The 60,948-nt window shown below is 42.2% G+C and overlaps 3 protein-coding genes and 2 long non-coding RNA genes across 5 annotated transcripts; 1 reads left to right on the forward strand and 4 right to left on the reverse strand.

Moving 5' to 3' along the window:
* Positions 1 to 10,405: 10,405 nt before the first annotated feature.
* Positions 10,406 to 14,619, reverse strand: LOC145457140 (uncharacterized). Its single transcript, XR_013920793.1, has 2 exons — positions 13,800 to 14,619; positions 10,406 to 10,623 (listed from the first exon to the last, which is right to left on the reverse strand). It is a non-coding gene; the product is annotated as an uncharacterized LOC145457140 (long non-coding RNA).
* A 1,390-nt stretch (positions 14,620 to 16,009) lies between these two features.
* On the forward strand, positions 16,010 to 19,198 carry LOC145457139 (uncharacterized). The gene is made up of 4 exons (XR_013920792.1): positions 16,010 to 17,890; positions 17,962 to 18,031; positions 18,095 to 18,187; positions 18,356 to 19,198. It is a non-coding gene; the product is annotated as an uncharacterized LOC145457139 (long non-coding RNA).
* Positions 19,199 to 36,552: 17,354 nt separating this feature from the next.
* LOC145456837 (DIS3-like exonuclease 2) lies at positions 36,553 to 45,204 on the reverse strand. The gene is made up of 3 exons (XM_080334963.1): positions 41,187 to 45,204; positions 39,047 to 39,140; positions 36,553 to 37,143 (listed from the first exon to the last, which is right to left on the reverse strand). Exons 1-3 carry the CDS (start codon positions 43,226 to 43,228, stop codon positions 36,682 to 36,684), a joined length of 2,598 nt encoding a protein of 865 aa, XP_080191089.1. The 5' UTR covers positions 43,229 to 45,204; the 3' UTR covers positions 36,553 to 36,681.
* On the reverse strand, positions 43,266 to 49,086 carry LOC145456835 (sister chromatid cohesion protein PDS5 homolog B-A-like). Its single transcript, XM_080334960.1, has one exon. It carries the CDS (start codon positions 49,084 to 49,086, stop codon positions 45,238 to 45,240), a length of 3,849 nt encoding a protein of 1,282 aa, XP_080191086.1. The 3' UTR covers positions 43,266 to 45,237.
* A 7-nt stretch (positions 49,087 to 49,093) lies between these two features.
* Positions 49,094 to 55,726, reverse strand: LOC145456846 (fasciculation and elongation protein zeta-2-like). The gene has a single exon (XM_080334972.1). It carries the CDS (start codon positions 54,536 to 54,538, stop codon positions 53,381 to 53,383), a length of 1,158 nt encoding a protein of 385 aa, XP_080191098.1. The 5' UTR covers positions 54,539 to 55,726; the 3' UTR covers positions 49,094 to 53,380.
* Positions 55,727 to 60,948: the final 5,222 nt, after the last annotated feature.

A 60,948-nucleotide genomic window follows, 5' to 3' on the forward strand; every position in this document is an offset into this window, starting at 1 on the left:
TTTTGACTATATAGCGGACAAGAGGTAACAAAATAACAACATGTAACGAATTAATTGTACCATTGCGCACTCCCGAATATGTTCAATTAATAATTACGTGACCTTCATTTTCCAATACAACAGCTCACTTAGCGCTACTGGTAGGCTAAATCTGATTACGTGGGCAGAGAGGATAAAAAGTACAGAGGATATAGTATAGCGAAATATATATGCAATTACCACCTATTCATTCATGCATTATAGAAAATTTTGGCGCCTAGGGTGACCAGGCCACACAAACTTTGCTGACCATCGAAATCACGCGACGGGGTTCTTGTAGGCTAAGCCCTCAGAAGTTTGGTTCATCACGCTATGGGTGCGGAAGACAATCGTTTTTTAGGGGGGCTAACGAAGTGATGTTACGTCCCTCCCTCTTACCCATTGTCTTTATTACAGTCCTTATAATATGAGGTGGGGGGCGCTGGAGCGCGAAAATTTTTGAAAGGGGGCGCTGGAGGAAAAAAGGTTAAGAACCACTGGTTCAGGCCAACGAACCGACATCTTCATCATGATGCCTATTACAGATGCGATTGCGCCTAGGCTAACGGTTATGTCATGCGCAACAGGTCTGTTGGAGATGCGACTGATTATGCAAGCGATTATATCTTGCGCACATGGCCTCTTGTATATTCAATTGTTCGGGCCTGTCGTTGACGCGATGAATTGGCGAGAATTGCCGCGCGCGATTGTCTATTACTGACCTCATTTCGATCGTGTACAAACGGCAAACCAACCCAGCAGGAGATCGCCTGATTGTGCACACGGCTCTCGTTAATCAGCAACGCGCTTCCCTTAATTGGCAGCGCGTCACACTCTATAATACGAATTACTACCCGCGATGGCTGAAAGTGATGTGCGGTTGGAAACAAACATGAAGAAAGGTGTGATTTCAAGTTTTTTTATCGAGGGAGATTTTTTTCAAGCGTGTTGTTCCCATATATAATACGCACCCTCCGATTTTAGGGCAAAAATTCGTGTAAATTTTGCGGATTATACATGGAAAATTACGGTAGTTAGCAAAACATGTCAGCCATGTTCCTCTCCAAACAAGCTTTCATATGACATGTTACTTTCCAATTTTCGTGTAGACAGAATTGCGCTAGATATAATTAAAGTTCATGTTACGCATGAACGATTTTGAAAAGTGTCAGTTTATGAGGTGGGTTTTAACCCCTAACCCCATTTGATTAAGTGACAATTTTCCCTTCAATAGCAAGAGTTTCTTCTATTCCATCATTAGACACCATAATCCACTCTCAAGTACTTGACTATGCTGTTTTATAAACGTTACTGTAACAGGTAATGTAAAACTAATTAAATTTCATGGTTGAGTGAGCACAAAATGGTTATTTTTTAAAATGCGATAACTTTGTGACGGGTGGACCAATTTTGACAAAATTAAGTTTGCTGCAGTCAGAATTGGTTAGCCTACCTGATTTACACCTCCATTTTTATTGCAATCTGAGACCTAGTGGTGACGAGTGCGGTTGATTTGACATGGACTTACTCTTTATGTAAAGTTTTCATTCTCGTTCTGACATAGCTTGGCCGTGATCAACTTTGAAACAGTTAGACAGACATAAACATGATCAGGATATGGCCAAAAAATATGATTTTTTATCAATTTTAAAAACGGATCTCGAAATTTGTAAAAATGGACATAAGCTACTTCATAGAGTCTCAACCTTTTTGTCGTCGCGGACCCCTTTTGACCCGTCAGGGACTCCCTTCAAGTTTTAGTTCAAATTTTCCTCATTTATCATGCAACTGCATCTGTTTTGTGCAAATAATAATTGTAAGCTAGTGATAAACATCAACAAGATGACCTTTTTGTAAATAACATCATACTATATAGGAAATTATGAAAAATTTATTATTTCAAAGCGAATACTGCAGCTGCATTTCTTGAAATATGTGGTAGTACCTAGAAAATCGGGGCCCTCTATTTAATGTATGAGTGCCAAAAATCCATTTCCAAAAAGATAAGCATAGGCGAATATAATAATAACGCGACGCTTCCTGCGACATCTTTGACTATGATCGCAAGATATACGGCACCAAAAATTGGGAAACAGATTTTTCTAATGAACATATCACGTACGGCAGCCTAGTCATTTAAATCCTGCAGCTCACTTTGAAGTTATTCTTGAATAGTGGTAAGTGTGTAGACCGGAGGTCTCAAACACGCAGCCCGTGAGAACATTTTATGCGGCCCGCGACAGCATTTTGGCATTTCAAGTATTCGACAATATATTCCAGTGCCACACATCTTTTTTAGATATATTAACTTGAAATTCATCCTAGAACTACTATAAAACACTGAAATCTCAACAAACTACACTATCACGTCACTCTTAAAAGCTACCATGCGGTAGAAGCTAGGCTATTACGTCACATTTCCAGTTCATTATGATAAAACATGCGATCTTTCGTAAAATTACTCGATTTTGGATTGACTGGGTGATTGAATAAAAATGACTCGAGTTGAGTCGAGTCAAAAGTTAAAATCAGACCCCTTCGGGGTACGGAGCACCACACCATGGGGTACGAGATGCATTGTGGAATTAGGCCTATGTGCTGTGGAATATTATCTTGGCCAATTTATTCAACCGGAAAATGCATGGTCTTCGCGCTACGCGCTATTTTAGGTGTACGGGCTTTCTAATTTTAATATAGGTAGAATCAGAAATTGTGTTGAAAATGAACAGGGGCTACGAGAAATCTTATAGGAAGCACGAGGGGTACGATCACTGAGGTTAAGAAACAATCACTATGACTATGGCTCAATGATGATTATATTCAAGTTGGTATTGATATGTTCCAATAATAATCGAAGGCAAAATCTGACGCTGATTTAATTTGACTTTGGCAATGACATAGTAATAATAGCCTACTTATCACGACTATATCATAACCGGATTAGGCCACACCGCTCACATATGCTCTGATATCAGATCAATCTTCAATCGATTTTAAAATATTCTGCATAAAACTGGCACGTCAAAGGTGCACTAGCTGCAATATTATAATCCGACAGTTTAACGATGACATGATGCATCCTCTCGCACGATGTCTATAACTCATTATTTGAAAAAATAATGCGCGGCATAAAAACAAATTTATTCAAATACTTGAAAATATTTTTTCCGTGTCAAGCGTGAATAGTACAATAATCAATTACATTTTCATAATGTTTCTGGTATGCCTATCTTCAAGCTCCCGTCAAATAAGGCCTACTAGGAAATTCCGCGTTGCATATCCCTATTATTGGTGGTGCGGCCCGCGGCGTCATCAAAACTAAGAAATTGGCCCACGAGCACATTCGAGTTTGAGACCTCTGATGTAGACTATTATCATAGGATAGAATGGATTGTTCCAATCCTTTATTGGGACAGATTACAAAAAGAAACTTCAAGAATTCACATTTTAAAAGACTGTTCATTAATTTGCTGAGACTGACAACTTCAAATCCAAAATGTTTTTTGAAAATATTTCCAATTCACCCTGATTTACCTTAATACTCCAACTTTTTATTCCACAAACCCCCACTAAACACATCTAAACAAAGATGTTTGTATCAGTAAGCTATTAACAATTAAAATGAGTTTCCACAGTAGTAGTTCCTCTGAGACGGCCATTCTGTTGATGAGAGTCCTGAAATTTTAGCAGTTATGAATCAAAACTGACTCATGATTTTCGTAATTTAGAAAATTACAAATTAGATTATCAATCATTTTGCAAATTTAGAGGTTTCGCGGACCCCCTGAAATTGCTTCGCGGACCATCAGTTGAGAACTGCTGTGCTACTTTAATACCACCACGACGACATGGCCAGTGCTAATCTTTTACTTCACTCCCGATCTCTTACCCTGTCAGACTATGATATTTGTTTTAATGCCTATATGAATATGTGTTAGTCATGATTGCAGGCTGAGATTCCACCCCGTTCAAGTTTGGGAAGCTGTGATCACTGATCAGCGTTGCCAACTGCCGGAAGGCTCCAGGTGCTAAATTTCTATTTTTAATGATTTTTGAATGAATTTTTAATATTTAAAATGTCCATTAGGGCTGTTCAAAAATAACCTTTTTTCCTGAATCTTGCGGGTTACTTGATTAAATCGTTAGGTTGCCTTAAAAATGACGCACACCAAATTTGAATTCATTCCAACCAATATTCGCGGATTTCGTAGAGTTTGAAAATTTTGAGTTTGCCTAAAAATGCAAAAAAAATTTTTTTTCCAATTTTCCTTCCAACCTTATGAAATTGTTGCTCTGTCTTCAAAAACGATGCAAAACAAATTTGACTCGATTCCAAGCTGCAGAAGCCGAGTTATTCAAGTTTTTTGATGATAATTCTGGGATGATCCCCCAATCAAGGATAATACCAGAATTATCTAAGAAAAACTGAAATAACTCCACTTCTACGGCTTCGAATTGAGTCAAATTTGTTTTGCATCGTTTTTGAAGACAGCGCAACAATTTCATGGGGTTGGCAGAAAAATTTGAAAAAATTTTTTTTTTTGCATTTCTAGGCGAATTCAAAATTTTCAAACTCTACGAAATCCGCGAATATTGGTTGGAATGAATTCAAATTTGGTGTGCGTCATTTTTTAAGGCAACCTAACGATTTAATCAAGTAACCCGCAAGATTCAGAAAAAAAGGTTATTTTTGAACAGCCCTATGTCCATACATATAGGATAGTGTACTAGCCTAGATTAATAATGAACCCGAATATCTTTGGTTGACATTTGTCAGGAGTAATAGTCAGCAACTAGTAGAGAATTGGAAAGAATTTTTCATATCATCGATCTTATCACATGACGTCACTGGCATGTACGTAATCGTAGTATTTTGTGATACGATTGTTGATATGCAATGTTCTTTCCGATTCTATACTAGTTGCTGTTGCTGACAATTACCCCTGACGAGTGTCAGCCGAAAATATTATGGTTCATTTCAATGTGAATACAGCCTAGGCCTACTATTCAATTGCATATTGAAGTTCTGTACCTCCAAGAAGAAGCACTTAATACATATAAAAAGGAATGAGTTTTGACAATACAATGAAGCTCAAATTGGGCTGCAGAAGGAAAATTGCACGATGTATAGTACGTCTTCTTGTAATTCATTTTTCACAGCATATAGTTGTCATGTTGAATCAGTAGAAGTCCTCAACCAGTATGGAATCGGTGTCTAGTGCACACCAAACATTCTAATCATAGCACACAGGTGTGATGCAGGGAACTGTTTTAGCACACAGAATATAGTACGCTAAACGAACCGGGATTGCAACCTGGGTGCTCAACACAACAAAAGCGGCAGGAATATGCCCGACTGGAATCTCGGTACGTTTTTCCTAATATAACAGGTGACGAGGTGAGCAGCGATGATTCTCCAAGTAGCGATGACTCTCCAAGTCAAAATAAGTAAGGCGCTCACAGGGAATTATGTGCGCACAGGACACTGATTCCATACTTGGCAATATGAAATACATTAGGTAAACTTTCGGCGCTTCTTCGATAGTAGGAAGACATCGAACAATGTTCACCATGATCACAAATGAATGTTTCTCATGAACACGTCAAAATTAATTGATTTTTGGCTCTGGAGAGACGGATATTTGGGTTACGAGAGGGTTAGGGTATCCCATGATGAGGGTTGAAGGATGGGGATAATAGGGTTGGGATATTAGTGTTAGGGTGGGGGATATTAGGGTTGGGGGGATATTAGGATTGGGGTGGGGGATATTAGGGTTGGTGGAGGAGGGCTATTAGGGTTGGGGACTAGGGGATATTGGCACTTCTTCGGTATTCTCCACTCAACGACTAGTGTTCCCCATGATCATTATCTTTTAATGTTCCCCATGAATATATAAAAATTTATGGTGTTTCACGTGGAAACCAACCGTGCTCACCATAAACGTCAAAATAAATTGATTTTTTGTGCCTTTGGAGAGACGGATATTAGGGTTGGAGGTGGGTTCGGGTCAAAGTTGGGGTGAGGGGGATATTAGGGTTGGGAGAGACGGGATATTAGGGTTGGGGGAAGGGGATTGGAGGACGGTTAGGGTGAGGGTATCCCAAGATTAGGGGAATGGGGATATTAGGGTTGGGAAAGGGTGATTGGAGGTGGGTTAGGGTCAAAGTTGGGGTACAGTATCCTAAGATTAGGGTTGGGGGAAATGAGGATATTAGGGTTGTGGGAGGGGGATATTAGGGTTGGGGATTGGAGGTGGGTTAGGGTCAAAGTTGGGGTATCCCATGATTTGGGTTAGGGGGATATTAGGGTCAAAGTTGGGGTAGGGTATCCCAAGATTAGGGTTGGGGGAAAGGGGGATATTAGGGTCTCCCGTTCCCCAACCTAATATCCCCATTCCCCTAACCCTAATCTTGGGTTACCCGAACCCCAACTTTGACTTCTGATTTATCGGTACAAGACAAACAAAAGCGGACGGGACATGCGCCAGAAACTATCATATCTATTGAGAGAGACAGCCCAGTGAATAGAAAACAGATGAAAATGGTGAGCAAGGTTGGTTTCCACGTGAAACACCATAAATTCTTTATGTATTTATAGGCAACACAAAAAGATGGCGATCATGGGGAACACTGGTCGCTGGGTGGAGAATACCGGAGAAGTACCGGGATATTAGGGTTAGGGTATCCCACGATTAGGGATGATGCAGAAAAAAAAACAATTTATTTTGGCGTGGTCATGAGAAACATTTATTGCTGATCGTGGTGAACATTGTTTGATGTCTTCCTACTATCGAAGAAGTGCCACACTTTCCCCATGGATCAGCAAGCTCAATGGCATCATAAATTACATACACCTTCACGATCTAGACCGGACTGAGTCCACATACCCAAAAAAGGGAAAGCATGTCTAGACTAGTGGCTAAAATGTTGAAACGTATTTGACATTCCAAACTGGCTATTGCGATAACAGGCAGCATATAACTCAGCCATGACAAAATAATTAGTACTGTAATTTGATAGAAAAAACCTCTAATACTTACTTAGGTACATGAGTAAACGGTACCGGTACTTGTTGTCACTGTACTGATATATCTGATCTAATGCGCTGAAAACAAATTTTCATTTTGTAGTGGAAGGGAGTCGAAAGTGCCAACACACCTGTATGGAATCAGTGTCCTGTGCTCACACTATGTTTTATTTTTTTATTATTTTTCATTAAATTACTTTAACTTGGAAAATCATCGATGCTCACCTGATATATATTAGGCTTACCATATTTTGGAAATGTAAAAAGAGGACACTTTTTCAGAAATTTCAGACATGCAAAACTGGAGAAGAATTCTCAAAAACCGGTAGATTTTTCCCACTTCGTGAGCGGTTGACTAAAAAAAAAAAAAAAGGTCATCACTTCCGCTCAGAGCTCAAAATAACGTTTTTCTCCCCACTTTGCCAGGTGGATGACTAAAAAAAAAAAAAAGGTCTTCTTTTCGCTCAGAGCTAAAATCACCGCTTTTCCCTCTGAAATACCCGCCGGAGCTTCACTTCTGCGCTAATTTGCGGCATTTCACTCGCAATTTCCTCTAAATCTGACCTAAATTTTCAAAAAAGAGGACAAAATCTCAAAAAAGAGGACAAATCCTCTTAAAAAAGGACGTATGGTAAGCCTAATATATATATCAGGCAAAATGGCCAGCGATTCCAGTTCCAGTCAGGCCAACACAACAGTCCAGTGCCAACAAACATGAAAATGAGCCAAAATTCCGAAATTTGGCATCCAAATGTGTCTATTGTGGCAACACTAGCTGTGTCCAAATCGCCCTCACCCTACCGCCCCGGGACCAGCGGCTGACCGTGAATCGCTGCGTCTAAATCGCCGCCACCAGGACATCCGGGACCAGCGGCTGATCGCGAAATCGCGTTCCTGTTGCCTAGTTTCAATTCAAGCTGTTCGTAGAATATCGACGGGACTGCCGAAAGCACAGAAGCAGGCCGCAACGGGACAACCGCGACACCATGACTACAGACTTTATAAAGGCTATGCCATAACAATCAATCAATCAGGTTTATTAATATTTTCATCGTTTCAAAACATCACAAGACTGCGATACAATGAAAAGATAGGATCATAGCAATTTACAACGTAGCTACGTTGTAAATTGCTATGATAGGATGGTGTCGAAAAACCTTGGAGTAGGCTTTAATATCAGACACCCAACTTAGCCTAGGCGAAGTAAAGAAGAGGTATATGCACAGTTTGCACACTGAATGAAAAGTAATACAGAGAATAGACGATTTCCACTGGCTGCGCATGGGTGGCGCCATTGTTACGAAAGGCTGGCCAGATGTCGGATCGGAGGTTTTGATACTCCATCACTTTTGAAGGTGCGTAACGTAGGTCATTATGGTTATAGATCTATATGTGCCGGTGCCTGCATATAGCATGTAAAAACGAAGCCGAATGGTGTCTCACACCTTTATTGTTGCGACCCTATGTGCATTATGCAGTAATGAGAGAATGGTGAATGGTACCGGTAGCTTCCATCGCAAAGGACAAGAAGCTATAAAGAAAGATTGTATTACGTTGGAACATAGGAGAGGTTACCGTGGAACGGATTTTATTTAAGGTTTGTGTAACACTGGCATATTTGTGAGAAACTTGATATTTATAACATTTATTTCCAGCATCTACTTCTATCATAAACATCATATTATTATAACAATCTGCATATTATTATTGCCTCGACTCCTATTTGTGATTCTTCTTCTGTTACCTCCACTGAGCTATATCCTCTGTAAAGATGAGTGCACTGTATTAGTCCACTGCAATAGTTGCGACGAGTAGTATAAGACCTTTACATGTGATTTCATGATTTCCAGTTAAATTTGTTTATTTTTGACGAAGCAATAAATTGTCAATATGTCTGTAGTTTGTGATTTACATTTCTAGATCACTCAGAGAATATAAGAGTCTGTGAAAGACATTTCCACAATAGTGATGTCAGGCTTGTCTCAGTCATCAGTGATTTACATTACTAGAGCTCTCGAAATACAAAAGTAGCCTATATGGAAGACAATTCCACGATAATAACATCAGGCTAACACATTGCTGCAGACAGAATACGAGATATGGCTCTGTCCCATCTAAATTTCCATGGCAAAAGATTTCAGTCGAGCAACACCGAGTGAAGAGTATCTCTGACAGATTGTGTGTTGACGTGGATATTTTTCTATATACTCATAGATACAGATCCAACCAGTTTGTACAGCAGGGTTCTCCAACTCAAGGCAACATCGAGACGAAATAAGTCACACATAGTTACCACAAAAGAACTAGTATTTTATTGAAGGAATACAAATACAACAAAGAATATCGGGATCATGAATATCATTTTATTATACAGTATGAGCTGAATACGATACCTGACAACAGTTTGCATAACAGTACTATCTGAAAGACATCTCTTAATCTTGTGGGAATACCTAAGTGGTTTTCTAAGGCCCTTTTCATACCGGGGTTCCGGGAATAACATTTCTCGAAAATGTTTACCGGAACCCCTCTATGTGAACATAACACTGGTGTTTCGGGGCGGTATGAACGCGCTTATTTTCGGAGATTTTTACGGGACCGACTGAGTATGAACGCGAATGGCGCAGCTGGGTTCCCGGAACGCTGTCAATCAAACTTTTAGTTACGGTAACGCGCTGTTCATTCAGGCTGCTTGTATTTCGAGGTCAGCTATCTGCGGCATTTTGATCTTATTGTGTAATGGTGTTGGGAATGCATTATTCTTGGATATATATTCTGTATGCTCACAATACGTAGTCACTGACTACTAGTCAGCTTCTTTTTTCTGTGGTTTTGTAAACAGAGCACAGCTAAAAAGGTACAACACCATCTCCAAATGATGCAGCATTGGGTGAGTTGCCTGAAAACTTTCGGACTTCAACACTAATTTGGTAGGTGATCTCTACCCTTACCAAATTTGTTATATCAAAGGCAAGTTTCTAACCACGGATATGCTGTGCGTAGGTCAGTCACCGTCATATATACACCTACTGAAAAGGGGATTTAGTAACATCTGCTTTGATAGTGGCAGCACAGCAGGGAATGATGTCCTTAGCTCTGACTCACTAACCAAAATTCAAATTGTACCAACGGGCTGGTAAGCCACCGTACATCATCCAAGCCATAATTTGGTTTTCACCTATGCCTTCATTTTCTTGTTACAACCAAGTCATTCCTTTGTTATGCAATGTTAGGCAAGTGTAACTTAATCTGATCTTTTCGCAGGTCTAGGTGGAGGATACTGATGAAAAAGGTGGAACTGTGCAAGTGTGCATTAAGTTATAGTTTCTCTCATGACTAAAATGAAACAGCACAAACACATCTGGTTAAGCAAGAGCATTGTTTATTGAGAAAGTCACACAGGGCATTTCCGACGTCTGGGCCAGCGATACTTGGATCACCACCAGGTCTTGTCTTCATTGCGTATACCATCCTCTGTATCATTCTGGCCTTAGCGGATTGCAGTTTCTGAGAAAAGCCGAACACCGCACCTTCAGTCGACCAAAATCTTTCAACCTCATGTGGGCTTTGCTAAGTTTCTGAAAAAGCAATTGTGAATTTTAAGGGCAGCAGAAAGGAAATTTATATTACATATTTGAAATTAGCTTTAGCTTATACTCTGTGTTTCAGGTAAAAGGGTTCATGAGCCAGGGCTGAAAGGGATAGGCTGCGTCATCAGTTATGTATGCTAGTACGGAACCATCAGGCTCCCAATCATGAAGTCATCCTGAAAAACTTGAAAGCGGCAAATGCATGTTTGGTACAAATGTTGCTGTGGTAATTTTTTAACCACCCACAATACTTGTACAAAGTACTGGAATTTCAAAATGCGCAACTTTAACTAGAACTACAAAAATTTTCAAACTAGCAACTAGAACAGGGGTGGCCAACCTTTTCAGCCAAATCGCCACATTCGATTAACGAACTATTCTGCGGGCCACTAGCCGCGCAAATTTTTTCAAGTTGATAGATTAATAATATTGTCACTTGACTATATTGCAAGCCTGCTGTATATCGCTGGGCTCAGTTTGCAAGGACTGGACTATTCGGCACCTGGACATATCGATATCGAAAGCTTCGTCCAACATGCGGCAATCATTTTGTGCCTAGGTTTCATAGTCGACGGTCTTTTTGCGAGCGCAAACGGGAGGTTGCGAATATATATATAGTTAGACCAGGGGTCACCAACCCGGTGCCCGCGAGGACTAGATGAGTAGCCCGCGAGCCCATTCTAAAAATAGCTGGAATAGCAGCATTTACCAATATTCGTCAGATTATTACCAGTGAGCTTTTAAATATATAGATTGATTGATTGATTCAGCTATTCTTGTTTAAAACACACTTACACTTACATGTATAAACACTTAAAAATATCTTCAATTACAATTAGTAATATATAGATGTATGTGATAGAATCACCAGAAATTCAAGATACGGCGCATTGCCGATACAGGTGACATGACGGAATGCCGTCCACGGTCTTCTTGAAATGGTGGGGGGTTTTGTTACGATATCTCGACGACCAGGACAATGCAAAAGTAGTAAACAATATTACTATTCGGAGTCAGATAGCCGTGAAGTGCTAGCAGATTTTCAATATCTGTATACCCATTCGTATTGCATCTTTTGGCACAGCTTTTTCTGTTTCACTCGACGCAGTTTATTATACTATGTTTCTAACTTTCTGTAATCGTTGCTGCTGTCCGGTATAATGAAATCTTGTTAATTATGGATGCTGAATAGTAGGAGATTGAAATTGTAACACTGCAAAATGACCCCCACCTCACTCTGCAGCAAACGTTTGGTGCATTGTTGATACGGAAAAGTACATTGGTGTATGCGCAGCAGCTATGAAGGTTGCAAGCGTCTATGGTTCAACTTATCGTTGTGAATCAGCCTTTTCGGACATGAACTTCATCAAAAACAAATACAAAACACGCTTAATTATTGCACATCTGGAACACTCACTCAGAATTGCAGTGTCAAGTTAAATACCAGAGTACAGCGCACTAGTTGATATCATACAATACCAGGCTTCCCACTGACTGTTATAGAAACAGATAACATGATGCCCAGTCCTGCCCAGTGCTATGAATATCAGAGCGGAAATTCAGTGTGGCACGGGTAAACGGCGGGAGTAAATAGTAGCCCGCCGCTTCAATCATTACGCAAAAGTAGTCCTCGGTTGAAAAACGGTTGGTGACCCCTGAGTTAGACTCAATCTGATAGATTCGGCGTTCTTTAATTTTTACAAAGGGGTAACAATATTAAAAGCAAGAAATCGAGTGACAAAATGTTGCGCTAGGCGTGTAGAAAATTTTCACTTTTGATAAATCGATCACAAAGTATTCTGCTTTATTGTGGTGTACGAAGATCTATCAAAATGTGACTGGCTCATGGATCTGCCAATGCGTCGGAACTGATATTTCAGTCATCACATCTCAAGTGTTTTTGCCAGACTAATCAAATTTTTGATTGGCTTTGCAAGTTCACAATCTGTGCGATCCATTTTTGATAATACTAATTTAGGAAATTAACTCGCGGGCCACGGGTTGGCCGGCCCTGAACTAGAACCATCAACTTTCCAAAATCTGCAATTAGAACTAGAACTACTCACTTTCAAAGATCCGCAACTAGAACCAGAAACTATTCACTTCTTCAAATCCACAACTAGAACTACTTAGTTTTAGTAACTAAATGAGTAGGTTGATGTACATGTCTGACTACACTAGAAAAATGTACAAATTTGGTCTCATTTTCAGCAATTTCAGTCTTAATAAGTGAGCAGGGTTGTAACCAAGTCACAAGTCCATCCCACTTCAATAGTTTTGACTAGATTCAAGTCGAGTCATTTTCAATTTACCAACTCATCGAGCAGAGCGTCGAGTTCGAGTCATGGTTTTATGACTCGGGTCCAAGTCATTGTGTTGACTGCTCAGTTTCCAGTTTAAGTATATTTTCCATCTATTTGGGTCTTGCTTTTGAGACAGAAAGTAGCCTACTTGGCAAGAACAATTGGTCTTTCAGACTTATTTTTCTAACATCATGATTCAAGACCAAATTTGTCTGACCTTTTTGTAGTGGTATGCTACACAAAAACTGGCTGACATTCCGCCATGACAAATATAGAAATATTACTATGCACTAGGGCTGGGCAAAATTGAGTACCTGAGTGATTCGATTCTGAATCACTTATTACGCTTCGAGTCGAGTATCATAATGATGACATCACAACACAATGTACCATGCCAAAATTCAAATGTGTAGGCTACATTTTATGCCACCATAAAGAACATAACGCCTATTGTCCGTCACATTAAAGATACTTTAATGTTTTTTCGACCATACCGTTTTCATTGCACTGCTTGACAGGGTTATGTGATGGTCATGACTTCGCAAATGTGTTATTTCCAGCCACGTTCGTAGCTTTGTACTATATCTCGTATGTTGCGACACGGCCAATCAAGGTTTCAAGGCTTACTCAGTTGAAAATAGTATCAAAACTACAGTATAATTCTCGTTAGTAAACCAACTTTCAGTTTAATTTCAGTACTCGAAAAGTAGTATTTTACTACTCGACTCGAATCAATAAAGTTAATCCTCGATTCAGATTCGAGTAGTCGAATCATTGTGGCTAGCCCTACTAGGCACCAGAATTATTTTTATTAAAATCAACTTGTGACAGTTGCCTTCTTAAAATACATCTGATGTTTACCTGGATCTATAAACGATTGGCTTCATTGGCTAGCCTCCAAAGAGCGACAGCTACTCAGCAAGCAAGAGAAATTGAGCTCGTATAATTTGCTGGCTGCTTTTCGGTATGGTCTCGAAGCTCGTCGCAGAGTATACCAAATGTTTCTCTCACGGATTTCTCGAATTCCCTGGTTTCTCTGTACAGTGTACATACGATTAGATTTACCCAAACCATTATACACTATATACAGCAATCACCAAGATAAACTGACTTTGTTGTACGCAGGTGTGATCGGTGGTTCCTTTCATTCCAGGACTCTATCCTCTTTGCTGGCTTTCAGTTTCTGCTCTCAGCTTCGGTTGATAATATACAAGCCAGAAACATGCTCGGGCTCTATTACTGATACTGGTATATTGAGTATAGAGCCCCATACACATCGAGAAGGCATATCCGCAACATCCCATAGCTAAACGTTGGAGCCAACTTCTCCCCATCTCACGAATATGCCTATCCCTCATCGTTTTCCACAAGCATATTACAACTGGAACACCCCACAGACATGGTTTCGTAACTATCAACACTTACGGAGAATCGCGTTCATACTGGCCATAATTTCCCGCGAATTTACCGAAAAAACGACCTGTATGAACATAAGTTCGCGGTAACTCTAAATAGGTATGAACGCGCTCTTTTCCCGGAACTGTTTCGGTAATTTTTTCTCTATGTGAACATCGCCTGTTTCGGAACGTGTTACCGAAAGAGTTTCGTAAATCCAGTATGAAAAGGGCCTAAGACTCTCAGTCTTGGCAGCATCTGCGCCATCGCACGTCACGCCAAGATACCCCACCCATTCATATCAGCTGATTCTGTCTCGATTAAATGCTGTTACCATCGCCGAAGCGGTTTCAGCTAGTGAGACAGGCCACCCCTGGTTTTTTCCACCCAGATCTGGGGTTTTCGAGCATCCCCTGGGTTCGTCAGGTCAATTTTACGCTCGAAAATCAATTATTAGACCAGTAAGATCATAATGTCGTGAAATGTACGTCCTTCAGTTCGAGTTCGCCATTGTCGATGGATTCAGCTGTTATTGTAACGGGAAAGCCTTAAGAGACTGTTTACATTCGATAGTTTCACTACTAAAATGAGATGCCTTGCGATGCGATGGAGCTTCATTGAATGCTGACTGTCAGGTACTTGGCTGCAATCATGTATGTCTTCATCTTTGCAAACTAAAGATTGAATGAGCATATAGGAGTCAATATTGTTATGCCGTTTTGGGTATGCTACATCAAGATAGGCAATCATCTCCAAATAAGTTTCATGCAGCATTAATGCCAATAAACGAACACAGTAAATCAATATGTACCGGTACTGTGTCTGAGAATACTGAAATCCATGTATTCTACAAACATTTTGTAGCCTAATAATCAATGTTCCCTCTAATTTTTGACGAGTCTGCGCACACTCACCAACTTACTGCGCAGAGCCTTGGACAACAGTGCGTAATGACTAAAAAAATGGTCCTCACTTCAGATTTTTTGTGCGCAACTTGAATTTTCTGTGCGCAGAGACCGTGTAAGCACTGTGCACGTGCGAAGCTTAGAAGGAACATTGCTAATAATCTATTATTTCCAGATCAAGTGAATTTCAGTGCAAACGTTTCAATGTCCACAAACGTAAACACTGTTGAATAATGCATAGGCTACACCGGTAGCCATTCATCTGTTCGCGACAATGAGAAGCCAAGAACTACGTTCTTTACAGTTCCAAGCTGAACTTCTTACAAGATATTAGCATAAACTAATATTAAATCACCTTATATATACGCGGCTTCCTTACATTCTAATGGCGGGGTATTCAGAAACGTCTGCGAATAACCTCGTCAGGGGATCAAAATGTGGCTGGTTCTAATCTTGGCCAGTCATAAACTACTGGCGCCAGAGCGCTGGAAATCGTCTATAGAGAGACGCAAGCGACAAAATGAGGTGAAATGTGGCGGAGGGTGAGGTCGATGTTAGGTCGTGTTCCGGTAAACCTTAAGACTGGCTGGTATTCATTTAGAAGAAATTGCTTGTATTTCTACTTGAATGCGGACATGCTCGACGACTGTCGGATCTTAGATTAAGACTGATTAAGATTAAGACGGATCTTAGATTAAGACGGATCGTAGATTAAGACGGATCTTAGAATAAGACTGGTCGGATAGCCGGCGTGATGCTGTTCCACAATTGGGGTCCTGCATACTTGATAGAGAAATGCGTTTTCTTGTATTCAGTCCTGAACATATGGTAGTTGTTCGTTGTTGACGCGCGTGTGCTGTACTTGTGTGCTTTTGTCTCCGAGGTGAAGTAGTCGTTGAAATTTGAGGGACATTGACCGCAATGGAACTGATACATAAATTTTGCAATTTCTAGCTTCCTCATATCTTCTAAGTTCAGAACACCAAGGGTGGGTTTCAAATAGTCGACTTAGGCCCGTCGTCGGGCTTAAGCTACACCCCTCGGGCTGAAGTCGGTTTCAAAACTGTGACTTGAGGGGATTTCCCCTCCAGCGGGCGCTTTGTTAAGACAGATATCCAAGCCAGCCAGGGGGTAGGCTGAAGTCAACAGTGCTAATAACTGTTGTGCTGTTTGTTGAAGGATACTGGCCGTTCTTCTGATGTATAGCTTGGCAAATCAGATTAGATCATTGTATATTGATGTCAGGCAGTTTGGAACAATGTTTATATCACAAACGTGACAAGTTGGTATCATATACCGCTATAGTGGGATTTACAGTGGAATGCTGCTGGGGTCTTCGTATACTGAACGGATTTCAATTCAAATGGATAGCCAGTGCCCTGAGGCACACAGGACACATCGGCACTTCTTCCATAACCGCACCATATAGTATAAAGCAATGTTCCCCATGACCACCATAACCCGCGTTCGCTGGCTCCAATCGATTCGGTTACGAATATGATATGACTATGACTACGAGAGAGGGGAAGTGATATTTCAGGCAAGGCGTAAAGAAGTGCCTAGCGTTGGACTTGCGAATCCCGCCCATTTTGGTAAAGAAAGGTCAGCGATAAGAATCCGCTACGGGTAATGATGCTGAGAACATCAGTTAATATAGTGCATGTATCGAAGAAGCCCCAAGATGAGATTTTAGGTTGCGGCAGATCAACAGATCCTTTATTGATAGCCTACGTGCTACGTCAACTCATCATTATAGTTTTCTCGACTGGTTACGTCTTTTAACTTAGGCACGTTGACGTTTTGACAGGTTGGCTTTGCTGTGGTTATAGCCAAAAAGTGAACACACGACGCGTCACCAGAAAATGGAAAATATGTATCATGCTCATTTCGTTGAGCCTAATCAATGTTGCACCACTTGCACGCAACTGTGATTGATTGGAGGGTTCCCCTCAATATTCATTTTCGCTCCACCCCTATGAGCATTGTCATAGATATGTTCAACTGCTACTTTCTAGAATAGTGCCGACTACATGGAACTTTGATCAATATGTGTCTATTCAACCAGCATTGTATTGATATTCCGTTCACTGCACGCCCACCGAATTTCAGCATAGTGGATAAAGATCCAGAAGTTTCGGAAAGAAAAATGACATGACTTTGCATGAAGTTGTTAGTGAATTGCTATAGATGTGAAGCAATGTTCCCTCTAATTTTTGACGAGTCTGTGCGTACACTCAAGAACTCACTACGCAGACCCTCGGAAAACAGTGCGTAACGACTAAAAAAGGGTCATGACTTCAGATTTTCTGTGTGCATAAACCGTGTCAGCACTGCGCATTTGCGCATGTATGCAGCTTAAAGGGGCCATTGATGTGAAGTGATATATGCCAATAATCTTCAAAGTGCAGTACATGCTAACGCTACAGTAATCCAAATTTTTTGAGATATATGTCAATTCAATATTGATTTTCACAGATTTGCTACCCAGTCATAGTATCATCATAGTAGCATAATCAGTCAATGTAAAAATTATTATATAGCTGTGCAATGTGGCACCAGAGTGAGCTGCAGGCTGTGAAACAAATGATAGCACCATTCTTTTGGAACACAGAGAAAATCAAACAAGCAGTGATGTGCCAAGCCATCAAATAGGTATTTATCTATCTATCTGTATATGTGAGTGTGAATGTGCATACCAATATCCAGTTTCTTTTATATTGAAGGTTTTTCTGAAAGCACTTTGCTCGAGCTTCATCCAGTTCCTCACACGGTGATACCAACACTGGGCGGCAAGTATGTCATTTGACTCATTTCCATTCATATTTATACCATGCTTGATAAGTTGTTTTTTGATAGATGCTGACCCATCTGATCTGCCAACTTATGGAGTAGCAGTTGGGAGCTGCATCTGCTAGTTGTTTTGGCAGCAACATTTCCAACCAAATCAAGGTAAATTTGCATTTATTACTGGATCATCAATTGTCTGTTTGTTATCTCATTATTATTGCTATTAACATTCGTATGGTTTGCAATAGACTATTGAGTTTTGTATGGATAGCAACAGTATAAAAATTTAACAATTTGTTCGAAATTTATCAGTTATATCTCTACAAACAGCTCACCGAAGTCCAGGCCCAAAGTCAACTATGAAGCAGCGAAGATTTGAAAATCAGTGATGAAGCAGAAGAGAATGAAACAAGTTGAGCATGGTCTCAACGTTAATAATTACAGAAGATGCTGAACAACATTAATTTTACGCTAGCCGAATCTAGAGTCAAAACATGTCTTTTGTACATTTGATTCAATTTTGTTCAGCTGTTCATGTTCGCCTGCTTCAGTTTTCCAAGCCCCTTGCAATAACTTCGCTATCTTGTGTCACAAGTTTATGAACTTGAACTTACTTAAAGCCATAATGCTCATTTTACCTCATTTTAACGTGTCACAAGTAATAAAGCACGAGTATGTTTTTGAATGTAATCAAATGTATTGCAAACAAGAATACCCATGAATGCTAGCTAGAAAAAATCTCTAGATCTTGCGTTGTCGTGCAGATTTCTCTGTAGGAGTCGATACCGAGCGAGTGCGTTCAACGCTTCCAGTTGCAGTATGTCATCAAATTCAGCTCCATCTGCCTTGTCTGCACTACTCTGATTGTGAAGGCAGAGGCAGGCTATTGTCATATCGATATTCTGAGGTTCTTCCTTGAATATGGCCAATGCGCGAGATATTCTCTTCAACACAGAAAGCACTGCGCTCTGCCAGAGGGTAACAATATGTATGAAAACAATAGTGAATTTTTTCGGTCAAAGTTCTTGGGCATAATAGTGGCGTGAATAAGTGAGTCAGTCCTCAGTGGATATTCGGCACTTCTTCGATGGCAGTCAGAGATCGAAAAGTGTTCACCATGATCACCAATCAATGTTTCCTATGAACACGAACAAAAATTTATAAACGTCAAAATATATTGTTTTGTTTTTGCGTTTGGAGAGGGTTAGGGTCAAAGTTGGGTTTAGGGTATCCCAAGATTAGGGTTGGGGGGATATTAGGGTTGTGGGAGGGGGGATATCAGGGTTGCGGGATGGGGTTAGGGGGATATTAGGGTTTAGGGAGGGGGTATCAGGGCTGGGGTTAGGGGGATATTAGGGTTATGGGAGGGGGATATTAGGATTGGAGTTAGGGGGATATTAGGGTTGCGGGAGGGGGATATTAGGGTTGTGGGAGAGGGGATACTAGGGTTTTGGGATGGGGTATTAGGGCTGGGGTTAGGGGGATATTAGGGTTGTGGGAGGGGATATTAGGGTTGGGGGATATTAGGATTGGGGTTAGGGGGATATTAGAGTTGTGGGAGGGGGGATATTAGGTTTAGGGTAGGGGATATTGGGATTAGGGGAGAGGGAGATTGGAGGTGGGTAGGGTATCCCAAGATTAGGGTTGGGGGGTTGGAGGTGGCTTAGGTTCAAAGTTGAGGTTAGATTACCCCTAACCGGGGTTTAACCCACCTCCAATCTCGTTTCCCCCAACCCTATTATCCCCTCTCCCACAGCCCTAATTTCCCCCTAACCCCAACATCCCCCTCCCACAACCCTAATATCCCCCCTCCCGCAACCCTAATATCCCCCCTCCCACAACCCTAATATCCCCCTTCCCTAATCTTGAGATACCTAACCCCAACTTTGACCGTAACCCTCTTCCAATCTCCCTTTTCCCCCCACCCTAATACCCCCACCCCAACCCTAATATCCGTCACTCCAAAGGCACAAAAAAAACAGTTTATTTTGACGTTTATAAATTTTTGTTCGTGTTCATGGAAAACATTGATTGGTGATCATGGTGAACACTTTTCGATCTCTGACTGCCATCGAAGAAGTGCCGGATATTCTCCAAGAGCATAATCTCCATCATTAGTTATGCCAAAATGCTGGGCAGTTGTGTCTTCAAAAATCGGAATCACAGCCGCACTATTTCTTCGAATCCTTTGCGATAACGTGCTGAACAGTTACTTCCTCGGGGTTCCGTTCTGATCATCCGTCCGTAAATTTCAACAACTCATGCAATTCCATATTCCTTCACTGCATCGCTCTACTCAACATCAGCGAGCGACTCGCAAGAAACAATAACAATCTGGCCTCGGTTCCGTGTTGAACTCGCTACAGCGACGAAGTAGACAGTAATTACTCGCAACTAACAGACTTGGCCGAGCCCGGCGCCAAATTAACATTTGAAACCGATCTAAGACCGCCGACGCCTGGCGTCTTGGGCAAGTCATTCACTGGCCTTAAGCCAGGTCTAAATTAAGACAACTTTTTGAAACCCACCCCAAATCTTCTGAAAAACATCCAGGCCCCCGTGGGGCTTTGGCAATGTTACGGATGATCCGATGTTGAAATTTTGCAGTGGGTCAATTGTGCAGGCAGCACCCCAACAAAGAATTCCGTATTGTAACTTTGATAGGAAAAGAGTATTGAAGAGTATTAACAGCACGCTGACTGGCAGAGTGTAGCTAAGGCGGCGAAATAGACTACATACCTTCTATAGTTGTGGTTTGTATATATGTTTGTGGTTTGTATACGTTATTGTATATATGTGACTCTTCCAGGACATGTCCGAATCCAGTAAATGGCATCATAGGCGCTGACTTTTATTTTTTGCATGGGGTGGCGGCAGGCGCGTATAGCCAGGGGGTGTCCAAATCCCCTCCTTTTGGAACGCAAAGCCCCGTCCTTTTGAAATGACCATTCTGACGCTAATATTCAGTTGCAATTCAACAAGTCATATCAGTGTTACGCGAGGCAACGACCAATTAGCGAGATTCGTCTGTACACGCATATCGCAACGCACAATGCAACTCGACGCGATCTCCCGCTGAGATGATTGCAAAATTAGGTGATCGATTGTCGGCATTCGTCTCTGCACTGAGCACTTGAGCAGTAACACAGCGCGTCAATTCTGGAACACGAAAGACGGACAAGAATGATGATTACATCATAATGTCCTGTATGGTGTCGACACAGGCAAATCTCACGCCTCAGTGAAATTGTATCACATCACAATTTCCATTTGGCTACAGGCAATTTGACGGTCATTTTTGACCGGCTTGCCGAGCATTAAATTTGGTAAAACGGGTATCAGTCGAAAGCTGACTCTCCACTGATTACGAAAATATAAATTTTATTCCGCTCGTGTCCCTGGAACTCCCACAATCAGCCTCGAATTTTTCATTGTTATGGAGATTGGCATTGTGACGCAACAATGCTGTCTGGCTCTTTTTCTATTGAGCTACTCTCTCGTTTCGCCAGACAGCATTGTTACGTCCTGAGCTACTCTCTCGTTTCGCCAGCATCGATAATACGAATTGGTGAATTGGCATTTCAAAAGGACGGGATTTCCAGTTATAAATGAGAAGCTGCCTGGCAACGCAACTGGGGTTTTTATGCCGACAACGCGCTGGTTAATATCAGCCCGGGGCCGACGGCCTACGTAGTACGTAGGCCCCGATCAGCCAGTCGAATTTGATCGTAAAATGGTGCACTTTTAATAATCCACGTGTTATTGCAGTAAGAGCAGCAATATGGGCGGTGCGACCTTATCAATAGAAATACATATACCAAAGGTTTTTAATTCGATCCGCGATACGGTTGCACTGGATAGAGTCCGTCCAGCAATGAAACCTATTGGAACATTGAAGGTTCCCGTTCAAATAAATCGAATAAATTCAGAATTTGCGCCACCGAGAGTCTCGTGTTGCATCAATTTCTGACAACGTAATTCAACGCCGTGCATTTCACAATGCGCAGTATTCATAACAAATCAAACACTTGTCAAGTGACACCGAGTGAATGCGAGTGTATAAAGCAGACAGGAATTAGTAGCCTACAGATGATAGCAAACGAGAAAGCGCGCATCTAATCAGTAATTCCTCAACTTGCGTACAGCACAATGGGGTTCCAATTCTGACATCGCGACATTGTATGATCAATGCTCATTATAACCACGTTTGAGATACATTGTTGCATTTCCCGATGAAAGTTGGCAAAGCCTTGTAAGAGCAATGAATATGCGCACTTTGCGCAGGAATGACTATCAATTCGCAGGCATGCACAAACACACTATCATATTTCGCGCTCCAAGCCTCCAATTAAAGAGACTATCACGGAACTATGAAGAAATATTTTGTAAACGAATATGGGCGCAAACACAATTTAATTAAGAGAAGGAGAACGTGAATTCGCTCGTCTGATCGAGAGAGAAGACGGTGTTTCTTAGCACAAGCGTGTCGACATCGACGTCGTAAACGAGGTTGCTTCAATTGTCTGATTACTAATCACGGATTAAGATTTATTGGGGCGTTTCAAGCACTAATTCGTCGTCGCTGACGAAGCTGCGTATTCGATTATTCGCGATCGCATCGAATAATGGTAAATAGTTGGCATTTACGCGCTATCACGGACTCGCTAATTGACAGCGCTGATGATTTGAAATCGCAGACGGCGGGCGTTAAATCTATTATATGGGGTCGTCGCCACCCCATAAATGTTTCACACCACGCCACCCGTCGCATATGTTTGGTGGCATTTTTAGTGTTGGAAATTGGTTGGCCAGCGATTGTGTGATTATCTCTTACTACTATTTCTCTCTCTAATAGTTTCCCTAAACGCATGAGCGATCTCGTCTTCTTGTTGTGATTGTGCGACGTGTGTGCAATGTGCATGTATATTGTATATGTATTGGCACCCACGTCTTGTGAGTTGTTGGAGCAATAGGGATTAGGCTAGTCGATGCAACTGTTATTTTGTATTTCAGTTTGATCATTTATTACGGTATTTAACCTATGAATAAATGCAAAGTTGCACATGATCAAACTTAATACGGATTAAAAATGCCGAAGCTTTCTTGCCCAATCCAAGACTGCGAGTATGAGACTGAAACCGAAGACGTGGCCGGCGCCGCCGCACAGCTAGCGATCCACGGTCTAATCCACACAGCAGGTCGTCCTGTCTCGCGTTCGAGACCACCTGCCATGGAATGACCCGTCATTTCGCGTGGCTCCACTGCCGAGGAAGGGACACTGTAAAACCCGCAAAACCCACAAAACCCGCAAAACCCGCAAAACCTGTAAAACCCGCAAAACCTGCAGGGTGTTTAGCAGGGTTTTGCGGGTGAATATCAGAGTTTTGCGGTTAACTAGAAGGGTTTTGCGGGTGAATAGCAGGGTTTTGCGGGTGAATAGCAGGGTTTTGCGGGTGAATAGCAGGGTTTTGCGGGTGAATAGCAGGGTTTTGCGGGTGTCTAGCAGGGTTTTGCGGTTAACTAGCAGGGTTTTGCGGGTGAATAGCAGGGTTTTGCGGGTGACAAAGCGGATTTGCGGGTGTTAAGCAGGGTTTTGCGGGTGAATAGCAGGGTTTTGCGGGTGACAAAGCAGGGTTTTGCAGGTGACAAAGCAGGTTTTGCAGGTATCTAGCAGGGTTTTGCGGGTGTTTAGCAGGGTTTTGCGGGTGACAAAAAATATTAATTCATTCAAATTCAAGAATAAGAAGTTTCACATTTTTTTTTTCTCATTTGCGAACTGTTTTAAAAGATCACCGATTCCTGATGTATGGAACAGATGACGAGATTGCGATCCACTCTGCATTTAAGAACTGTTTCCCGTCGGCTCGTCATGTCAGGTGTGCAAATCATTTTAAAAAGAAGTTGGAGAAATATTGCACCGACAAGGTACCAATGACTCTGAAAGTAAGAACGAGGCTGGTAAAAAATATCTTTGCAGTCATGGAGAGCACTGATGAGTCAGAATTCGACTTGAAGGCAAACATATTGCTTCAAACAATGTCACCGCAGGTCCGCTCATATGTTGAGAGACAGATTTTTCCTGCTTTACGGTGGAACGTCTGGCCTTATAAAAGTGAAATAGGCTTGTGGACTAACAATAACTGTGAATATTTTAACGCAGTTATGAAAAGGGTAACAGAGAGAAAAATTGAGTCAGTGCCAAAATTAATAGAGGAGTTATACGACCTAAATAATTTTTTTTTTGGCCTTTGGAGAGACAGATATTAGGGTTGGAGGAGGGTTAGGGTATCCCAAGATTACGGTTGGGGACGGGGTATTAGGGAAGAGGAAGGAGGGATATTACGGTTGGACGTGGGTTAGGGTCAAAGTTGGGGTTAGGGTATCCCAAGATTAGCGTTGGGGGAGGGGTATAAGAGTTGGATGCGGGTTAGGGTTAGGGTCAAAGTTGAGTTTGGGGTATCCCAAAATTAGGGTTTGGGAAGGGGAATATTAGAGTTGGGGGAGGGGGGTCTTAGAGTTGGATGTGGGTTGGGGTTAGGGTTAAAGTTGAGGTAAGGGTTTCCCCAACCCTAATTTCCCCCTCTCCCCCAACCCTACTCTTGGGATACCCTAACCCCAACTTTGACCCTAACCCACATCCAAACCTAATCTCCCTCGTTTCTCTTCCCTAATACCCCCTCCCCCAACCGTAATCTTGGGATACCCTAACCCCGACTTTGACCCTAACCCACATCCAACACCAATATATCCATTCCACCAACCCTAATATCCGTCTATTCAAATGAAGAAAAAAATATTTTGACGTTTATAAATTTATATCGTGTTCATGGGGAAACATTTACGGGTGTCATGGGGAACACTGTTTTGATCTCGGGCGTATATCGAAGAAGCGCCCAAAACCCTGCTATTCACCCGCAAAACCCTGCTAGACACCCGCAAAACCCTGCTATTCACCCGCAAAACCCTGCTATTCACCCGCAAAACCCTTCTAGTTAACCGCAAAACTCTGATATTCACCCGCAAAACCCTGCTAAACACCCTGCAGGTTTTGCGGGTTTTACAGGTTTTGCGGGTTTTGCGGGTTTTGTGGGTTTTGCGGGTTTTACAGTGTCCCCCGAGGAATGGCAAATCTTCCTCAGAAAATGGGACGATTTTAAAAAAGGGACCGAGATACCCGACGATCTAATCAAGAGCCACCTTTGGCAATGCTGTGAGATAACTTTATCGAACGACCTCTTCAAACAAGTCGGTGACTTCAATCAGGTCAGTGAAGGTGATATGCTGAAAGCTATCGAATCTCTAGCAGTTGTCAAAATCGCCACAAGCATGCGCACCGTTGCTCTATTTTCGGCCCAGCAGGATCAAGGGCAATCCTTTAGTGCATTTCTGGCCAAAGTTAAATCGTCCGCAAGAATTTGCTCGTTCCAAATGACTTGTACCAAGCATGACTGCACCCAAGTCAACGACTTTTCTGATAGAATTGTTAAGCATATTGTCATCGCTGGCCTGGCTGATGATGAGGTTCGGCGGCAAGTCCTTGGTGTTGCAAATCTCGATGCAAAATCGCTAGACGAAACCGTCCAGATTATTGAAAACAAGGAACTGGCGCTCCGTGCCACCTCCTCCCAGTTGAGAAATCAGCATGACTCTTGTGTCGCAGCCAGCAAGTCAACTGGCACGCCTTCGCCCGATCTCTCCCAAGTCGTCAAATGTAGCAAATGTGGCAGTGTCATGAAGAAGTATAAATTCTTGCATGGGAAGTTTGGTAAGCCGAGGTTGCGCGAGTTTAAACAATGTCTAGCCTGCTGGCGAAAAAGCAAACAATCGGAGACGCCTAGTACTGGCACTGCTTCTGGTATCGATATCGCTTCAGTATCGAACCGTACCAATAACACTGTCGAGTCTCATGCTTCGGAAGTCATATTGGACCACCACATATTCGATGGCACATACGGCTGGTTGCTGAAAGACTGCAAGGCACAACCGACCATTGATCTTTTGGTCTCTGCCCGGCAAGCCGATTATGCTCAGTTCAATATACAGCGTCCCAAAATATCGCCCAAGAAGATAAAGGCGATATCGGACACTGGTGCACAATCATCCTTGATGGGATTGAAACTGTTTCGAGCATGCGGCTTCAAGGACCAGCATCTCATCCCGGTGAAGAAACGCATGGTTGCAGCTAATGATGAGTGTATCCACATCCTGGGCGCTGTGTTTCTGCGACTTTCGGGTGCAGCAGTTTCTGGCGATGTCATAGAAACCGCTGAGATGGTATACATTACTGATTCTACGAAACTCTTCTACCTTAGTCGAGATGCCATGCAGAAGTTGGGCATCATTGGGCCCGATTTTCCTCAAATTGGGGCAGCGGCACTCCACGCGACACGAGAGTCAACCCTTGAGGGTAACCCGCATCAAACATGTAGCTGCCCACGGAGGTCCACGCCTCCTCCACGCCCCCAGCAGCTGCCATTCCAGCCTTGTGCGGAGAATGTTGATAAAATGAAGCAGTGGTTAATTGAGAGGTTTGCATCATCCACATTCAACAAGTGCAAACACAGCCCACTACCAACCATGACTGGGCCGCCTATTTCCATTCATATCGATCCGTCAGCGACACCGACTGCAGTCCACACACCGGCTCCCATTCCTCTTCATTGGAAAGAGGAAATTGAGAAGCAGTTGGAGGCGGACGTAAAATTAGGGGTGATTGAAAAAGTGGAGCCGAACACGCCAACGACCTGGTGTCATAGGGCCATATGGGTCCGCAAGGCAGATGGCAGCCCGAGGAGAGTTGTTGACTTCCTGTCGCTGAACCGCTTCTGCTCTCGAGAAACACACCATGTTGTGCCTCCTTTCAAACAAGCACGCTCGATACCTCCAAACACTTACAGGTCTGTCACAGATGCCTGGAATGGTTACCATTCCGTGCCCGTGCGTGAAGAAGATAGACACCTTCTGACATTCATCACTGAGTTCGGGAGATATCGGTATAGAGTTGCCCCGCAGGGATACCTGGCCAGTGGTGACGGGTACGCTTACCGCTACGACAGCATCATTGCCGACACACCACGCAAAACGAAGTGCGTGGACGACACGGTCCTCTGGGACGATGACCTTGCCACGCACTGGTGGAGAATGATTGACTATCTAGAATTAATGGGCCGTGAAGGTATTATCCTAAACGCCTCCAAGTTCCAGTTCTGCCGCAGACACATCGAGTTCGCCGGCTTCGAAATTACTGGCGAGGATGTTCGACCTCTGCCCAAATACTTGGAAGCAATACAGTGCTTCCCACGGCCAACAAAAATAGCAGATATACGTGCATGGTTTGGGCTGGTCAACCAGGTATCCCATTATGGCCGGCTTTCTACCATTATGGCACCATTCAAACCGTTACTAAGCACGAAAACTCCATTTTGCTGGACTTCCGAACTTGATGATGCATTTGCGAACTCCAAGATCGCGCTCATCAACGCTATCAAAAATGGAGTACGGATCTTTGACCCCACTAGAAGAACGTGTCTGACCCCGGACTGGTGAAGGTCTGGCATTGGCTACTGGCTGCGACTGAAGTACTGCAAATGCGTTTCCTTGACCCCTGACTGTTGCGACCATGGGTGGAAAATCACTCTCGCTGGCTCAAGGTTCCTCCGATCCGCCGAACAACGTTATTGTTCTATAGAGGGCGAGGCGCTTGGAATCGCATGGGCATTGGAAGATACGAAGTTCTTCACCCTCGGATGTGACGATCTCATCATCTGCACTGACCACAAACCTTTGGTAAAAATCTTTGGGGACCGCTCCCTTGATGAAATTACTAACACAAGGATTTTTCGTCTGAAGCAGCGCACATTGTCATGGCGCTTCCGTGTCGTCCATGTTCCTGGCAAACTCATTCCTGCATCTGATGCATTCTCCAGGCACCCTGCTCCCTCGACTCCAGTGGATGACATGCCATTGGACCACTGCGACAGCATCGTGTCTGCCCATGAGGACACCAATCTGATTGAAATCAGCATCGTGGCCGCCTCCCGCGCATCATTGAATGCCATTGAAGTTGTCTCCTGGGACGATGTAAAGCGCAGTACTGCATACGATCCTGTCCTCAGTGAGTTAAAAACTCACATCATCTCAGGATTCCCAGACAAATCGGACAAACTGCCTTTTCAACTACAATCATATTGGCGGTACCGCGACAACCTTTCAATCGTAGACGATGTTGTCATGTATAATGACCGGATTGTCGTTCCCCCGCCGCTGCGAGGGGTTATCTGTGAAATCTTACACTCGGCACACCAAGGGACTGCTGCCATGTCACAGAGGGCGCAGGCCACAGTATTTTGGCCTGGGATGACTGAGTGTATAGCACGTACACGAGCACGTTGTGACAACTGCAGTAAAATGGCACCGAGTCAAGCATACATGCCTCCGGCCGAGCCATTCATACCGACCTACCCTTTCCAAGCTGTTGCCGCTGATTATTGCACCGCCGCAGGCCACCACTATTTAGTCGTTGTTGACCGCTTCAGCAACTGGCCAGAGATATTCCATGTGAAGCACGGTGGGCAATCGTCTGGAGCCCTCGGACTCCAAGATGCATTACGAAGTTACTTCGGCACGTTTGGAGTGGCCGAAGAACTTAGCAGTGATGGGGGACCCGAATTTGCTGCGCACAGCACTCGGGAATTTTTTCGAAAATGGGGGGTGCGTCACAGGCTGTCGTCGGCCTACCACTCCAGATCAAATGGCCGCGCGGAGGCCGCGGTGAAATCGATGAAACGACTCCTCCTCGGCAACATTTCGCAGGATGGCAGCGTCAGGACCGATGCAATTATTCGGGCATTGCTACAGTTTCGCAATTGCCCCGACCCCGCGAATGGACTCTCCCCTGCAGAAATAGTATTTGGCAGGACTTTGAAAGATGCGTTGCCGATCAAAGCATGGGTCCCAGTTTTCACCCAGCGCAACATCAGACTATTATGGAGGAACCTCTGGCAGAGTCGCGAGCACACGTTACGTACCAGATTTGCGAAGCAGCTGGAATCTCTGCCGTTGAACACTAAGCCATTATCACCGCTTCTTGAAGGTGATGTCTGTCGCATTCAAAACCCAAACGGTCGTTATCCCCTTCGCTGGGACAGAACCGGCACTGTGGTTCAGTGCCGGGACCATGACCAGTACCTCGTGAAAGTGGACGGTTCCGGCAGATTGACGCTGCGTAACAGGAAATTTCTACGCAAGATTGAGCCGTACTTCACGAACCAAAAGCACACATATTTTCAGCCAACGGTCTCGTCTCCCGGCACAGCTACGTCACCTCAAGTCGTTTCGCCACCCGCTCGAAGTGGACAGTCACATGAGGTAGACCCTGGCGTGCTGAGATCCGCCGAATCGAGTGCCGAAGATCATCTACCAGTTGAAGTACCGATCGACGACACTAGTGTTGCCGCACCGTCTAATGATAGACGCCAGCGCTCGGGCAGAAATGTTACTCCGCCAGTATGGCACAAGGACTACGTTATTGGGGCACAAATTTTATGTTGATTCCCGCTTCAATCGCCATTAGAGTATTTGGTTGGACGTTCTCTACTCGCTGTATTTTGAACTCCTCACTCAATGCTCGTTGATTTTGTTAGGAGTTGGGGGGGATGTGTGATTATCTCTTACTACTATTTCTCTCTCTAATAGTTTCCCTAAACGCATGAGCGATCTCGTCTTCTTGTTGTGATTGTGCGACGTGTGTGCATGTATGTATTGGCACCCACGTCTTGTGAGTTGTTGGAGCAATAGGGATTAGGCTAGTCGATGCAACTGTTATTTTGTATTTCAGTTTGATCATTTATTACGGTATTTAACCTATGAATAAATGCAAAGTTGCACAGCGATCTCAACGGTTAGGTTATCGCAGGAGTTCACGACCAATAATTGTGATTTCACAGCGTTAACCCGAAGGCTATCATCGGACGCGCGTCCACTCACGCACTTTGGGCATTTGATCACGGGTGACGGCATTCAAGCTTGTGGTAGTAAGTGCGTGAGATAGGAGGTGAGTATAGTCAGCGAAGAGTGTGGTATTCAATGATGAGATTTCAAAGATATCATTGACATATAAAGTAAAAAGGACAGGCCCAAGAAAAGAGCCTTGCGGAACACCACAGGTAACAAGGTGGGGGAGGACAAAGTTTTGGATATCGAAACCATTTGATATCACCCAGTCAGGTAGCTTTCCATGAGCTCTAGTTGTGGACCCTGGAACCCGTAGCGCGCCAATTTCGAGAGAAGAATATTGTGATCGACGCAGTCAAACGCTTTTTTTAGATCAAGAAAAATGCTACACCCCACACTTCGTTTCTCCAAGATGTCATAGTAGTAGTTGGTGACATTAGTTCTATATCTCCGGCTTTGTAAATCGGGGCAACTCTGGCACTTTTCAGATAATTTGGGTAGACACCATTTTTTATCGAGAAATTTAAAAAATGGGCAATGAGATGGCCGATGTGTAGGCTAATCAGTTTTAAAACTCGGGCTGGGATTAGATCATATCCAACTGCCCAGTTAGATTTAAGTTCATGAATGGCAAGTACCAATCCCGTGGAAGTTGCAGGCTCGAGCATGATGGATTGGGACACTGATTTAACCAGGCCTGGCCGACGCAGGTTTAGAAATTGATGAGGTGATATTAGGGCCTACATTGCAAAAATTTTCATTGAAGTAATTTGAGATGGCCGCAGGATCTGTCAGATTGTCCCCGGTAGTCGAGTTCGTGATTTGCGAGACAGATGCTGGGGCGTTTTTCTTGGTGCGAGAGCAATTTAATTCTTGACCAGGCTTTTCGAGTGTCCTTCTTATGTTTGTTGAATAGGGCTCTTCAAAAATGACTTTTTTTGTCAAATCGTACTGGCTACTTGACAAAATTGTTTGGTTACCTAATTTAAGCCTACACACAAAATTTGGTTCAATTCCAGCCAGTAACCACTTTGCTACAGAAGAAAGTTTCTATTTATTATATAAAAGTGAATGATAAAAAATTTGAAAATTTTCTGTTCACCCCATGAAAGTCACATATATGTAACTCTTCCAGGACATGTCCGAATCCAGTAAAACACAAAGGTATTTGGCATCATAGGCGCTGACTTTTATTTTTACATGGGGTGGCGGCAGGCGCGTAGCCAGGGGGTGTCCAAATCCCCTCCTTTTGAAACGCAAAACTCCGTCCTTTTGAAACGACCATTCTGACGCTAATATTCAGTTGCAATTCAACAAGTCGTATTATCAGTGTTACGCGGGGAATTAAATTCATTTCTACAGCGAACACAGAAGGTAAACATGTGTAAAATCATCATCATCATCATCATTGGTTCATTAGCAATTTTATCAGTTCAATACACCACAAAAAATGCGATACAATGAAAAGACAGGAAGATGTCGAAGCGACAAGGAGTAGTCTATGGAATCTGACACCCACCTTGGCCTAGGCCAGAGGTTCTCAAAGGGTGGGCCATGGCCCACTGGTGGGCCACAGAGCAATTTGAGGTGGGCCACAGAGCAATTTAAAAAATTTCAGAATTAATGTAAGTTTAGTTATAATTCCTATGTTATTCGCTAAAAATATGTTCGTACTATCTAATTATACGTAGGCTACATAGCTACAAAGCTTTTCATCCGACCCTGATTAGTCGTAGTGGCACGTATGAAGTGAGCATGTACAAATTGAACACGTTATGGAGAAACGGTGGCTTTTTCTACTGGCTATGACAACCTACGGCTAACAGCAACTGAAATAATTTCAAGCGTATAATAACTGGAAGCTAATGCTGAAGTAACCAAGTATTCTGACAGCGTCATATGCCGTATGCCGTTGAAAGGGGTATGCAATGAACTCGCAATGAAGTGTTTGTTTGTTTGTTTTGGGGTATTCATGGTGTTTGTCGACTACCATGGTCATTTACACCAGGCCGATATTCTTGTTATTTTCCGTAACTGCCGACTTATAGCACGGCCCACCTCTAGGCTTTTTGTAAGACACCGCTGACGCGGATGAGGTGGCAAGGAGGAGCCTAGGTAAACCTCCAACACTTAGATATCGGAATTCGGAAGTCGACCTCGGTCGGACTCGAACCCGCACCCATTGGTGTTGCAGCCGCGGATTACACCACTGCGCTATCTCGCCACAATGCCACAATGGAGTGAAATTGATGTACAGATTTACTGTACTTCGGCAGGCCGTATTATTGTAAGCTAAAAATAAGCATAATTGCAAATTACTAGAAACTTCTGGCGGATGTATAGGCCTACTGCACCACCTCAACGAATCTTAATGGATTGAGAATTTATGGGAGCGCATTAATCTTTGAAGTCGGTTTAAAATGTCCGGCCTGGAAATCATTGTACATAATGAAAAAGTCACAGGAATGCATTGTATCATTGGATTGAATATTCTGACATCGAAACTTTAGTTGTTTTGGTACAAGACATACAAACATTACAAAGTACATCATGCATATTGAAAAATCTTTCTTCACTTCTCTGTAGTACCCCATCCACCAATGAATTGTTCGATGCTGGTCCAGAATGTCTATAATATTCCCCACAATAGTATCACTAAAGTCCCAATCACACAGTGTGGGGATTTGATCATTGTGTTTCGTGACGCGAATGGAGCAGCGGACGAAAATAATCTACTTAGGAGTTTTAGCTTATGATCTACCAGGGCCGTAACTACTGCACCCACACTCCCAATTGGGGAACTCGAAGGGGCCCAAGATTATGTCGTTGGTCATTTGTTGGAGGATATTTATTGAACTTGAAATTTTTTTCGCGCTTAGCGCGATTTCATATCCCTGGATCGAGATTTAAATATCATCAGTTAGAGAAAAATGCACATATTTTAGAGAAATGGGCATATCGGCGCTGTCCATGGCCACGATTAAACAGGATTATGACTATAAGATATCAGGTGGGCCACAGCACATTTTTAAACCGGAAAATGGGCCACGGCCAAGAAAGGGCTGAGAACCCCTGGCCTAGGCGATGTAAAGAGGAGGCATGCACACTGAATGAAAGTAAAGAAGACAGTAAAGAAAAGAAAGCGACAAGAAATAGGGCGGTAATTTCGAACCAATCCCCGAACTGCTCAATAAAGTGGTAATGTAGCTTGAGTAGGCCTACGTGCGAGGGCGGATTTTCATCCAACTAGATGTGCCAAAATCACGAACTGGCCATGAACTCGTGGCTGGCCACGAAATTCACTGTGGCCGGCCACGAGATAACGCTTTTTCACGGCCGACCACGGAAAAATCTGTGGCCAGTAAGCAGTGTTGGGATCAAGTCACTACCTTCGAGTCACGAGTCATCTCGAGTCATTGCAGATTTTGACTCGAGTCAAGTCAAGTCAATCGATTTTCAAAGGTGACTCGACTCGAGTCAAGTCAAGTCACTCGTTTTTTGGAGGTTACTCGAGTCAAGTCGAGTCAAGTCAAGTCACGAGTCAAGTCACAATTCAAGTCAAATTGAATTTTTAAAGCATGAATGATGATTCAAAGTCATTAAATTTTGCTAGCTGTGTGAAAGACAGATTAATTGATCATTTATCTAGAATCAAATAACGAATATCTAGTTAAAGATACATGCAAAAAGACGTTGTATCCCTCACGCCCACGTAGAGCTATGCTAATAAAATAAGTGAGTTACTGTACAGCTACATGCTACAGTACGTTATTATCAGCCAAAATATTGAACCTAATGCGAAGCTTCGAGAAGTTGAAACAAATTGATATGGTACAATAGCCCATCTACACATCCGTGAGAATATAAACGCCCAAACTATATTTTTTCGATTTAAATCATACAAGAGGGCTGGTAAATGTGAGCACTGCGCAACGTAAGCATTAAGCCGTCTAAGAAACAGAAACACATTGCTATTTAGATTAATCTTGTACTACTACTTCGACAACGTAAGCTGTGATCGTTCAGTTTGCGGTCGATTTATTTGTGACCTAACAATGGAGGATCAGTGGAACGTAGAATCAGTGAGTGACTGGTTGCTCTCACAGGTGACACCGACGTATCTCGAACAATCCGAACATACACAAGATACAGTGATTTAGTCGACACCGCTAACTTGATGACTTGAAATTGACTCGTAAATTTTACTCCGAGTCACGAGTCAATGCACGTGTTTGAAGCTCCGAGTCAAGTCAAGTCAAGTCATTTTTCCAAAGTGACTCAAGTCAAGTCATACGAAAAAGTTGACTCGAGTCATCCCAACACTGCCAGTAAGTGGCCACGGGAATGCTGAGACCCCTTCTGGACATCATGCGAGACGATGCAAACTGTCGGGTTATGTTATAATATTCCAGCTATTTGACATTTGACGTGCCACAATTTTATGTAGAATATTTTAAAATCTACTGAAGATTGATCTGATATCATAGCATTTGAGCGGTGTAGCCTAATCCTGGTTTTGATATAGTCGTGTAGGCTGTTGTTACTGTCATTACCAAACTCAAATTGAATAAACATTAGATTTTGCCTTCGATTATCATTGGAACATATCAATAACAACTTAAATATAAGCATTTATTGAGCCAAAGTAATAGCATGGCTTCTTAACCTTTTTAGCGATCGTACCCCTTGTGCTTCCAATAAGATTTTTTCGTAGCCCTGTCCATTTTCGACACAAATTTTGATGGTACTTATATTGAATCAGAATGCCCATTTACATAAAATCGCGCGTAGCGCCAATACTATTCTCCACTTGAATAAATTGGCCAAGAAAATATTCCACAGCATGTAGGCGTAATTTCAAAATTCATCACGTACCCCCTGATCTGGTGCTTCGTACCGCGATGGGATCTACGGACTCTAGTTTAGAACCCCTGGAACAGAAATGTCCAATCGCAGAAGAATTCATTGCTGTTGCAGCTGTGGACTGTAAATGCGCGGCAATAATGCAGCATGAGCTTCCCATTCTATTTCTAACCCCCTTCTCAGATAGTCGATCTTCTTGCATCACTGACTACTGAGCGTGCGAGCACCTGAAGTTCAGAACCGCTGAATTTTATAATCTGACGATCGCAACACCATTAATTAATTTTCCACTGTAGATCCTAGCTGAATGTCTTGAACAATAATAGTCGAATATGTTATTAATTCCTCTATTCCAGTAGCCTATACACTTACATTTAACGCTCACATAAAACTCTTTCTAACTCTATTGCGTTTTCGAGGTATTTAGGTAGTAACAGTTCGAGTAGCCTACTGGTGCTTGACCACTGACCATTACCATGGAATACATGGGGTTCCTGGAGCTTTCAGTCTTGTGGGTTCCCCGGGATCCAACACACACAACTTGGACACCTAATTTGTGATGATTGGGGCGTCTCGCATGCACCATCGAGATGCTTTGGCGACGGAGTTGCGATACGGCCCCATGAGGTCATCTAGTCTGCGCCCCCGTTTTTTTTTCTCCTCGATGCTATCCGTGATTGCTGAGCGCCTAGCACGATAGCTGCGGATACCATTTTTCGAGTCTTTGGTATGACCCGGCCGGGGATCGAACCCACGACCTACCGCTCGAGAAGCCAGGCGCATAACCATTACACTATCTCAGAATTAGGTCAAAATTGTAGCGTTAGGTCAAAAAATGTCAAAATTGTTTACAAAATAAGAATTATATTGCAACCCGTATTTCATTTGTATCGTTCACTTTGCACTGTCGGTGAACTTGCAGCTTTACGGCTTGTAGCCTGCTTTATGGGGCTACCGTTGTAGACAGCCCATTGTCTCCTCGTGAATCATAAACATTCAAATGAAACAAATAGGTTGACATGGTGTTATGCTCGACGCACCGCAACATCCTAACTGAAGCAAGACTGCGTGGGCATTGCATGGTTCTTATATTAAGAAGCGCATGATGAAAAATTGTGTTGTAGTTGGCAAGCTACGTACACTTTCTACCCGAGGATATAGGAAAGCATCTTTCATTGTACTACAACAAATCAAAATTATTTCTACCATGATACGTGATGTAACTACTGGAATTCTTCATGGGGCCAGATTTCGTTAAAATACGAGATTTTCCATGAAAAAATCAGTCAGTTTTCAAGTCAAAAACGTTTTTTCAGGCCAAACTACTTCGTAAGGACAGGCAGTCCCAATCAAAAATGAATATTAGTACAATTTTAACATTCTGTGCGAAAACACCTAATTTTCATGCGTGAGGTCGACATTTGATCAAAATTAAAAAAAAAATTAGGTAAAAAATGTCAAAATTTTGATTTTTAGGTCAATTAGAAATCGCCCCACTTATCAGTTTGACCCACGTGAAATACAAATATAGATAGAAGGTTTTGTTGTAACTTTACGTTGTGCAAGCATTTTCACCTGTCATGAGTTAAGAATAAGGATCCCACGTGGAATCCGAATTGATCAATTCGAGAAATCTTCAACTCACAGAGAGCTGTCAACTCTGACACAAAGTGCACCACAAAACTGCTCCATTCCGAAGCACGTCAACTATATTTCATGAAGCACCTGAATTTTATTGTCCAAAATCGCATCAGAGAGAGCCAAAAACGGTAATAGATTATTATAATCATCGACCCCATACGAGTTGAAATAAATTACGAGTCACGAAAGAACGATCGGCCTCAATTTTCCTCTGAAACCGACGGATTCTTAAGGAAAGTTCGGATTTTTACTTCATGAGCGTTCGCTTCGAATATAACATTGACAGTTTCAAATGCGGCAATCGTCTGAGTTACAGTGCTGGTATACTTCGGCAACGCCAGTTTACCGGATTTGGCCAATTTCATTTCGTTGTCACTCAACTTATATTTCGAATCGTTGCTGCAAGGCCACACCAGTTCGGTGGTTGCACGGTTTTCGTTATGCTTAGATCCTACTAAAGGTAAATTGTCGAGATACACTCGAGCGACTTGGCCGTACGACAGAGACAAAACATCTATAGAATGATTGTAAACTTGTAGTACCACGGCTTTATCAAAGACAACTCCCACACTTTTAATCATAGCATAGAAGAACAGTTGAACACTAGCGTCTTGCACTTTCTTCGCCATCGCCTTTTGAGTGTTACAAAGGTTGGCTTGTACCTGATAAAAGTATGGAGAGATCGTGAATATCATTTATTTTGGGTACCAGCAGACTTGCGCAAATTGCCAATCTAGTTAGTTCATGCTTAAGTAACTTGCTTATTTGATTAGTTCTAGATGGTGGTTTTTGAAAAGCAAGTAGTTCTAGCTGCAGATTTTAAAAAGAAAGTCGTTCAAGAACTAGTTACACAATAAACGAATATTTAGTCGCCAAACAACTACAATACCGTAAACCGGGTTAACTTCGGACAATTTTCCACAATGCCGCTTGGTATCTTGGAAATGCTAGGGTGTAGGGGAGGCAAATTTTGTGTTTTTCATGGGTCATGGAGCAAAGATTAGAATTACCTAATCCAAAATCTTCATGGTCATAAATAAGTACGTTTACCCTGTATGTGGGGTAACTTTGGACAATGTAGTTTTTTGTATGCCTTTACACTTTATTGTTTATGAAACTTCGTAAATGAGGCTTATTTGGTAAGAGTTGATGAGAGCAGTGGCTAAAACTGAAACAAAATAGTATATGTCTGGCCTATTCCATGATGTTTATCTAATCCCCCCCCAAAAAAATAAAAACAGGTAGTTTATGAAGGCTAATGACCCCTTATTCATCCCTTCTCTCAATTTTCCCTCGTGCCTTCACCAATCGGGACTTATAAATGATATATGGTGATAAGGGGTATCCCACTGGCAGTGTCAGCAAGCGACAGCAAACATAAGCACGTTACCCGTGATTTATTGCCGATTTCAAATATATTACTGTTCTTTAAAAGATACACTTTCCCTTTCCTGTGTCCTCTGATTGATATATTTGTCGTAATTTACGATATCCCATATTTAGGAGGCCCATCTTTAGGAGTATGTGATAAGTTTTTGAAGTAGCTTACACCTGATTACAGTCTCTCAGCTCATTGCCTTCCCATTTTTTCATATTCTGGCAAACTCTCAATTTATTAACCTTCTCATTCCATTTTAAGAAGCCATCAGACCGGTCTTAAGGAATATAGTTGATGATACACTTTGACACAGATGAAGCAGCCACTTTTTAGAGCTCTAAATATCACATTTTTCACTGTCCAAAGTTACCCCGCTCTGATAAAATTTGACGGGGTAACTTTGGACATCACATTTTCTTGTTTTCTTGTATTGATCTAAGGATGAGCCCACTGAGATTTTTGCCATTGATTAAGACTACTTAGAAGTATCTGCTGCCAAGTTTTGAATCTATGAATCACATGCTATCTATGTTTGGTTGTAAGAAGTTTAATAGCCATCAATTTTGATGAAATTGACCCCCGCCATTAATTTATCAATGTTGGGTCAAGTTTATCTGGTAGTGAAATGAATCCACCTTTTATTGAGACTACTTGTGGTACTGTTGCCTCATGAAAAAGAATTGGACATCCAGCGGCAACCCTTTTCCATGAATAACCATTTAAATCTTTTACTGCTTAGTGTCCAAAGTTACCCTGGTTCATGATACACATTTCGTCGTTTGCGTGAATTGTGAAACGTGTGTGTGCTGTTCTTGCAGGCATCGCAAGCTCAGAGTAATTATTACTGACAGTGGTGTAGACAGGTGTGAGTTTTGGGGCCGAAACCCATGTCATTTCCCATTCGAAACCCTGTTGTGAGTTTTGAAAAGTCAGTTCTGGTTCTAGTTATAGTTGCGGGTATGGAAAAACAAGTACCGGTAGTTCTAGTTCTACTGGCGAGTTTTGAAAAGTCAGAACCAGTAGTTCTAGTTCTATAAAGGCCTACAAGTTTTGAAAAGTGATTAATTCTAGTTCTAGTTGCGAGTTTTGAAATGTGATTAGCAGTGCCGTAGTTCTAGTTCAAGTTGCGCATTCCAAAAATCCAGTAGTTTGTACAAGTCTGGGTACCAGGAAACACATTGAACTACCTGCAAGTCTGCCGGCTGCAGTTGGGTGTTCTCTATCAGGTGTGCACCTTGTTGAATACTCGCGAGTTGCCTGTGAACGATGATATCTGCGTATCTGCAAAAAATAGACCAGGAAAGATAATTCAAACAGATATGACAGTTTAGAGCAGTGGTTCTCAACCGGGGGTCCGCGAGACCTACAAATTTGCAGAATGATTTATAGCCTAATTTGTATTTTTTGAATTAGGTAATAATCACGAGACAAATTCGCTTCATAACTGGCAAAACTTCACGACTCACATTACAAAAATGGCCGTCGAAAATGAAATATCTTATAGTGCTAACTCATTTGAATTGATGAATTGACAGCAATCTAACGATACAAACGTATATTGCTATTGTAAGATGTTTTGTCGGAGTTTGAGAAAAAATTAAAAGTTATAGTAGTAAGGTCAGTCAGGGTGACTTCGAAAGATTACAAGTTGTCAGTCTCAGCAAACTAGTGAGTGACCAGTCGCTAGAAATAAAATATTTGATCTGCTTTCTTCTAAAATATACATAACGTTGGACATTCAGTCAAAAATCTGTTTCTCAATTTTGGTGCATTAAGGTATCAGCGGAAGCGTTACGAGTTAACATGACATTCGGCGCTACCAATCTTTGTGGAAACGGATTTTCAGCACTCATTCATATCAAATTAAAAGCGAGGGTTTTCAATACAAGACCACTTATTTCAATAAATTCACCTGAAAATCGATGCAATTTCTACATAATGTATGATATAATTCATAAGATAAGTCATTTTGTTGCTATTTATCACTATCCTAGATTTAAATTTTACACAAGTCATATCACGGTTGCACGATAATTGAGCTAAATTTGAACCAAAACTTAAGGGGGTCCGCGACGGTCTCTGACGGCCAAAAGGGGTCTGCTAAGACAAAAAGGTTGAGAACTACTGGTTTAGAGGCTTTGATCGACTGGCTTTATTCATGGCATGATAGAAAATCCAATTTAAATGTGCAAATCAGAGCATGTGGGTCAAAGGTTACATTAGAACTGGGTTATGTTAAGTCACCAAAAAAATATCGACTAGAGTCATTACAGCCCTGGCCCCTGGTTAAGGCTGAACTACCGGTAGGCCTACTTACTTTTTACACAATATATTTTCCAAGTACAAATTAGTTCCGTATACATACGCTTGCCTCGTTTTCAGGAGTAAAATTACCATGAAGACTGGGTGAAAATGCCCCTGTTTCACAGTAACTGAATATATTTTCCAAAATTGCACCGATTTATTTAACACCATTATAGTCGTTTTGTGCTTATCACTATGCCTGAGCAAAATCGAATACCTGAGTGATTCGATTCTGAATCACCTATTATGTTCCGAGTCGAGTAATCAAGTATCACTCAATATGACGGCATAACAGTATGTTAAATCAAAAATTTGAAATATGTACCTTTTATGCGTCCAGAAAGAATATAATGCCTGTTAGCCTACCCATCACATTAAAGATACTTTGGTATTTTTTCGACCATACCGATTTGATTGCACTTTGTGACAATGTTGTGGGATCATAGTGTCCTATATGGTCTGGACACGAGCAAACCTCACGGCTCAGTGAAATTGGTCTGCGTCACACTTTCCATTTGGCTAAAAGGCAATTCGACGGTCATTTTTGACCGACTTGGCGAGCGCGAAATTTGACGAAATGGGTATCAATCGAAAGCTACTGCGGTACTGATGGCGAAGATATAAATTTTATTCTGCTCGTGGTCCTGGAACCTCCCAAAATCAGCCTCGAATGTTGCATTGTAACGGAGTTTGTAGTTCTACTACATGTTTTTCACATGCTGAGCTACGGCCAATCAAGGTTTCAAGCCTCCCACAGTGAAAAATAGAAGGCTAATCGAAACTATAATTCTCGTTGATAAATTAACTGGTAGTGGCGAGGAGCGTATCATTTAAGTGCTCGAAAAAATCATCCCTGCCTTACTCGAACCATTAAAATTAATACTCAATTCAGATTTGAATTATTGTGCAGGCTGACTAAGTACTTTTACCACCTCTGGGCACAAGACCAATTCAAAGATTCATGGAATCGGAGGCCTTACAATATTTTTGGTATCAAAAGGTAAAAGCGAAAAATCACCAAACCTTCTGATGGGCGACGTAAAGTGAGTGTACAGCGGTTCGTTGAGAGCAAAATGCCTGTATTTCTCTTCATCCTTGATGGAACCGGCGCAGAAATAAACCGCCAGCTCCTGCGGTTTCGTAACAAAATGCAGCAGGCCGTGTATACCACTTTTAGATAGTTTACCGCTAGACTCCGCTTCGCACAAAGACTTCGCCAACCCGCAAGACGACGATATATCCAATTTAATCCCGTGGTTAGCACAGTACCCCGCTATTTTACTCATCATAAAAGCTTTCGGCTCGGGGTGACGGCGCAGGAAAGCATGCTGCGGTAGCGATTCTCGCAATTTATGCGCCACAGATATATTTGCAAGCAGCATAAACTCCTCCACTAATTCATTGCTGGATTCCCGCTTGTATTCGTAGCAAGAATTCGGCATGCCCGTATTCTCATCCAGCGTGAACGAGACTTTAATTTGATCTAGTCTTAAAGCGCCTTTATCACGACGCCGTTTTCTTAAAGACTGCGCGATATTGTGTAGCATCACCGTCTTTTCTCTAAGCATTGACAGAGTGAAATCATCGTAAACTTCAGGATATCGGTTCGCTTCCAATTCCGCATCCGGGTTGTCGATGAAAGTCTGCGCGTTTTCGTAAGAAAGCTTAGCGCACGAACGTATCACCGTGCGTCCAAACCAAGTCTTCATCATTTCGCCCTGCCCGTTCATTTCCCAAACCACAGAGTACGTGAGCTTATCGTGTCCCGGATTTAAACTGCACAGGTTTTCGCAAAGCTCTCGCGGCAACATCGGCAATGCTTTTTGCACAAGGTAAATGGTGGTACATCTTTTAGCGGCGCTACGATCGATATCACTATCTGGTAAGACATAATGACTGACGTCTGCGATGTGGACGCCGACTTCGTAACTGTCTTCACCGGTCTTGCGAATATGCAAGGCGTCGTCTAAATCCTTGGCCGTGGATGGGTCTATCGTGAAAACGCATTCGGATCTTAGATCTCTTCGGTCTTCGAATTTTGTTCCAGAATTCAGCCCCGTGTCATGAAATTCCGGTAAATCCGAGACATCCACGCCGTTTTCGATGAGGATTCTTTGCGTTTCCGTTTCAATCTCGCCCCTTTCTCCGATAAACTGATGCAACCTCCCTGACGCGAACACATCGCAATCGCCCCATTCTTCAATAGTAGCGACAAATGCTTTGTTCTGAAAGTCCTGCGGGTTTTTAAAATATTCTCCGGGACACTGTTCTTCGGGAATCAGCAAACGAGGCAGGCAGTTATCAATGGGTCGAAACAAAACATACTTGTCACGTTTCGACGCTAATTCTCCGACGCACACGCGACTGTGCTGCTTCTCCAATATGTAAACTACGTCTGCCGTCTTTACTTTTGCAGATTCACCCTCATTCGTATCAGACTTAGGCACACCGGACGTTTCACCCCAGTGTTTCGGATCTCGTATCTTTACAACCACAATGTCACCGGGTAACGATCTGTTACGGGCTATCACCGAGTCGATTAAAATGTCTTGATTATTCCCATCTGATAGAAAAGCGTTGTGGTACATCCGCGGGTTAACACGGATAGGTCCTGAAACTAATGTACCCTCTCTCAAACCTTTTTCTACATCATCCTTACACCAATACGGGATATAACCGACAATGTTCTCATGTTCTTCATAAGGAAACACTTTACGCACGCCTTCCAGCTTCAGACTTAACATAGACTTCCACGCAGTCTCTGCTTGTACAGCAGTAGCCATTTCAAATGTAGAAGATACATTTGTAGTCATAGGAACGGAATGAGTTTTCACGATTTCACCAAACTTTTCGAGGATTCCTTTCAACGTAGCTAGAGTCACGTTAGATGTGTGATGACATACGACACATCTGTGATTACTGCTCGGCCAATTTGTCTTGTTAGCGTAGTGGTAAATGTGTTGATTACCTCCCTTTGAATGCGACTTGCGTTTTGTAGGCGTGTGGGACACGCCCGTCACAGCTGGCGGCCTTGACATCAGCACACGCTTGGAGATTCTTAGCATAAGACACCGGATGTTCAAGATGTAACCTTACGCTAACTTTATGCTATAAAAATGAAACGTAACAGGAATTATGTCGAACCAACGAGATCTCGCACGAATTTCGATCATACACAACATAATAGCAACAACTGTATACGCGGTTAACATGGAAACACCATTCAAAGCGAAAGTCTTTTCCGTTCACACAGGCATCGACAGGAGTGGAAATGATGTTCAACTCTGCAGACGATTTCAAGTAAAAAGCAGAGTATGCAACACATAAAACTGTCAAAATATCATTTGCAGCGCCAATTTGGCATGGGTGAATGTAAAGCCATAGCCTGTACCCTATATTAAAAGTACTAGGCGATTGGAATTGAAGTCACCGTTCTACATAGGATGCAATCACCCAGTCATAGCTAGGAAAATGGGCAGTGCAAAAGTTATGACTAGCGCTGGGTAAAGTCGAGTACCTGACTCATTTAATTCCAAAACGAGTATTAGGTTTCGAGGAAGCATACGAGCATCACTTATTATGATATCATGACACTACGAATAAGGTGGAACGTTCAAATATGTATGGTACCTTTTATGCCACCACAAAGAATAGATTGCCAGTTAATTAACTCAGATCCGTGTAGACTACTCGAAAGATTGTGCGCAGCCCTAGTTATGACCAGTGAGACAAGCAGGAAATAGATGCCATCTTCTGAAAAGAATGGAACAGATGAATACCGCGATCATTTTTCTGGCATCAGTTTTTCAAAAAAAATTGACCAATAAAACTAACACCCCCAATTCAAAGGAGTCGTTCATAACCCGGTTTAAAGGATGCAGCAGAAACTCTTATGAATAAAATTGGTCAGTAATACTCATTCGCAGTTGACAATAGACAGAATTCGAGAGTTTAAGCAAGACATAAAAACCAAAAATTCAGCAGTTCAATGATGATTAAAAACCACGTTTTCACAAAGAACATAGTAACTCAGATTAATGTACTCCGTAAAATGTCGAGTGGTCGAGTCCATTCGACGTTAGCTACGTTAAGACATCACCCCCTCAAAAACTTTAAATTGCAACAGCTTCCACGAGTCAGGCAGACCACATGTCTCCAACGAGCGGAACTTTACTTGAAACAATCTGTACTCCGGGTAGTGATTTTCAGTAATCTACTCACTGCATGGAGCGGTACCTACAACCCCATGCCCAATCTATTTTCCACGAATGACTTTAAGAAACAGTAAGGCGAAACGTAACCATCTCTGCCAAAATAAAATGATGATTAGGAAGCCACCTTGGACAAAGCGAAAGGCACATTGTGACATACAGGATCAACGCACGCCAATGTAACTAAAGTCTTTCCACAATCTGCATCGCGCATAAATCGTAGTCAAGTATTTTTCCATGGGTGAAATCACGTTGAGATGACCGGCATTGTGTACGCGATATTGCCAAGAGAATTGACAACTAAAATTCCACACAATTATTACCGACGGAAATGCATTCGAATGTAGATAGGGTGAGTAGGGTTGGTGGAACTCGAATACCTGAGTGATCCCAATAATGAACCGAGTATCACTGATAACAAAACGAAGGAATTGGTAACTTCAAATTTTTTACCTCTTATGCCACCACAAATAGTATATTGCAAGATATGCATCCCGTTATTGATCCTTTTTTCGATTATACCTATTTCATTGCACTTTGTGACAATGCTTCAAGTCAATCACAACTTTACAGATACAGTACGGTATGTCATTACCACTAATGTGTGCAGATTTGTACTACGTGTTTCATATAGTGCAACACGACCAAGTTTACACCCTTCCATAGTAGAAAATGGTATCGAAACTGTAGGTTTAGTTGATAAATTCACTCTTAGTGACAATTGGCGTCAGAATTTTAGTACTATAAAAAAAATCCTCTCCACTACTCGACAATTATAATTGATACTCGATTCAGATTTGAGTACTACAATCATTCAGTCCAGCCCTACTCATTACTCAACAGTAACGATCATGTTCATTAATTCAAGTCCCCGCAGCCTTCCGTGACCTTTTCGGTCTCTTTGTTTTCGGACTACTGGAATTCGAGGACACACTTCTCGTCTTCAATGGCGATCGTTTGATGGAGTTCAGAAAATCCTTCATCTTACGTCCTGCCACAGCCCTCCTGGGTCTCGTGCTCGACGATTCAGACTGCGAACTGGAAGCAGTCTCGTCCAATGTTGAATCGGACACTTCGGACGCGTCTTTTTCCGGGGATCTCTCTTTTAAAATGCGTTTTCTCTTTAGCGAGAGAGATTCGTCGTCTGAACCGTCGTCTGATGTCGGTAGCTTTGTTGTCGATGACCTCGGCTTGATTTTTGACTCGATAACCACTTTTGACGGCTTCGTAATCGGTATTTTAGTCACGGCCACCAACTTTCTGGGCTGTTTTTTCGCTTGCGTGGCCTGAACTCTATTTTCCAACGATGATTTTGCACCGACCTTTACCGGGATCAGTTTCGATTCCATTTGAAACGATTCGGGCAGGTAATTTTGCCGATTTTCTTCCTTTGTGAAAGTGGAGTAGAGTTGCGCGGGTAAAAATTTGCGAATGGCTTCATCCGGCGGTTCAATAATACCGATCGCATACTGTGCTGACTTTGCGAGAACAGACTGCAAGACTAAATCGCACACCGCGTACAAAGTCTTGTTGTCGGAATCGTCTTTATAAGCTCCTTGCAGCCTCGTTCTCTTAATCAATTCGGCGAGACGTTTTATAAAACCAAAACTGTCCGGATGGCCTCTCGTCAACAGCGGATCCAGCATGAATTGCAGAGAGTCTTTCATTCTAGCCAGGGCTGATTTTGACAGCTTTCCTTGAGGAGATAAATCAGGATCATTAGCGATCAAGTGTATCGCGTACGACAATGCGTATTCTGGCATGACCCTTTGCACCGAATGCTCTTGCGCCAAAGAGCGAAACCTCGTCACCAGTTGACGGTACATAGTCGCGCCTTGTTCTCTCGCTTCTTTCAATTTCTCTTGCGAAATCACGTAAAACAAAGCCATGAAACACACCGGCAATTGAAATTTCATCAAGGACTTGTACAACTTGCTCACAATTCGTTGCCTCACTTCTCGAACTTCATCCAGCATAACGCCAGCCACCTCCATCAAGATTTCAGTGGAAATAAGCTCCTTGTACTCCTTGCATCGTGCGATTCTAATCGCGCACAGCGCGGCTTCAAGTCGAAGATGCGCCATCTCCGCTTTTGGGATAGACCCGCATTTCATCAAGTCTCCGTCGTTATGCATCATGTGTTGCAATAGTCTGATCGTCGAGCCGCAACAGTCGGATTCGTTCGATTTAAGCCCGTTCAACCACCTTGTGATACATTTCATCGAAGTTAATTTAGTGGCCGTTTCTTCCGATAAATCACTGACTTCGCACCATTTCATGTCTTTTTTCTTTCCTCTTTTTAAGTTAGTCTTCATGATCAACTGCTTGACCAACACAGCTCCGACAAAACCTTTCATTTCTCTGCCGGCGCGAGCGGGCAACAATTGCGCGATACATCCCATCACTGTTAACGTGGATCTCAGATTTTCGTTCGGTTCTAGATTGTCAGTAGCAAACTGCTTGGCTTGGTGGAACAACTGCATCAACGGCGTCTCTCTCACGGAGACGAAAGCGCCGATGCAGCGGACCGCGTATTTTGCCAGTCTCGGAGAACTAGAGTTTGCGATCGCTTTCAACTCTGGCAACAAAATAGCTCGTACTGCGCGAAACCTGTCCTCCACCGCTGACGATGTGTTTAGAAATATCATTAACGCTTTCTCTGTGATATCATCTTCTTTACCCTTTAACAAACCTAATAAAATCTCGAAAGATTCATTGTCGGCAAACAAAGATGGATCGTGGTTTGATAGTAGCACCAATAAATCCATTCCGCGTACGTGGCCTTCCGCTTTATTAGCTTGTCCTATAGCCCATCCGCCGCTCAATATTTCCTTGACTTTCTTCTCTAAAACAATCATGGCGCTGGAATCGATCACGATCGGCAAAATGATGGCTCTTTCCAAAAGCTGCTGCATGGCTTGACGGAACTGCCTCGAACACCCGTCTTGTTCGATCTTCTTCAGAATATCTCTCACTGCGAGTCCGATTTTTTGCGACGTGTACCCGTCAGACACTAGATACATCAAAGAAGTTTTCACTGTCTTATCCTTGCACGCGAGTTTAATCAATTTCTTCAAAAATTCACGCCCCAGTTGTGGATTTTGCATGTGAGAAGCCGCGCTCATTATAGATTGCCAAATTTTGTCGTAACCTTCATTTTCAACGGTGTCAATAGCAGACACAGCTCCTTTCAACGCGTGCCTTAAAGACTTCTGTCTTTTCAGCATTTCCGTAATGGCTTTCACGGCGTGACTATCTACAGAGCAATACAAGTCAACTAGCTTCTGCGTTCGTTCGTCTTCCGGTAAATTATACTGCACTAAACTACCAACAAAGATCCTCTCGATTAAGATACAGTCGTCGAAATTATGAGTGTAGTAAACCCTCAGAAGGTGACTTTGCAAAAGGCTCTTTTGTGTCAGGCTTATCATCGTTGTGGCGTGAGAGGTCAACTTTTTATTGACATCCGCAACTGCTCTTATTGCAATCTCTCTCACTTTAGGTTTCTTATCCAAGAGACGCTCTCGTAAAAAGACTAATAATTCATCGTTGATCAAATGCGGACACTCCATCGCGATATGTCGAATAGCTACAATTACGGCCGATCTCACGTTTTCATCAGTATCGTGACGTCGCAATTTCAACTGCTCAAGCAATTCTTTGGTGTGTTTCTTTTCGTGAAGACTGTCGGGAGGGTGATTGACGATCATTCGAGAACAGAAGTTGACGCATTCCTTCCGAATTTCAGACTGAATATCGTTGAATCGAGCTAAAAAAGAATCCCACAGGCCCGCGTGAAGCTGTGACAGCCCAGAGTCTTTTTCTGCGAAGAGAGTGGAAATAAGACGGACGACTTTGAGCCGTTCCGTGTGCGAGTCCGTACGTAGCTTCATTTCCAGCTGCGCTGCAGCGTCGAGAAAGAAAGAATCGGAAATCTTACACAGCTCCAACAACAGACGGGACCAATTCTTCATCAAAGCGCTGAGATCTTCATCGTCGCCGAGTATCGCATTTTGAAAGAAGAGCATCACCGATATTTTAATGTTCTGTGCCGTTTTCCTGATAAGTTCGCGTGCCAATTCGTATGCGGACGGGTTGAGCTTCTGACACTTCTCCAGCAAACATTCGAGTACAATATTGAAAACTTGCGTGGGTAGAGTTTCCATGTCTGTAACTAACCAGATCATAATGTCTAGCATTCTCGATTTCAATTTGGAATCGTGCGACGAGTTGACCGTGCTGAAAATAACTTTAAACAACTCATGAAATACCTCGTCGGCGGCTGCATTATCGAGACCCATGCAAATATTGAAAGATTTAACGGCCGAAATATTTTCGATGATATGAAACGCTTTCGCGTACATCGTCGATTGCGTATTTTGCAGGTGAGACAGTTGATTCGCGATGAAAAGGAAGATATCTTTCGTTTTGTCTTGCGGGAAAGGGTTGTCCGGAGCGTAAAGCCGAAATATATCGCTAAATATACAGCCCAAATGAATCCTGGAGTTCGCGTCCGCGATTTCGTTGATCAAATCGCTCTCCACCAAGTACATGCAGAACGGGTGATAGATCTTCTTCTCCTCCTGCTGATCTTGATCGAGTTGAGAGAAAAACTTGCAGCATCTCTTCAACGACTTCAAGATTTCGGCCGGACTCATATCGGGAGATATCGACTTCGCCCCGGGGGGGAAGCGTACGCTCGCGACGTTCATAGCCCTATTTTTAGGTCCTGTTCACAAATACAAACGGTTGAGTGAAGAACGTGGCGCTTCATTACAGATATACAAGATCATGCAAACGTAGAAATTCAGCAGACACAGTGATACACGTGGAAAATAAATGTACGAATCATGACTGCAATTCACGGCATCAGTTAGAGCTGGGCGGAATCAAGCACAGGGGGGTTTGATTCTGAATCCAGTATTAGGCTGTTACAGATATCAATGAATTATTTTCAATATACCGATATTTGGGCCACACATTTGAAGAGAGAACAATAATACGGTAACTACATCAGAAAACATTGTCCCGAAACTAAGCAATCTTGATTAACGTTGCAGTGATATCAGCGTCAATAATTTAACAAACCGATCAGTGATTGTAAGTTATTTCAATACAGACATACATCATAAAAAATGGCTGCTTGGGAGGTTAATATGGAGAAGAAATATCATGGAGAAGAAATATCATGGCAAAATGAAGGAAGCGGGCATTGATTCTGAGATATTTTCAGAAAATTGGTAACTATTGCCGAATAATAAGGCTGGGAAAAATCGAGTGCCTCAGTATCAGCATCAATTCAATGGGCAGCCTACATGAATAAATGCCGATAATACAGCAATCAGATAAGCTTCCTCGTGTTAAAAAAAAAATTATAAGCTTTTACAGGAGAGAAAAAGAAGTTATCATACTCTATTTGTACACACTAGAGCAGGGGTTCTCAACTTCCCTTGTACAACGGGCCGCATTTTAACAGCAGAAGACGCTGCGGGCCGCAGAACAATATTAACATGTATTTGTAGGCGAATGTTAAATTTAGGCTACTGTAGCCTATATTTACCAGTCGTATACGAAAATTTAGTACGTTTTGTGCATTATAATGAACAGCATTCGTAGGTTTGCAGCTGCTGCTTCTTGTGAGACGATGTATCTTCTAGCGGCACAAGTATATCCCTTCATGGAGCTTGCATTGCATTCGTTGCTATGTCGGTATTTGCAACTTCAAACCATTCCACCAGAGAACCGAACTCTCTGTTTCAATGCGTGAGCGAGCAAGTATAAAATTACGGTCACTTTTGCGTTACGGAGGGCATTAGCACATTCAGCTGTGAATGATATGAGAAGTCTCGTGTTCCGGGTCATTTCCGAGCAAACCAATCAACAACCATGCTCCTTTCCTTCAATACCTGGGGCCCGGCAGTAATAGTTACAGAAGTCAGCTTTGTCAAGTTGATATTTTTTGCTGGTCCCCTCCCCGCGTTTACCCAGCCAGGATTTCCTCTACATCAGTGGTTCTCAACCTGGGGGGCGTGAAAGCATTGAAGGGGGCGCGAAGAAGCGGTCAACTGAGAAAATTTTCGCGCTCCGCGCGATTTGCGTCCAGTTCACGCGTGTTTCTCTATATACAGACCTAATTTCATATTTTTAATTCTCTCATCAACACTCATAACCGTCCATGCCATCAAACAATCTGTAGGGGTTGCTAGCATCCCGGTTGGATTTTGTGATATGACGATAAGGGGGGGGGGAGGGCGAAATGTTTCACTATCAAAAAAGAGGGTATGATTAAAAAAAGGTTGAGAACCACTGCTCTACATACATGTCCACTCTGATGAATTTCAACCAGATAATTAGTTATGCAATGTCGGTGGATTCGACCAAAGCGGGGTTGAAGTAGTCTGTGCGGCAACCTTTTAAGACACACCCCTCTTTTTGATAGGGAAAAATTTCGTGCCCCCTTATCGTCATATCACAAATTGCAACCAGAATGCTAGCAATACCAACGGCTAGTTTGGTGGCATGGAAGGTTATGGCTGTTGATGAGAGAATTCTCAAATATGAAATTCGGACTATAGGCCTACACAGAGCAATAATTAAGAACTGGAGATAAATTGGGCGCAGTGCAAAATTTTCTTTGCTTGACCGCAGCTTCGCGCCCCCTTCAGATGTGTTCAGGCCCCCCGAAAGCGCGCCCCCACTTGGAGAACCACTGCTTTCAATAATGAATTATGAAACGAAACAGAGACGATGCAATAAAAGAGCTAAGTATCTAAATCTATTTATAACAATACCGTTTCAGTAAATTGCGTTTATGCTGAAAGATGTCGCGGGCCACAAAATATACGTCTGCGGGCCGCGGGTTGAGAACCCCTGCACTAGAGAAAGCTTGACAAAAAAGCCATCGCATTTTTTTGGCCAAAACGCAATAGCATGCTACAAATTGCTGAATTGAAAGTGAGCCAAGACATATTGGAGCTTGAATCGCCGTAATCGGCATTTCAGAACGACAGGGTTTCCACTAAAAATAACTGGGTATGCCGATGCCTCAGCGATTTGATTCTGAATATAATATTAGGCTTTGAGGCAGGTCTAATACTCGAGTACCAGACATTACGGTGACATAACAGTGTAAATGACTTAAAATCGAAATATCCAACAAACACGATAATGTCAGTTCCGTTTTAGAAGCAATCTGGTATTTCTTGACGATGCGTATTTAAAAGTGTTTTGTAAATATACTGCGGGTTGATTGATCACAATTTCACAGAGAGGACATGCCCAAGAATATGTGTAGCTTATGCAGCACATGTATTAAATGTTGTGATAACTGTGGTTTCCGGCCTAACATGGTAAAAAAGTATTGAAACTTAAATTTTCATTGGTATTATAATTTTTGCTCTCGAACAAAATTGTCTTTCACTCCGGGACTCGGATCATTACAACAGACGCTCGATTCGGATTTGACTACTTGAATCTTTGTACCCAGCCCTAACGACAAGCTAGCCTACTAAGTGATATTGAATGTGATAATACTGCAGTAACACAGGAGTGATTCAACATGCCACAGAAAAATTACACAGCGGGAACAGATTACAAATTTCAGAAAACACTTGAAGAGTAATTAATTGGTTATTGACGGAGTGCAATGTCACTTTGAAACTCGACAGTCAGGGTATGCCTAGCAAGAAATTAGCAAGAAAATCATATATATATGAAGACATCAGCTTGGCAAACAGATAAGTTATCGGTTATTGCCAGTGAACATCAAATTAGGTAAAACAATGTAAACGATAGCACACTAATCAATTTCTATACTGGAATATAAGATTTTAATATGTTCGGTTCAAGTTCACATATGCATTCAAAATCATCTATATAGATTGGGTCATGCTTTAGTAATTCACACTGGTTTGACAACGTCAATATATGAATAAAAGGTAGATTCTGAAATTTTTTACATTGAAACTCAATTAATACTTATGCAGAACAGCAAATATGAAAACAACAAATTTGTGAGGACTAGCGATAAGCTCAGATATCTTATGCCTAAAATCGACACCAAACCATGTACATGGCAACAGGGTTTGACAAGGGATTTCAGCCGAGCACAGTGGTTCTCAACCTTTTTCGTTTTGTGGACCCCTCTAGCCGATATTTGAGCAAAAATTCCCCCTAAGTAAAAGTTGCCGGGTCACTCTTAAAGGTCAATTGTCCCGCGCGAGCACTTGTTTACTGGAAAATGCGACAGACCCTGCGGCTTCAACGCTCTACGACAGAAATGCCTTAACTATTTTGAATCATATACCGGAATACCGCAACCGATACGCTTTGGTAAAGCAGGCTACTTCAGGCCACTTCTGATTATCATCATCAAATTATCAAACACTGAGTCTAGGAAATAAAGAAATAAAAAGAAAACAGGTCGTCACTTTCAGTTGGGGAACCAGTGAGCTAAATTTGGTGAAGATTTTTCCTGATAAATCATCAAGTTCGCTCCTGACCACTTTGGGTTGAATCGATAAATTTGGAATGTATTTTTCATGATTGGGCAGATGTTGGCATTGAGAAAAGGTAACCACTTTCACCTTCGGGCTCGTTGTGATGGATTCTGCATTATATTGCCTCGATTAGGAAAAACTTGATCTAAAGGCTAACGCAGCCCGCAGGCCCAACAACATAGTATTGCAAAACACACTTGTAGCAGACCTAAGCTAGTTTCGAAAAATTGAGGGGGATTTGCACGAAAAGGGAAGATTTAAAATAGCATTTAAACCTTAACATACTTCTAGCTAAAGATCAGCCAAAACGAATGTATTTTTGGAAAGAACTAACTTCATACTTTGTGAACTTGTGAACTTTGTGATTACAGGTGTACCTTTGTATACAATCCTAAAGACCCTAAAAATTACCCCTAAGTAGGGATTTCTCTCCTGGTTGTGAACCACTGGCCCAGTCGTTAACACAAGTAATTGGTTATAGTGACGATGTCATAACGCAGTGTCAAACTTAAAGTTCAAACTTATCAGATCGTGACTCCGCAGGACAGAGTACGTTGAGAATGTAATTTGTGATGAGAGCCGGCACATCGTCGCTGTCTCGCTTAATGGCGTCGAGCAGCCGAATCAAAACTACAAGATTCTCCAAAGAAGGAGAGGTACCAATATCAAACGGAATCACAGTAGTCAGGAATCGCCCAGACGCGAGATCGGACGTATTTGAAGTGCTGAAACTCTTTTTAAGACGACCGAATTTTGACATTGGCGCAGTACCTTGTTGGAATCGCTCTTGCTTGTACTGTACTTCCAAAATATTGGTGATGAAAGCGTTACGTACTTCCTTTTCATACAGTAACTCATCTCTAGAATTCAATTCTGCCAACAAGCTTTCAGATAGTAATCTCACTGACGATTCCAGCTCTGTCAAAAGCCCGTTTAATTCCTCAGTATCCATTCGTTTTAGCGACTTGCTACGTTCATTATCGGATTCATCAAGCATAGCAGCATCAAATTCATCAATTACATCCACTGGGGTTAAATCATTGAAGTCGTCCGCAAGATCGAAAACAATGCTGTTGTCTCCAGATCCTTGATCTTCTTCTGCATCAATTTCGGATATCTGCAAAATCCCTTCCAATTCCTCAATGACTTCGTCCGCAGTTTGTATGCTGGATGTAGCATATCGGTCTGGTGACGTTTGGTTCGTGTGCACCATCAACTTATGCATGTCCATAAGATCGTATAAATCATCCAAAATCGGCTCTGGCTTGTCAAATGTAATGGTATCTTTGACATCATGGCATGAATTCTCAGAGTATAAAGAATGAATGCGTGAATCGCGGAATAATAACACGGGAGGAATCCCGTATGCTTCTGAAATTGCCGCCCACATATTACTGCTAATAAAGTTGCTTTCCAAATCCGATACGTCTTCATCACAAATTCCATCCTTGTCGAAAATCTGAGAGTTTCCAAGATACGTCGACACTTTTTGAGAAAGTTTTGGAAGCTGGCATTTCCGAGGCGGGGATACGGCAAAATCGATCGGCGTCAAAAAATCGCGATCAGCTTGCAAATCGTATTCGGGAGACGAAAATTCTGCCCATTCTGCAGATGTTTGAAACTGGAATCCGGCTTCTGCCATTTCACCAGCCTCGGAATAAACCATTTATCTAAGAGCGGATTTCGTATCTAAGACTGAACTAAAACAAACCAGGTGATTTTATGAGTAGGGGCAGGAAAGTTATTTCTGATCTAAAACAATATTGACATTTCTCCAAATTAAAAAAAATTGACAATATTACGACTTACAGAGAGCTCATGTAGTTAACTTAAGCAATATTGTGTGGAAGTTTGAAATTTATCGCATGTATCAATGTATCATCTTTTCATCTTCAACAGTGTGAAGTAGGTTGAAAGGTGTAAAATGTCAGATGAGCCCTACTGGAAGCTCGGTACGTTTTGCCTGCCCGGTGAGCAGCGATGATTTTCCAAGTTGAAGTAACTTAATAAAAAATAAATAAAACGTAGTGTGAGCACAGGACACCAATTTCATACAGGCAGATGAGTTGTTCGCAGATAGTGAAACCACTAGACATAAGGACAGCACGACTTGCAAAAATATTTTTGACTTTGTTAACGATGATTTTGGCAATATTTTACCTTTTACGCTATACAATTTCGACAAAAATTAATCGCCCTATATGAGCGATTGTTGGTTAAGCAGTCAGTCTTCTGCATTTCTGTCTGGATCACGTTACCCTATCCTGAATTCTGTTGGTGAAATGAAATTAAGATTGGTTTTCAAATTGACAAATTTAAATCTATGGTTTAGGCTACCTCATTATACCCGTCAGTCTCCTTACAAATATTATAAAATATGTGAGATTTACACACAGGCAGCCATCCCACCTCATTTAATTTATTGGATGGAAGGTACCGAGATCCCACCCGGTGTGTGGTCAATCTGGTCATCAGGTCATGAATGACATGATGCTCCCGTATGCCGTAAGAAGTGATAGTCATCACTAATGATGTACGTCCAGACCAGATCTTCCATCCTGCCGATTGTTTCAAAACTTACTATTGATACTTTTTTCCTAGTCAAATCCAAACTGTACGATATGGCATCCTTTGCTGTCAAGCTACCAGTTTTTGAACTACTTCATAATACGGCACAGCACCACATTCATCATCATGAAGACACCACGTCTAAATACGACCCGCTACAGCGCCATTGGAGTAGAGATTCATAATAGAACTCTGCCTGATCGCGTAATTATTGTAATCTCACATAATGCACCAACCGGTAGATAAGAAATTAGAAATTTGCGTAACTTGCCCTGAAACGTATACCTCACGCTCACAACTGACAATACATCATATCTCAACTCGTAACACTCAACACAGTTCGATATCCGGACTTGATCAATTTGAAAACCGAATATCGCCAATAATCATGTTTATATAGCTCAGTGATGTTGCCATGCAAATTTTGATGAAAACTTGTTTTGATTTCAGTGTCAAGCTCTACAAAGATGACTGTTATATACTTGTTGCTAGCCGTTACCTAGACTTACGATTACTATTGCTATCCCGCCTGATCACAAAGATTACAGTCTACAGAGGTCTTGCTCTTGAGAGAGAATCCGTCACCGGCAAATTAAATATGTCGTTAGAGGGCGCTCAAATATCATGGCAAAGCATAAAAGAACTGATTGAACGAACGGGTTCAGTGAAAAAAAAAAGGACTGACAATCCATTGTTCAAGCATAGCATATGGTTCAAGTAACTACTTATGATGTTAGCAACACACATCGTCACGCTCATCGCCTGCCTTTTTTTTATAATTGTGAAGACTACAGCCTCCGGCCTAGAAGATTTCGGTCATATCGGGTCTCCCAGTCTATACCGTGTAAAATATATAGTTAGGATAATATTTTTAAAATGTATACTATTGAACATGAATGTTTGTGGACTCTTTTAACACGTTCTAACAATATTTTTGATCAGCAATAAGTGTGAGAATATGATTGATTTCAATAAGTCGTTTCGATTCCTTCCTGTATGTTTATCATATCGTAATCTTGTCGTGTTTGATCTGATAAAATGAACTGAATGTCAAATGAAATAAATGAATGAAAAATTACAAAATGGACCGAACGTAACCATAACTATCGTCCATCATTGGTTTATTAGCAATTTTTATCAGTTCAATACACCACAAAATTGAGATAAAATGAAATGATAGGAAGGTGTCGAAGCGACTTGGAGTAGTCTATGGAATCAGACACCCATGCACCTGGGCCTAGGCCCTAGGCGATGTAAAGAGGAGGCAAGGTTGTCGTCGCTCCGAATCACTTTACAGCAGTGATTCCCAACCGGTGGTGAATTCCCCACTTAGGGGGGATTTGGAAATTTTTAGGGAGGAATCTGACTTTAGGGTTGTATCGGAACGTAAGATACACTGGGTTCACAAGGTATAGTTCAGTTGTTCTGAACCGGGGGTCCGCGAAGCATCTAAATTTACAAAATAGTTGATAACCTAATATTTTTGAAATTAGGAAAATCACGAGGCATTCCGCTTCATTACAGGTAGAACTAACATCAGCAGAATGACCGTCTTTTATGAAATATCCTGCTGTGCAAACTCATTTTAGCTGCTAAATTGCCATTAGCCTGGCGGGGAGATAGCGTAGTGGTAACGATAACGATAACCCCACCAATCTGACGAATCGGTTCGATTCCCGTCGGAGGTTTATCTGGGCTCCTCCCCCCCCCCCCCCCCCCGTTGCCGTTCTTACGGCGACAAAAAAGCCTAGAAAAAGACCCGGCGAAAGAAAGCACTTTTAAGGAATGGAGAGAACTAGTAGAAAGGGCCGCGGCTTCAAAAAAAGTAAGATCAACAACAAAAAGAAATGTGACGTCGGGCACTCTAGGCCGAGGTGGATGTGAGAGCAAAGGATCGATACTGATGCGTGTCGTTCGACATCCTCTTATCTGTTCATGACATCGCATTGTGTCTTATCGCATTGTACATTGTGTGTGACTTGTTCAGATGAAAAATAAAACCCAACGATATTACAGCCTGCCGATACAGATATTTTGCTGAATAGTATGTTTGCTAGGAATCGGGTAAAAAAATAAATCGTTGTATTAGTAAAGTAAATCATGGTGACATCGAAATGTTCATAAAAATCCATTTTCTCCTGTGATATAGGCCTACATAACCAGCATTTTCCATAAAAATTTCAAGATGAGCTACCAGATAGAAATGAGCAGGCTTGACGTTATTTGTACGATAAAAAAAATTGTTTGTCAATTTTGGTGCCATAATTGTTGTGACCATATACCCAAATGTGTCTGCGGAAGCGCTACGCGTTATTTTTACATTCGCTACCGCCTTTATGTTGTCCAGATGGTATTTTCAGCACTCGTTCATATGAAATCGAAGTCGCTGATTTTAAAGACACGGCCACGTATTTCAAGAAATGCAGTTGCAGAATTCGCTTCGAAATAATAAAAGTCAACCTAATTTCTGTGTGATTATCTCTTACTACTATCTCTCTCTAGTAGTTTCCCTAAACGCATGAGCGATCTCGTCATCTTGTTGTTGTGATTGTGCGACGTGCGTGCTTGTATATATTAGCACGCACGTCGCACAATCACAACAACAAGATGACGAGATCGCTCATGCGTTTAGGGAAACTACTAGCCACGTCACCTCAAGTCGTTTCGCCACCCGCTCTAAGTGGACAGTCGAATGAGGTAGACCCTGGCTTGCTGAGATCCACCGAATCGAGTGCAGAAGATCATCTACCAGCTGAAGTACCGATCGACGACACTAGTGTACCCGCACCGTCTATCAATAGACGCCAGCGCTCAGGCAGAAATGTTTCCCCGCCAGTATGGCACAAGGACTACGTTATTGGGGCACAAATTTTATGTTGATTCCCGCTTCAATCGCCAATAGAGTATTTGGTTGGACGTTCTCTGCACGCTGTATTTTGAACTCCTCAATCAATGCTCGTTGATTTCGTTAGGAGTTGGGGGGGATGTGTGATTATCTCTTACTACTATCTCTCTCTAGTAGTTTCCCTAAACGCATGAGCGATCTCGTCATCTTGTTGTTGTGATTGTGCGACGTGCGTGCTTGTATATATTAGCACCCACGTCTTGTGAGTTGTTGGAGCAATAGGGATTAGGCTAGTCGATGCAACTGTTCTTTTGTATTTCAGTTTGATCATTTATTAAGGTATTTAACCTATGAATAAATGCAAAGTTGCACAATTTCTGATATAAAATAATATAAAAACATAAATAGTATGATATTATTTTCAAGAAAAGTCATTTTGTTGCTGTTTGTCACTAGCCTACAGTTTTCATTTGCACAGGACAGATGACGATTGTACGATAATTGAGCAAAATTTAAACTAAAAATTCGGGGGGTCCGCGGGGTCCAGGACGGTCCAAAAGGGGTCCGCGAAGACAAAAAGGTTGATAACCACAGGTTTAGATTATTTATGGTAGAACTGTTAAGTATGAAACTATTTATTTACAATTGTATGTTTTTTCTTTGCCGGATTATTACCTATAGGTAGGCCTATATGCAGGGTTGCCATACCGTCCTTATTTCTAAGATTTGTTCTTATTTTGAAGGGCCACGCCTTGAAAAACTCAACTGTCCTTATTTCTAAGAAATGTCCTTATTTTTGACTTGCGTCCTTCTTTTGTCTTATTTTCAACCACTACAGAAATTTGATCGTTTTACTCTGGTATTTGTGTTGCATAATATTCTAAAATTATGCATTTTCGTAAGAGATTTTGTGACATCATAGATGAAAGGAACTCTCGTGACGTACACACCACATGATTTCGCTTCTAAGTGGTAGGATATAGCTAGGGCAGTGAGTTTAGGTATTCATGGTGTTTGTCGACTGCTATGGTCATTCACACCAGCAGGTCCATATTCTTCATTTCTAGTCCGTAACTGCTGACTTATAACACGGCCCACTTCTAGGCTTTTTGTGAGACACCGCTTAAACGGATGAGGTAGCGAGGACGAGCCTAGATAAATCTCCAACGCTTAGGTATAGGACTTTGAAGGCGACCTCGGTCAGACTCGAACCCGCAACCCATTGGAATTGCAGCCACTGCGCTATCTCGCCACGTATAAGGGCAGTCAGGGCCGTAACAGCACTTCGTCAGGCCCCCAAAAAAACCTTCGTCTTGGGCCCCCCATAGGCTGATAAACCTAACTTCTGGGCGGCTTCGCCCCCCAGACCCCCCTCAGCCTGTGCGCTGTTTCCCGCTACTTATCCTCTACATTGGCTGTCCATCCTGTGTGTCAGTTTTTCTCGCCTGAACGCGCAAAGCGAGAGAAATTTTTATAATTCGATGACTGAATCGGTCAATATGATCGGGAATTGCATATATATTGCCGTTAGTTTTACCCTCTGTCTGCTCACGTAACCGGATTTACCGGTAGAGCTGAGTGAGGGGTGTTTGAAAAGGTAGGAACCCTCAATAATAATTAAACATCTCCGGGTGTATACCCGTTGCCAAGAACGAAACAACACTTCGTCACGCCCCCACCCCCCCCCAAAAATAACTTGAGTCATGGGCTTCAATAAGGTGATAAACCGGCCCCCATCACGTTGTTCGCTTTTTCAACGAAATTATAGTGGTACCGTTTCGTGAGTCAGCGAGCCAGGTGCGCAAATTTTTGATAAGTCATGATAAATCGGTCAATATGGTCGGTAGTTGCATATATATTGTTATGAATTATTGTCCTATCTACTCATAATTACCTGGATAGCTAAGTGAGGTGTCTTCGAAACTGTAGAGTCCGTAAATAATAATTAAACATATTCGGGTGGGCGGACCCGTTGGTATGACTTCGTTACATGATGTTATTTCGTGACCTCCTGTCTATCAAAAAATATAGAATCGGCCAAACGTATTAAACTAAAAGTTCACACAATTTCAAATTGGTATTTCTTCGCTTCCATATAATTTTTCTCTGCGGGACGGTATTTGTCTTGTGAGATTCAGATTGCCAAGACAGGAACATTCGGTGCTAGTCAATTAAACCTAGGTGTATTATGTAGGCCTACATATAACGAAGTTTTTGGTCATTATAAGGGCAGTCCCTTTCGGCCAAGGTTTTCTCGCCGCCGATCGTTCTGGCCCACTTCTTGGAGTCGTATATTACATGGCCTAAAACTTTATGTCTTGGTGCGTCGCGCGGCGATAGCCAACGCCGATATGCCCATTTCTATAAATGTTGCGTATTTTTTCTTCGGGGAAGAGTACCCAGTAATCAAGATATTTGGCAACCTGAAATCGCGCGCAGTGCGAAAATTTTTTGATAAAGATAAAGTTCCACAAATTTCCAAAAAATATTGTATAATTTATGCTAATTCACGAAATAATTTTGGGCCCCCTTCGAGCTCGCCCCCCCCCCCAATTGGGTGGTTTGGGGTGCGGCAGTTACGGTCCTGAGGGCAGTGAGTCTGAGTGGTGGTATAGCAGTTTCGGCTGTACCAAGCTATCACAGCGGACCTCATTTTAGCAGTA

This window comes from Botryllus schlosseri, chromosome 15, assembly GCF_051294905.1.
Source record: "Botryllus schlosseri isolate E-star chromosome 15, Bs_hap1, whole genome shotgun sequence".
NCBI lineage: Eukaryota > Metazoa > Chordata > Ascidiacea > Stolidobranchia > Styelidae > Botryllus > Botryllus schlosseri.

What these genes read in the sequence shown, in the direction of transcription:
- LOC145456837 (XM_080334963.1), bottom strand. Translation starts at nt 43,228, where the DNA reads ATGCTAAGAATCTCCAAGCGTGTGCTGATGTCAAGGCCGCCAGCTGTG. An exon ending in TTTACGTCGCCCATCAGAAG is followed by an intron (nt 39,141 to 41,186) that starts GTTTGGTGATTT and finishes TATTTTTTGCAG; the next exon opens with ATACGCAGATATCATCGTTC. An exon ending in TGCAGCCGGCAGACTTGCAG is followed by an intron (nt 37,144 to 39,046) that starts GTAGTTCAATGT and finishes TACTTTTATCAG; the next exon opens with GTACAAGCCAACCTTTGTAA.
- LOC145456835 (XM_080334960.1), bottom strand. Translation starts at nt 49,086, where the DNA reads ATGAACGTCGCGAGCGTACGCTTCCCCCCCGGGGCGAAGTCGATATCT.
- LOC145456846 (XM_080334972.1), bottom strand. Translation starts at nt 54,538, where the DNA reads ATGGTTTATTCCGAGGCTGGTGAAATGGCAGAAGCCGGATTCCAGTTT.